The 65,759-nt window shown below is 44.0% G+C and overlaps 1 protein-coding gene across 3 annotated transcripts; it reads right to left on the bottom strand.

The window, feature by feature from the left end:
* Positions 1–11,815: 11,815 nt before the first annotated feature.
* Positions 11,816–52,389, bottom strand: C1QTNF4 (C1q and TNF related 4). Of its 3 annotated transcripts, XR_012236516.1 has the most exons (3): positions 52,240–52,389; positions 12,301–13,580; positions 11,816–12,151 (listed from the first exon to the last, which is right to left on the bottom strand). XR_012236516.1 is itself a non-coding variant. In XM_073604433.1 (2 exons), exons 1-2 carry the CDS (start codon positions 52,361–52,363, stop codon positions 12,463–12,465), a joined length of 1,242 nt encoding a protein of 413 aa, XP_073460534.1. In that variant the 5' UTR covers positions 52,364–52,389; the 3' UTR covers positions 11,816–12,462. The 3 variants fall into 3 exon arrangements, 2 of the variants coding, with proteins under 2 accessions (XP_073460534.1, XP_073460536.1); XM_073604433.1 differs by having other exon boundaries at positions 11,816–13,580; XM_073604435.1 differs by lacking the exon at positions 52,240–52,389 and adding an exon at positions 52,065–52,216 and having other exon boundaries at positions 11,816–13,580.
* Between the last annotated feature and the right edge of the window lie 13,370 nt (positions 52,390–65,759).

Below are 65,759 nucleotides of genomic sequence, written 5' to 3'. Positions count from 1 at the left end.
GGTCATCGGGTACATATTGAAAGTACACAAATAGCAAAAGGATTGTCACAACTCAGAGTTTGAGATACTTCAATAATGACAACACATCAAGAAGTTTAAAGGAGTTGAAAACCCTCGTGGTTTTTCACCTTAATGCATTCTATGCGTTAAGGTGAAAAACATTCTGCGCTGTGCAGCTGCACCCCCAGAGCTCCCCTTTTTTCTTACCTGAACCCGATCGTTCCAGCGTCTCGGGTCTTCATTGGATAGATTGATAGCAGCAGGAGTCATTGGCTCCCACTCAATTAAATCCTGTGACACGGGGGGGGGGGGCGAGTCCTGCTGTCTGTGTCAATGGACACAGCAGCAGGACTTGTGAGAGTGCCCGCACGAGTGCCCCCATGGAAAGCGGCTCTCTGTGGGGGCACTTGATGAAGAGGATCGGCCAGGAGCACCGCCGGGGGGAACCCCAGAAAAGGAGGCGTGGGGCCGCTCTGTGCAAAACCCTCCCATGCAAGACTTCTCCCATTGGAACATGCTGGGGGCATTGCTGAGGCCAAAAGGCATCTGATTAAACTCTAACAGTTCCAAGGACATAATAAAGGCAGTCTTCTCCCGGTCCTGATCTTGGATGGTGTCTTGCCAGGAGCCACTAGCCAGGTTCTGGGTGGAGAAAAATGGGCAGCCCATGGACTAGGACTTTCCCAGATTGCAACAAAGTTGAAGTTGTAAAGCAAGTCCTTGACCTCTCGGCACAGTGTTGGGGGAATTTAGTGATACCGTTCCCAGATGGGTGGAATATCCCCATGATGGTCAATGGCTTTGGTGAATCACTCTGAACCACACTGCTTGTAGGCCACAGCCTTGGGCCTGGAAGCCAGAACTTTCATATTTGGCCAGCAGACGGGGTAAGTCCAGGTCTTTCAAAACATTCATGGCCAACACAGCGGGCACTGCTTTGTTAACTGGACCGCAGGTCACCACTACTCCTACACTCTCTCTGCCACTTGGTCCTCAATCTGTATCCTGACCCAGGTGATGCCTTCAGCCAGGATATGCAAGTTATCGGCTACTCTAAGAAACAGCCAGCAGGGGTCCATTTGTTTCTGTACCCCATGGGACTTCTTGCCCAGAGATCATGGTGGAAACCACTGGGCTGGGTGTGACCATGTCCTGGGTCTTGCTGTGACTTTGTGACTTCTGGTTGTCCCTCTGCCCCGGGAGCCAATAGTTTAGCAACAGCCTGGAAACGTTTTTGAACCCAGATTGTCCACAGTTTCTGGAGATACAGTATATATATAAATTGTTACAAAGCTGGTGTATTTCCTTAACAGCTTGATATGGTCCACATGCAAAGAAAAAAATAAATTAAGCTGAAGCTGTATAATTAAGCTGTTCTGACAACCCTTATTATCTCAGCACCTGCAGAAAATGATGAAAATTGGTGTCACTGACATGCAGTATTTGCTACACTGTCCTATGATTTTTGCTAATCAGTGATGTGAATGTTCATTAGCAGTTTTAATTAACTGCTTGAGTCAGAAATAACTTCCCCAGAGGATGCGTCTAAATGAAATTGCCCTTATTTGCATAAACATACGCTGTTAATGATCTAAAAGCATCAAACACACACACAGTAATAGAAAACAATTTTATTCTGCCCTTTTGATTCCTGGTGTACAGCTGTCTTTGCAGAGTATCTTACACTCTTCCATCATTTCACAATACATTCCAGTTCTCAGTGCTCTGTTTCTTAGTACAGTTATAAATAATGAAAATTTTAGGGGATTTGTTCCCCCCTATTCATGCAAGTAGTGACAAAGTACACACTTTTATAACATGCTCACTGACACAGATGATAAGTGCAAACCTAGATCTGAACATACACAGGCAAGCGCAACTTTATGTTACATGGATACAGCCAGTGCTATGAGCATGTAATGCTTATTTGTAAGTCATTGTGATGGCACCGAAGGACATAGCTTATAGTGAACACAGATGGGAACTTTGCTTTGGGGCTTCTCCATACTAAATTGCGTGGGGACTGATTAAAGGTGAGTTTTGTGCATCAGTGTATTTTTTGAACTTATGATCCACCGCTTGAAAGCACTAGCATAGTCTGTTTAAAAAATGCCTACCGATCACCTAGATCCTATTTGGCTTTCAAAGATTTCTTCTTAGACCATCCTTTTTCAACCAGGGTACTGTCAAATCCCCAAAATAAGAAACGGCTGCACGTGGGGTCCTAGAAAAGTTTATTGTAATATGAAAATATCCAAAATGACACCAGAGGACACCAGCAGCGGTCAAGATAGATGCGTTTCACAAAACAGAAATGTACTTTACCAGTAATCAGTGAAATGCGTCTACCTTGACCACTTGGAGCCCACGTGAGGTGTAGCCGTTTCTTATTTTGACAATTTGGCATTGAGGCGAGCCGGGGCTAGCACTCAGGTGTGTTTTCCAGTGGGCATAACAGTTACACCTGGAGCAGTAAGTTCTTTTCATTTGTACTGTCAAATCCCATTGGTTCCCCTGGATCTTGCTATGGGTTCCTTGAGCTGTGCTGGGTTGATCTCCCACATGATGGTGCTTTCATAGTTCCGACATCAACTTTACTCAGCAGAGTCATTGGTGTAAAACCCATGACCACCTATGTAAGGGAGCCCTTCTGGTCCTTCTACACCACAGGTGTCAAACACAAGGCCCGCGGGCCAAATCCGGCCCTCCAGGCCATTTCATGTGGCCCTCGCACCTCTCCTGCAGCTCCAGCCCTCCTCTGGTCCTCCTCCAGACCCCTACTTTCTGCTTTCAAGCAATGCATCCAGCTTCTTCCCAGCAGCAGCATAAGGAAAGGGGTGCACTGTGGTGTAAGGGAGAGTGATGGACTCAACTTCTGATGGTGGGGTGGCTTTTGACATCTATAGTAAGGGGAGGGGATGCACTGGACATCTAATCTTACAGATACGACCGGCCCTTTTGAGGGCAATCATGCTTATGCTGCCCAGGATGAAATTGAGTTTGACACCCCTGTTCTACACTGATCACAGACATCAGAGGGGCCCTTCTGCTCTCACCACATATGGAAGGGGGAGCTTTTCTGCTCTCACCACCAGTGTAATGGGGGTGGGGCCTTCTTGTTTTGCCATCACTACATGTTTTTTTTTTCTCTTGTCCAGTGGAAGGTGGGACCCTGTCATGTCATTTCACTGCCAATGTAAAAGGGTCCTTCTCTTTATCACCAGTGTAAAGGAGTCCTTCTACATTAACCACAAATGTAAGTGAGCCCATATCCACTCATCATTGAAAAGGGGTCCTTCTTATCTATCTATCTGTATCTCTATCTCTTTATATATATCTATAATATATATATATATATATATATATATATATATATACACACATATATATATATATATACATATATATATACACATATACATATATACATATACATAATATACATATATACATACATATATATATATACATATACATATATATATATACATATATATATATATATATATATATATATATATATATATATATATATATATATATATATATATATACATATACACACACACATATATATATATATATATATATATATATATATATATATATATATATATATATATATACATATATATACATATACATATAAATATATATATATATATATATATATATATATATATATATATATATATATCCATGTATCACAAGTAAAAGGGTGTTCTCCATTTTACAATGAACATCAATGTAAGGAGGGATTTTTTTGTTATTAGTTTAATTTAATGTTGACTAGTTGAAATTGTTATATATATAGCAGGGGGTGATAAAAATGATCTATTCTTAGTGTTAAATACGCCACATTCTTTACTCTTTTATTTACTTTTATATCTACATCTTACTGATCATGTAAATAACCATATGCTGTAGATACAATCATTTTCAGCAGGAGTTTCCTGTGACCTGAAAATTCTTTTGTGGCCTCTATCATAGTAAAAACTTTAAAACTTTAAAGTCATAGCCATGATGGCCATAGCCCTGGGTAGACTGCTGTCCCTGAAAATCCTCCTAATAATTTTTAAACAAAAATATATCTTAAAGAGGAGCTCGAGGCTCCTTCAGGAAAAAAATTAAAGTCAACAGCCACAAATGCTGTAGCTGCTGACTTTTAATATTAGGGCACTTACGTGTCCAGGAATCCAGTGGTTCCTCACCCGAGCCGATTTTTCAATCGAATATCGGGTGCTGCTGCTGCCCTCTTGACTAAGGGAAACTGGCAGTGAAGCCTTGTGGCTCCACAGCAGGTTCCCTACATGCGAAGCATGCTGCGCTTTGTGAATGGGCCTGCTGTAGGGGAAGGAGGAGGGGGGCTATAACTTCCGGCTGAGTTTGCCGGCTGATTTGGCCCAGATGATTGCCCAGATGATTGCCGTGACTCGCGCATGCGCAGTGCGTGTCCGGCTGTGAAGCCACAGCCGGGCGCCCACAGTGACAATGCCCGCGCCGCAGAGAGGAGGGGGAGACGAGCGAGGCTTCGTTCCCCCACATCACTGCCCCTGGGACAGGTAAGTGACCGATTAATAAAAGTCAGCAGCTGCAGTATTTGTAGCTGCTGACTTTTAATTTTTTTGTTTTAGTCGGAACTCCACTTTATTTATGGGACCCCTATTTTTTTTATTTGTGAGGAAAGAAGTTTTTCCTAGACTGTTAAGGTACTGTGTCTGTAGCCTTTGAGGTAGTGTTGAAGGCATCACTTTGAGAACATTCAGAATTCATTGACAGGTGCATTTGATCTGCAGTTTACCACCTTCAAGTAGGCTTTGCATTTCTATAGACTTTGGAAATGCAAAACCTGCTTGAAGTGAACAAAAGCCTGTTGATGCAGGCCTCACACTACTAGAGAGAGAAAAACTAATTGCAAGCTGAAAAATCTGGATTTTTTTACCAGCAGATCAGGGATAGGTAGGCACTACACTCGCTTCCTCCCACTCCATTGATAGACTAGAATTACACCAGAGACCAAAACAATCTTGGGTGAACATTGCCTTCTCTTCTGCTATTGCAGAAGATTGTTGGGTGACTGTTAGGAGAATGTTCTCAAGAGAATAAGCCTTTGGAGTGCTTCTAAAGACATCCTGGTCCTATTCAAGAGCAGGTGCGGACTGACCATTCGGGCACTACCCGAGGGCCCTGGGCCAGTAGGGAGCCCTATGAGAGGCTCCTGGCAGAGAGAAGACCAGGGTCACTGTGCAGTGCCCACAAGGATGGCGATGCCAATGGGAATTGCAGGGCTAAAAGCGGCCAGAGAAGTTGCAGAAGTTTTCTGCACTTAGCACAGCCTAGCTACAGTGCCCAAAAGCGGCCATTCAGTACACTGTGCCTCCCTCGCCGATCTCCTCGGTGGCCTTGGCGTGGCGTGCTGTACTTGTCTGCTCAGTGTAATGAGAAGCGGCAGAGGGAGCGGAGGGGGTTGCCTGGCTCTATGGAGGCAGCTGAGGACAATGTGTCCCTTGAAAACCAAACCGCTGGTGTCCACCTGTATCATCCTGAGTGGGATCAGTAACCTCCTGTGCCTGCATGTGGGCTGGGTGACCAACTACATATCTGGCCTCTATGTGGCTCACTGACAGCACCAAACTGGAGCCCAAGGACAAGGGGGACACACTGAAGATTATCAGGAGGCTGGAGCACCTGGAGAGTGTCATGAAGCAGCACATACAGTACAAGATACAACACCAAACTCCACTTCATACTGAGAGTACTCTACATCAGGAGCAGATTGACCATTCAGGCCTTGGGCACTGCCTAAGGGCACAGGGCCAGTTGGGGCCCCATGAATAACTCCTGGCTCATTCCTTCACCTCCCAGAAGGTAAACACATTCCGCACCTGGACAGCTCAGAGCCTGGCCATCCTTGTCCACCTATCATTGTGCGGGCTCAGTGTCAGGCGTACTGCATGGTGCTGGGACGGGACATTACACTCAGTCCCATGTCATGCATTGTGTCCTGTCAGAAACCACACCATGGGTGATACGCGATCCCCATCGTGGCTTCCCCATTTCCCTTCCCAGCTGCATGGAAAGTTTGTGGCTCTCTTGCACCTTCCAGCTTCTTCCCCCCCCTGCTGGCTTCTCCTCCCCCCCTGCTGGCTTCCCCCCCCCCGTTGGCTTCTCCCCCCCCCCCCCCTGCCGGCTCCCCCCCCCCCCCACTGACTTCAGGCACTACAAGGGAGCCACAGGGGGGATTTATCTGTAAAAATAGTTCTCCCCCAGCTGCTCTGACCCCCCCTCTACTGTACCACCACCTCAGGGATTCCCTGGTGCCTCCTTCATGCAGCACTGCAGGCTGGTTTCCCCTCCTCCCACCAGCTGCAGCTGCTGTTCTGAGTGGACACAGGAGTGATCGGTACTGATCACTCCTGTGTTTATTTATCACTGAAGCACAGTAAGCTGTGTTTACTGTGTTTCAGTCTGTGAATGAATAGGAAGTCCTGTATAGAGCATCTATTCATTCATCTGCAGTGCAGCTAATGCTGTATAGAAAAGGAATGAGAACTCTGTCCTCAGACCCTTACTTTATTTAAAAGAAGACCCCTCTCTTTAGACCCCTGATGTCCCCCCTCCTCCCCCAAAAAAAGTAAAAAAACTTAAAAAATAACAACATAAAAATAAGACAAATATAGTGAGTCCTTGTTCACACAGGGCATAGTACAGCATATACAGGATGCAGTTGTTCCGTGCATTCCCATGCAGGCAGTTCCATTCAGGTCAAATGGGATGCAGCAGCTGAATGGACACAGGCACTACTCTCAATTTGACATCTGTTTGGGTGCATGTCCCTGAACTCACACTATTTACGCTTGGTCTGTGCACTCACACCCACATGAGTGTCAGATTGGGTAGCAGTGTCCATGCAGCCACTGCATCCAAATTGACATGAATGGAACTGCCTGCACGGGGATGCATGGAACACCTGTACATCCCTATGCTTGTAAATACAGCCTTTACACTTTAGACCCCTTTCACACTGGAGCCGTCTTTCAGGCACTTTAGCGCCTGAAAAATGCCTCATCTGCAGTCCCAGTGTGAAAGCCTGAATGCTTTCACACTGAGGCGCTGCGCTGGCAGGACATTAAAAAAGTCCTGCAAGCCGCATCTTTGGGGCACTTTAGAAGCAGTGTATAAACCGCTTTTAAAGAGCCCCTGTCCATTGAAATCAATGGGCAGTGCCGCCGAAGCGCCTGCAAAGTGATGCGGCAGCGTCGCTTTGGGGATGCTTTTAACCCCCGCTAGCGGCCGAAAGGCTGCTCTAAACGACAGTAAAGCGGCGCTTTACCGCTAACGCGCCTGTGCTGTCAATGTGAAAGGGCTCTTAGTAAGTCCCATGTAAATGAAGCTTTAGTAGGAATTTTACAGGAATTTTGTATGTTATATTGTGTTGATGTGATTTTAGTGGAACAGCGATTTGATAAATATCTGCATAACTATTGTGGGACCCAAAAAATCAACTATTGCCAGGATTGTACTGGAGGTCAGTGTGTCTCCCAGTACAATCTCCCTAGGTCAGTCTAACTTAGGGGTATTGTACAGGGGACAGACTGACCTGGGGGGGACTAAATTGGATGACAGATTGACCTAGGTGTTAGGATGAAACTGAGGGACAGACTAACCAGGGGGGAAAGTTGCTCCAGGGCTTTTACAATCCTAGCAACACCCCTGGCACATTGGAAATCCCTGCACATCCCCACTCTTCACTCTGGTGTACTAAGCACTATGATCTTGCCAACAGGCCCACTGACTTCATAAAACACCCCCGATTACACTGCAGGACATGGATGGAGGAGTGTCTGTGGTCTATGTACATGATCTGTGGATGATCTTCTAGTCCTACCCTTGTGTTTTTCACCTTTCATTCCCTGCCTGACGACACATATTACAATCACATTTTTCTGTACGCTCTCATTTTCACTCACACTATATCCACTAAGCTGTGCTGACCTGCGTAGATCATTGAAGGCTTACAGAAGAATCCCAGGTATGAATATTTTATTAATAGTTACATTGGTCCAGCTTGGACCAGTGTAACTGCATATACTATACCCAGCCAATGCCCCTTAAAGCTGGATATATTAATACTCCAGTGATCTCCACTTGCTTCCGGGGGTCCCATGCCAATCAGCCACCAATATATAGGTGTGGCTTTTGTGTGGGGGTAGATTGAGTTAGGCGCACATGGTGTCCCATGATCTCCTATTGCCCCGGGACCCCATGAGTTGTCTGTCCGCCCCTGTTCAAGAGTATGAAGAAGAGAGATCAATCTGATAATTGATAGTTTCTGCTATTTCTGCTATTGATAGTTTCTGCTATGCAATTACATTGCAGCACTGTGTGATCCTGAGTGACCAATCGTTCTACCGCAAGTGTAGCTTTTGTCCAACTGCTAGAGTTGGATAGAGGTGTATAAGTGTAACGCTAAAATGTTTGGGTTGGTTAACATAACCCAACCATTGCCATTGAAAAGTGAATCACAAAATCTCAGTGAATCGAATTATATAAGTCTGCAAACCATAATGACTAATGAAATTAACAGAAAATCATAAAAATACCACATGTGATTTGTGCCGTGTGAATTACTAGAAACTATATACAAAAAAGATCATATATAAAAAATAAGTCAGTGAAAAGTCTTTAAAGTCCACAGTGTATAGTAAAGAAATTGAAGATCCTATTCACTGCATTGGCATCCAATATAGTGGATAAAAACTGAAGACACCAGTGCAATAAAGCCACCACCAAGGCAGATGTAAGCTTACCGGATGGTTTGAACTCAAAAGAATATACGTTCTATGAGTCAAACAGGCTTATGTTATCAACCGACAACCAGGATGGAATCTTGGGGGGTCCTCTGTGATTAGAACCCAAGACGTCCCAAACTTTATAAGAAATCGGTCTCCATACAGGGGTGGTTGCACATCAGGTATGAATGTTGGTCAATTGGATACGGGAAATGGAAAGAGAGGGCCACATAGCATAATTCCGTATGAACGTATTTCACGGCAGCTCCCGGCACTCATGTGACTGGCTGTGTATCCTCTCTGCCCGTCTTGCAGAAGCAGCGGGCGGGGCCGAAGTTTCCTGGCTGACGTCAGCGGGGAAACCTCGGCCCTGCCCGCTGCTTCTGCAAGACGGGCAGAGAGGATACACGGCCAGTCACATGAGTGCCGGGAGCTGCCGTGAAATACGTTTTATTATTTATAATTATGTGATGTGGCCCTCTCTTTCCATTTCCGTATCCAATTGACCAACATTCATACCTGATGTGCAACCACCCCTGTATGGAGACCGATTTCTTATAAAGTTTGGGACGTCTTGGGTTCTAATCACAGAGGATCCCCAAGATTCCATCCTGGTTGTCGGTTGATAACATAAGCCTGTTTGACTCATAGAACGTATGTTCTTTTGAGTTCAAACCATCCGGTAAACTTACATCTGCCTTGGTGGTGGCTTTATTGCACTGGTGTCTTCAGTTTTTATCCACTATATTGGATGCCAATGCGGTGAATAGGAATTTCTTTACTATACACTGTGGACTTTAAAGACTTTTCACGGACTTATTTTTTATATATGATCTTTTTTGTATATAGTTTCTAGTAATTCACTTGGCACATATCACATGTGGTATTTTTGTGATTTTCTGTTTATTTCATTAGTCATTATGGTTTGTAGACTTATATAATTCGATTCCCTGAGATTTTGTGATTCACTTTTCAATGGCAATGGTTGGGTTATGTTAACCAACCCAAACATTTTAGCGCTACACTTATACACCTCTGTTATTTTAACAAAATTATCTGTTTGTTGTGTCAGCTGCTACCACCAATTCAGGCAGCGCGGGGTACCCTTTTACATCACATTTTGCTAGAGTTGGATAGTAAAGGAAACCCATCATGATATACAATACATATGTGGTCAGCATTTGCTGACATCCTTCTAAAAGTCCTGGTACTTGGCTATCAAATTCAACCCTTTAAGTTAACTGGCCCAGAAAAAGTATGCCTCCAGAAAATGTGCATAAGGCTATGTTTCCACTATTGCGTCCCCAAAGTCGCGTGATTTTGTCGCGATTTTTTACCGCGATTTTACCGCGACTTTTTACCGCGATTTGAAGCAATGCCTGTATCTATGGACCTCAAGTCGCATCAAAGTGGGACCAAAGTAGTGCAGGGACTACTTTGAAGTCGCTGCGACTTGAAGTCGCACAGATATGAACGGTACTCATTGGAAATCATGGGATACAATTTGTCATGCGACTTTTCAGTCCCAAGTCGCATCAAAAGTCGCACTAGTGGAAACAGAGCCTAACAGTTAGGCAACTAATGCCGCGTACACACGAGCGGACTTTACGGCAGACTTTGCCCGGTGGACTTTTCAACGGACTTTCTGAATGAACGGACTTGCCTACACACAATCAACCAAAGTGCGTCAAATTCGTACGTGATGACGTACGACCGGACTAAAATAAGGAAGTTCATAGCTAGTAGCCAATAGCTGCCCTAGCATGGCTTTTTGTCTGTCGAACTAGCATACAGACGAGCGGACTTTTCGACCGGACTCGAGTCAGTCGTATAGATTTGAAACATGTTTCAAATCTAAGTCCGTCCAACTTTTGAGAAAACAAAGTCCGCTGGAGCCCACACACGATCGAATTGTTCGACGAAATCCCGTCTGCCGGGCAAAGTCTGCCGTAAAGTCCGCTCGTGTGTACGCGGCATAATACTTCCAGAAAATCAAAAAAGGTAACTTTTGTCCAAACCTGTGACCAAAAAGTTCAGCACCATAGACAGTGTGGCTTCTCTGATATAGTCGCTATTGTTGCTTGCAGAGTTGAGGGTACATTGAGAACTCAAAGAAGCATCAGTTATATTGCATTACTCGTTATCCATTCATCTTATCCGGCATCTGTCATTTCAGGCTGTGAGGAATGATCAAGTCATCCAAGTATTCATACAGTTGAAATACAAGTTTGAACTGCACAGGCATTTTTTAGTAACACGGTACCAGGAACGGCCGGTCCAAAAGGGGCGCCACCCCTCTAGTTTGCATGCTGAGCTCCAGACTCATTTTCAAGCACATGGTTAGAGACTGAGGCTTTAATTGGCTTGCAAAAGGTTGGGCTCGGGGCGCAGAACCCACCCAGTTGTGACACTAGTGAATCAATATTCGCTATCGGTTTCCGGCTTTTCCTCCCGACCAATCAGGACAGGAGGTGGATCTAAAGAAGACCGGATTAGCCAGGGGAAGAAGCCAGGAAAGCTGTGACCCTGGAGGGGTTAGTGCAGACCGGGGGGGGTTTGTTTGCTGCCCCCCAAAAAAAGTTTAGTACCAGCCGCCACTGCACAGTACTAAAAACACTAGCGATTGATTGCTGAACAGATAGAACCAATACCCCATGGTATAATACTGCTAAACACATTTGCTTTGTTTACTGTTCAATCTTGATTTTCAGACCTGGATGAAAAATAAAGCATCTGATTGGTAGCTCTTACCCAAAATTCTATTTTTCTTTAGAACCTCTAAGGCTTCTAATTTTAGGTTTCTGAACAAATGTCAAGGTGTCAAGGGGTATGGTTATGACCATTGTCACTGCTGATTTATAAACCTGTAGCTTGTCAATCAGCACCTAGCCCTGCCCACTGCCTTCTGGGTTGATATTACTGCTTCTGTTGCTGAAACCCTCTCACTGTGAGCTGCAGTGTCTGTGAGGAGAGCTAGTGAGACCCATATGAAGGGAGATTTTGTTCAGTTAAGGAACGTAAAGGACGTTTTTTGTTTACTTTATATTGTGTGTCACATAGAAAGCTTTGATTATACATATATAGTACTTAACCAATAAAGCAGAAACGTTTAGACTACCTGGTCAGCTATATGTATAATTGATCTATTCTATCCATTTCTATAACATTCATTATCAAAGTAAGTTTTAAGTTATGAAAGTTTGCTTTCTTCATATCAGGTGAAAAACGACTTATGAATCGCTTGCTTACAGTGTATGTTCAGGAGAGAAACGGTATTGCAGAATTGTATTTAGCTACAGTCATGGCTAAGGACAAAACGGATTGTGTTAACCTAAACCAGGGATATGCAATTAGCGGACCTCCAGCTGTTGCAGAACTACAAGTCCCATGAGGCATAGGAAGACTCTGACAGCCACAAGCATGACACCCAGAGGCAGAGGCATGATGGGACTTATAGTTTTGCAACAGCTGGAGGTCCGCTAATTGCTTATCCCTGCCCTAAATGAACCTGTAACAAAATGAGTAGTGTAATAAGCATATATGTGTATCACTGGGAAAAGTGGATGAAGCTAGTCTTATTTAAAGTTTTTTTGTGGCACTGCTAAGCATGTGCCTAGTTCCTCTACTGTCAAATCAGCCAAGTAAAGGTCAATTACTGTGGCAGTATCCATTAGATTTCAGTGAGAACAATTTCTGACTTTTGCCTTGTTTCAGGCATTGGCTGCTTGGGAGCCAATTCTGGGTAAACCAGGAAACCAGTGAACGTAATGTACTTTCCATGGTTGCTGTAGGCGCCATACCCTTCGCGCTTGTAGCTGTAAAGCCACACTGTGTCTCCAAGCTGCAGAGACAACATTATACTTTGGCTCTGCATCTCTCGTTTTTTTGAGTGACTGTCATCATAAATCATTGCCTGAACCTCGTTCTGGTTCTTCATCAACTTAACAGACATGGTTTTGTAGGGCATTTTTCCTATGGTGAAAGAGAAATAATAGGCCCCCGCCAAACGGCACCAAAATTCTCCAGAAGACAAATTGAAATCACTTCCAATATTGACAAACTCTGTGTCAAAAGTGATTGGCAGATGCTCTGTCTTTCCTTCATCTGATCCAATGAGGCTTTTGGTTCGGGCAACTGAAAAGGCTGACCGAGGATCTTTGTTTACTATAGGTTGGTCAGCTGCCATTGCATTCTTGTTGTAGACTTCATTGTGCTCTGAGGAACTCTCTCGAGATGTCACCATGTTTTGTGAGTCTTGCAGCCTGTGGTTGTCACTGCCGCTCTGGAAATAATAAGACGTATCTGGGTAGATTAAGTAGCCATTAAAGGTCGTATAAGGCCCAACATTGCTGTAGAGGGCATATTTTGGATCTCCATGTAGCCGAAGCCAAACCGTGTCTCCATAATCCAACTGCAGCATTGCACTCTGACTGGCAACTTTGCGCTCATTGTGATGATGTTCATCATAAGCAATAACCTGGACCTCATTCTTGTTCTTCATTAGCATTACTGAAAGGTTCTTCTTGGGGAACTTCCCGACAGTGAAGGAGAAGTAGTAAGCCCCAGGAATGCGGCATCGGAAAATGCCAGCTTTTGGGTCAAAGTCCCCCCCGATGTTCACATAAACCTTGTCGAAGGTGATAACCATTTCAGGACCCCCTTCCATGCTGCTTGTACGGGCAACGGAGAAAGCTGAGCGGAAATCGGTTCCCAGGGCCAAAGGAGAGAGAAGAAGTAGCTGAGCCATCAGCCCGAGAAGAGAATGAGCGCCAAGGGAAAACATTTTGCCTAAGTGAAAGAAACAAACATAAAGTCACATTTTCTAAGCACAAAAATAGGCACTACAACCTTGTTTGAGTTGTCAGCAAAGCTACTGTATTCCTTGCAAGTATGAATTTTGATTTAGGAAACACTACTCTGTACATTAGAAGTCCCTTGATCACATGAGTGCATAATGCTCGGGAACCTGTGCATTTTTGATTGTCATGTAACTTCATGGTGAACCCTAACATCCATAAAACAGAACTCCAGCCAAAAATAAGATAAAAATGAATAGTCCAATTAAAATATAAAATAACAAAAGCAGCTTTGCTGCAATATTTACCTTCAATCAAGACATTTCCCCTGCATTACTTTTTTCTGACACTCTTCAGTCTGATGGCCAAGCATCATTTAACTCATGTCTCCTGAGCCCAGGTTGTCCTTGACCTGCCCCATCATGTGACTGGACAGGGAAATGGAAAGCAGTACAACCATGAGCTCATCTCTCTTACACAGCTTTCTCCACCAATCAGCTTGCTACTTATCAACATATGAACTGATTTGCTCTCTGTATTGCTTCTTTTCATGCTCCGGGTACAGGGACCACATGAGGCTGATGCAAGGTGCAAATTCAGGTGATTACACTGCTTGTATTTAAAAATACATTTTAAATGTATTTATGGTTACAGAGTTCATTTGTGTCTTTTATAGCTTTGAGTTCAGCTTTAACAATTTATTAATTAGGTTTATTATTCCTGGTAAACAGAGTCAGTAACAGGTACAGATGAATACTGATGGAAAGACATAAAAACTGGTGGCATATTTGGATCATTACCCAGGTTACATTGATGAGAACCAGTCACAAACCCATGACTAAGCTTATACAAGAACCTGAATATTATTATAACTGTGTAAACTTACTTATAATAAATAATCTTAAGGTTTTTTTTTTTTTACTTGCTGTATTTCCTTTTGTCTATATTTGATTCTAGCTTATGTCCTGGCTTTTTCTGACTTCCTGTCTAAGTCCTGCCACCAGCCACTATCCAAGTAGACTGCCTTGGTGACCATGAGAGACCCTTATTGAGAGGAGCTACTTTTCTGGGTAATAAAGATTATATACTGTATATACAGTGGAACATTGGTTTACGAGTAACAAGCGTTTTGAAAGATGAGCAACTGTTTTTTTAAAATTCTGACTCGGTTTGCGAGTGTTGTCTCGCAAAACGAACAGAATTCAAGCTAATGGGGTGTGCAGTACTGCATTTGCCCAGAGGTGCGGGGGCGCCGGGGACACTCGGAATGGTTCGGAGCCGTTCAGAAATACTCGGGATCACTCGGAAATACTCAGTTCCTGAGTGTTTCCGAGCCTTTCCGAGTTCAGCCGAGCTGTCCCCGAGTATTTCCGAGGCTCTCCCACCTCTGGCCACATGCGGTATTGCATGTAATAGAAGTCAATGTGTAACAAATTATCTTTGTTTCCATTGACTTCTATGGGGAAACTCGCTTTGATATGCAAGTGCTTTGGATTACAAGCATTCTCCTGGAACGGATTATGCTTGTAATCCAAGGTTCCACTGTATAGTAGTGTATGCTGTTAGACTGGACATAGTTTAAACTACAGGTTGACTTTAAAGTAAAACTCTAGTCCACAGTGCTTACATCTACTCCAACAGTAGTGCAACAACCACATGTTTGATCGCCGCTGCTGCCATCTCTGCTCAGTCTTCTGGGTTTGGCATCATCAGCCAATTTGATTAACTGGCCAGGGATAAGGTAAATCTCGAGCATGTGTACAGGAGCCAATTTACCTTGGCACCAAGCCATGCCTACTCTCTGTGAAAAAGCAGAGGTCTTTCTTCAGAGGAATGAAATTCCCCTGCTGAGTCAAGAGCTTTTAAATCACTAGGGTGCATGAGCTTGTGCATGAGTTTTACTGATTGCAAAACTATAGAGCTGACCCAGCAGGGAATATGTTAGATCTCTGCAGAGAAACCCCTCTTTCCACATGGAGAGAAAGGGTCCTTCTCCAAAGCGTGCTGGCAGAGGACAGGCTTGTGTACTCAAGCTGTGGCTGCTTTCCATGGCCTGGTTCAAACGTGCATTAGGTTTTTTTTAACATCCTGCACAGGATTGCATTTTAGAGATGGTTTAGGGCAGGTTGACAAATGTTCAGGAGGTGATATTTTTTTTTAACCACAAGATGGTTTTACATTGAAATCCCACTGGACCTGCCAAAACTGTGTGCCTTAGATAAGGTTGCAGAGCGGTCTAGCAGATTTGAATAGGGGGCACCACCTACCAACTGTGACATGGGGGGTTTATTTACTAAAGGCAAATCCACTGTGCACTGCAAGTGAACTAGGAAGTGCAGTCACTGTAGATTTGAGGGGACATGCAAGGAAAGTAAAAAACAGCCTTTTTTGCTTGCACATGATTGGATGATAGAAATCAGCAGAGCTTCCCCTCATTTCAGATCTTCCCCTCAGATCTACAGAGACTGTATGCCCAAGTTCACTTCCAAGTGTAAATCAACTCCATGGTGTTTAAAATTTGCTGTATAGCTGCAATCTATACAAACATGGTGGCTGTCTATATTAACTTGTCAGTAGGCAGTAAAATCACCCGCTTTGCATCTATTCAATATTTGGGGGTTCAGGTCATTAGGACATATATCAGACTAGATCCCTGATAATATTAGAACCATTATTCACTGTCCTAAAGGCCTGCAGACAAACCTGGGTGTGGCTCCCACTAGGGGTAGTGGGAAGGATAAACCTATATGATCTGGCATTCCCCAGTGCTTATTCCCCTTAAGATCTTCAAAACAATTGATTCCATTCTTAATAATTTTGTATGGGGTACAGGAAGATACAAGCTGTCCTGACTTACGCTTAAAAACCCAACTAACCTGGGAGGGATGGCTTTAGCTGACTTTCACTTCTACTACCTCGCTGCTTAACTATCCCACCTTTATCTCTTGGGTACATCTAACCATGATAGATATCAAGCTTTGGTGCATAGAAAGTAGGCCCGTCTAGCTCACACACCCTTAGTTATTTTTAATGGAGGAGGGAACGCTGGGACCTCATATGATTGTACCTCTATGCCAGTGGTTCTCAACCCTTCTAGTGCCGTGACCCCTTGATAAAATTTCCCAAGTTGTGGTGACCCCTAAAATTATTTTCATATCGTGGGTAGTCAGCACCCAAGACAAGACAAGTAATTTGCGCCCCTAACCCACAGACATTTAGTGCTCCCTGAGTCCCTTGCACTCGTACAGTATTAAAACCCCTTATGGTACATTTTACGATGTACCACTCTTTTTCTTTGTTCTCATTTCTTTCCCTTTTATCTCTCTCTATCCTAATTTCTTGGGTTTTTTTCCCCATCCCTCTCTCTAGTCGTCTTTCTTGTTCTTTCTCTCCCCTTTTCTCTGTTCCTCCCCCTCTTTATCTCTCCCTTCCATGTATTCCCTATTTTTATTCCTTCTCTTACTCCTTGGTGGTGGGATGATTGGCAGTGCTGGCGGGGAGTTGGGATGAGTGGCAGTGCTGGGGGGGGGGGGGGTTCTGATCGGCCAGCTTAGGTGCTCTTGATCAAGTTCATCTGCTGATCTGAGAACTGTAGTGGGGACTTTTAATGGCAACTCTAATCACAGATAGTGTTACTCACTGTGTCTCTGACTTTGTGGTGTCTTGTAGCAGTGACACCTATGCCGAAACCAGGAGATAGGGTCTCCTCCAGCCCCTCTCACTTCACATTCCTCACCAGTCAGCTGACCTCTAGACTTTGACCCCCAGCCACCTTGTGAACTGAATGGGCGGCTGCGAAGAGGCTGAGTGGGCAGCCACGGGCTCCAGGAACAGCCCTGCTGGGTGGCCGCAAAAAGGCTGGGAGAGCGGTGCTGGCTTTAGGAACAGCCCAGGATTCAGTGACCCCTGGCAAATCATCATTTGACCCCCAATAGGGTCCCGACACCCAGGTTGAGAACCACTGCTCTATGCTATACCATCAGAAAAGTGTATGAGAATTGGCCTTGTGATGGCTAGGTGTGGCTACATTTTACACACATGTCCTCCTATGGCATTATCCCTAGTTCCTGGAGCAACTCTCCACTTTGAGTCATACTTTGGGGGCCTCTAAGGGGGTCCTCTGCCTTCACCAACTTCTCATGCCTGAAGGCCCTAAGCCATTCCAGACCCTCAAAGAGGAATTCAACCTCCCCCATTTTATGCTATTTTGCTATTTACAACTCCACCATGCCCTGCTGGCCCAGTTCCCTGATACGTTTCCTACTCTTCAGGTACTTCCATTAGTAGATGTTATTTTGGGTACGTAATTACTAAATTGATATAAATTGATATCTACCTTCTATAATATACTGCACACCCCCTCTGCCACTGACATGGCCTATAGGGTTAAGTCCCGCTGGGAGGCAGATATAGGGGCCCTAGATGACTCAGGGAGGAGGTGTTGGATAGCCACAAACTGGTTTCCCCTAAGGTCTCTGACCGCCTTACACAATTATGTGTTATGCACTGACCGAACCTTACTCCACTCCGGGTGTCTAGATATCACCCAGACCACATCCCATTGTGCCCCCGATGCTCTGCTGCAGCAGACACATTCTACCACCTGATTTGGAGCTCCTTAGCTAAACAGGCCTTTTGGTCACAAATTATACAATTCCTACATGACCGGATGGGTTCCCCTCTCCAACTAGATCCCAAAGCCTGCCTGCTTCTACCTGACCCTGATACAGACATGTTTTTAACTATATTTCTCCATGTGACCTTTTTCAGCCCCAGGAATCTTATTGCACGCTCCTGGATGCAGGCGACTCCTACTCTTCAAGCCTGGTTGAAAGATGTTAACTCCACACTTCCTTACAAAAGGTTGGTTTATCTTCATAGGGGATGCCCTCCCAAATGCAACAAAATATGGGATAGGTGGCTTACGCAACCTGACACCTGTGTTTAACATTTACATTGCTGTAGCAGATTACCCTATTATACCTCAATGAGCCCATCCTCAAAAAAAACAACTCAACCGCGTGTTTTTAGTGCTCCCCACTCAACTGTAAATGTAAACTAACTGTAATGCCCCGTACACAGGGTCGGACATTGATCGGACATTCCGACAACAAAATCCTAGGATTTTTTCTGACGGATGTTGGCTCAAACTTGTCTTGCATACACGCGGTCACCCAAAGTTGTCGGAAAATCCGATCGTTCTGAGCGCGGTAACGTAAAACACGTACGTCGGGACTATAAACGGGGCAGTAGCCAATAGCTTTCATCTCTTTATTTATTCTGAGCATGCGTGGCACTTTGTGCGTCGGATTTGTGTACACACGATCGGAGATTCCAACAACGGATTTTGTTGTCGGAAAATTTTATAGCAAGCGCTCAAACTTTGTGTGTCGGAAAATCCGATGGAAAATGTGTGATGGAGCCCACACACGGTCGGAATTTCCGACAACATGGTCCTATCACACATTTTCCGTCGGAAAATCCGACCGTGTGTACGGGGCATTAGAGTAGCCATTCTCAACCACAGTTCTGTGGAACCCTAGGGTCCCTTCAGAGATTGTTCAGGGATCCTTGAGCTGTGGCTGATTGACCTCCCATGCATAGTTCCGGGGGCAGAGCCAGTTGCATGACGCCAGTGATCACTTTAGCTGTCTGCAAGGGTCCCACTGGTCACAAATGTAAAGGGGCATTTATTCCACTGTGACCCATGATGAATTGATTTTAGCAGAGATTCCCCAAGACCTGAGCATTTTTTTCAAGGGTTCCTCCGGGCAAAAAAAGTTGAGAAAGGATACCTTAAGTGTACGAAGGTTTATTTTTAGCGAATCCTGGTTTGACACAACTGTGCTGGGGTGGTAGAGATCTCACTGCTTAACATTACTGACAACCCAGTGACAGATCAAGCCTTCCTATGCTCCACCCAGATTGGGTATACCCATAACACTGGAGCTGCTCTTCAGTTTTTCTGTAATCAACAATACTCTGCATTGCTGTATCTCTCCCCTGAGTGATTCTCAGTCTAATCACATTCATTTATATTGTGATCATGACTCGTGAGAGTGCTGAGCTTTACGATTTAAACATCTTTGATCAAAGACATCACATTCCCATGAGTGGCAGTAAGCGGCAGACTTCAGAGTGAACCCAGAGGGGGGTGCAGTTTGTCTCCAAGGCAACCGCAGACTGGAGGGGTGTCTTATATTGCAGGGAAAAAGAGAAGTGCCAGAAAAATATGTTCAGGATCTCACAGAGAACAGTCTTTCCAGTCTTTCCCGAGCTAGGATGACATTACATATCCTTTCTCCCAGCCGTGAGGAATCCTGACATTCAGGCAAGAATATCCTTATTCAGAGATTAGATTACAAATCTCAAAGGCTTTTTTCATCTTACCACTTGGCAGATCATCTTTATTTATAGACAGTGAATGTTCCCATTCATTAAATGAGAATTAGGAAATAATGAGAGTGCATATTCCTTAAAAGCCGATCTGACTTGCAGAGAAAGCCATATTGGAGCGTTGGCATGAATAATCGTAGCTTTTTCTGCAAAGATATACAAGTTGTCCAATTTCTGTAAAATATATACACTATATTCCGAAAAGTATTGGGGCGTCTGCCTTTACACACACATGAACTTTAATGGCATCCCAGTCTAATGCCCCGTACACACGGTCGGATTTTCCGACGGAAAATGTGTGATAGGACCTTGTTGTTGGAAATTCCGACCGTGTGTAGGCTCCATCACACATTTTCCATCGGATTTTCCGAAAAGTTTGAGAGCAGGCTATAAAATTTTCCGACAACAAAATCCGTTGTCGGAATTTCCGATCGTGTGTACACAAATCTGACGCACAAAGTGCCACGCAGGCTCAGAATAAATAAAGAGATGAAAGCTATTGGCTACTGCCCCGTTTATAGTCCCGACGTACGTGTTTTACGTCACCGCGTTCAGAACGATCGGATTTCCCGACAACTTTGTGTGACCGTGTGTATGCAAGACAAGTTTGAGCCAACATCCGTCGGAAAAAATCCTAGGATTTTGTTGTTGGAATGTCCGATCAATGTCGGACCATGTGTACGGGGCATTAGTCCGTAGGGTTCAATATTGAGTTGGCCCACCCTTTGCAGCTATAACAGCTTCAACTCTTCTGGGAAGACTGTCCACAAAGTTTAGGAGTGTTTCTATGGGAATTTTGACCATTCTTCCAGAAGTACATTTGTGAGGTCAGACACTGAGGTTGGACAAGAAGGCCTGGCTTGCAGTCTGCGCTCTAATTCATCCCAAAGGTGTTCTATAAGGTTGAGGTCAGGACTGTGCAGGCCAGTCAAGTTCCTCCACCCCAAACTCGCTCATCCATGTCTTTATGGACCTTGCTTTGTGCACTGGTGAGCAGTCATGTTGGAACAGGAAGGGATCATCCCCAAACTGTTCCCACAAAGTTGGGAGCATGAAATTATCCAAAATGTCTTGGTATGCTTGGTTCCCTTCACTGGAACTAAGGGGAAAAGCCCAACCCCTGAAAAACAACCCCACACCATGACCCCCCCTCCACCAAATGATTTGGACCAGTGCACAAAGGAAGGTCCATAAAGAAATGGATGAGCAAGTTTGGGGTGGAGAAACCTGACTGGCATGCACAGAGTCCTGACCTCAACCCGACAGAACACCTTTGGGAGGAATTAGAGTGGAGACTGTGAGCCTGGCCTTCTCGTCCAACCTCAGTGTCTGACCTCACAAATGCGCTTCTGGAAGAATGGTCAAACACTCCCATAGTCACACTCCTAAACCTTGTGGACAACCTTCCCAGAAGAGTTGAAGCTGTTCTACCTGCTAAGGGTGGTGCAAAGTAAATATTAAACCCTACGAACTAAGACTGGGATGCCATTAAAGTTCATGTGTGTATAAAGGCAGGCACCCCAATACTTAGTAATAGTAATATAGTGTATATATTTCCTGCTGGTCTATATAGCATACACTGCATTTGGAGAGACAAACCTAAAATGAACAGTATGTGCTGTATGTAGACTAATCCTAAAGCAGCTATATGCACTGTGTGTGACTCTCTTTTATCCCACCATAAACTGAAATGTCTGTGCAGCCTTCCTCTTCTCTCCCAGGTGATGATGTTACCATAAATCATTTCCAGAGACACAGCTTGCTGGATACAGTGACTAACATAAATTAAACTGTATTTAAAGTTATAACTATTTCTTTGGATAGAGTAGGTAAGGTTTAAGTCCTCTTTGTTTATTAGTATTTTCTTATTTTTGCTGTGTCTCTCTTGGGGAAATTTCCCTTCACTTCTTGATCTAAAAATACATCAGGAAGTGAGAGGAAATCTCTTATACAACATTTTTCTCTGGCCTTTAGATATATGGAGGACCAGACTGTGGTCAGTAGGAATATAGAATGCCATGGTATCAGTTATCAGTGGAACTAAACAATGGCTAAGGCTCAGTGGTCAGTTGGAGGGAATAATTCCTCATGGTTTGTGGTCATTGGGAGTGAATAATTCCCCATGGTTGGTGGTGAGTGGGAGTGGATAATTCCCCATGGTTGGTGGTGAGTGGGAGTGGATAATTCCCCAGGGTTGATGGTCAGTGGGAGTGAATAAGTCCCCATGGTCGGTGGTCAGTGGGAGTGGATAATTCCTCATGGTTTGTGGTCAGTGGGAGTGGAGTGGATAATTCCCCATGGTTTGTGGTCAGTGGGAGTGGATAATTCCCCATGGTTGGTGACAGTGGGAGTAGATAATTCCCCATGGTTGGTGGTCAGTGGGAGTGGATAATTCCCCATGGTTGGTGACAGTGGGAGTAGATAATTCCCCATGGTTGGTGGTCAGTGGGAGTGGATAATTCCCCATGGTTGGTGACAGTGGGAGTAGATAATTCCCCATGGTTGGTGGTCAGTGGGAGTGGATAATTCCCCATGGTTGGTGACAATGGGAGTAGATAATTCCCCATGGTTGGTGGTCAGTGGGAGTGGATAAATCGCCATGGTTGGTGGTCAGTGGGAGTGGATAAATCCCCATGGTTGGTGGTCAGTGGGAGTGGATAATTCCCTATGGTTTGTGGTCAGTGGGAGTGGATAATTCCCCATGGTTGGTGGTCAGTGGGAGTGGATAATTCCCCATGGTTTGTGGTCAGTGGGAGTGGATAATTCCCTATGGTTTGTGGTCAGTGGGAGTGGATAATTCCCTATGGTTTGTGGTCAGTGGGAGTGGATAAATCACCATGGTTGGTCGTCAGTGGGAGTGGATAAATCCCCATGGTTGGTGGTCAGTGGGACTGGATAAATCCCCATGGTTGGTGGTCAGTGGGACTGGATAAATCCCCATGGTTAGTGGTCAGTGGGAGTGGATAATTCCCCATGGTTGGTGGTCAGTGGGAGTGGATAATTCCCCATGGTTTGTGGTCAGTGGGAGTGGATAATTCCCTATGGTTTGTGGTCAGTGGGAGTGGATAATTCCCCATGGTTTGTGGTCAGTGGGAGTGGATAATTCCCCATGCTTGGTGGTCAGTGGGAGTGGAAAACTCCCCATGGTTTTTGGTCAGTGGGAGTGGATAAATCGCCATGGTTGGTCGTCAGTGGGAGTGGATAAATCCCCATGGTTGGTGGTCAGTGGGAGTGGATAATTCCCCATGGTTTGTGGTCAGTGGGAGTGGATAAATCCCCATGGTTGGTGGTCAGTGGGAGTGAATAATTCCCGGGGTTGGTGGTTAGTGGGAGTAAAAAATAATGTCCTAGATCATGTGGTCAGTAGAAAAAGGAATGGTGCCCCATTGATGGTATTAGTAGAAGGAACAGTGCCTCACAGTTGGTATCAGTGGGATGTATAGTGCCCGCCCCACAGTTGCTATCAGTGGGATGTATAGTGCCCCATCGTTGCTGTCAGTGGGAAGAATAGTGCCCCATCATTAATTAACCCAGTGATTGCAGCTCTATACTTCCTCCCCTTCTGTGCAAATAAATCACAAATCAATAACTTATATAGATAATACCTATAATATCAATCTTCAGTTGGTGTCAGTGGAAGGAATCTGTTCAATCATTGGTGTCAGTGGGAGGAATTATGCCAACTGTTAATGTCATTAGGAAAAATGATGCAACATATTGTATTAGTGGAAGGAATAATGGCTCATTGTTGGTATCAGTGGGAAAAATAGTACCCCATCGTGTCAGTGATAGAATTAGACCAGCCATACACGGTTCGAATCTCGGCCGGTTCCTGCTGAACTGCTAACGGGCAGGCTGAATGTACCAAGTTGATCGATCAATCAACTTGAGTACAACCATCCTGCCAGATTTATTTACGATTATCGCTAGCGGCTGCTATAGCTGCTAATGATAATTAGACATGTGCACTGCCGAAAGATTTGTTCGTTGTCGTTTCATTCGTTTTTTGTTTTTTTACGGAAATTATAAAATTCGGAAATTCAAAAATCCTAAAATTTGAAAATTCAAAAATAAGAAAGGAAAATCTAAAAATTAGAAACAACGAAAATCCAAAAATTTCAAATAATAACTAACTATTAAATTATAGGTATTGGAATTTCCTTTCCTTCCTTCCTTTTGGCTGTTAATGAACGTAACAAATACGAATTTATCTGAAGTTATGAATTATCCGAAATAAAGAATGCCGCATCGAAACAAATGGAACAGAACAAAATAATAATAAATAATAATAAGTTATTATTATTGTTATTATTATTAATTTGTTACAATGCATTTGTTTAGATACTGCATTCGTTATTAAGAATAAATTGAACTTCGGATAAATTTGTATTCGTTACATTCACTAACAGCCAAATTGGAAAGGAAATTCCAATACCTATAATTTATTAGTTAGTAATAGTTAAAAGGGTTGTAAAGGTTCATGTTTTTTCACCTTAATGCAACCTATGCATTAAGGTGAAAAAACATCTGACGATTACCGGCCCCCCAGCCCCCCGGTTTACTTACCTGAGCCCTCGAGTCCCGTGCTTGATCGTTGCCCGGGCTTCTCGGCTATTCTCGACTCTTCATTGGATAGATTGATAGCAGTGCAGCCAATGGCTTGCGCTGCTGTCAATCAAATCTAATGACATGGGCACCGGGGCAAGGCTGAGTCCTGCACTCGGCGGCTATGGACGCCGAATGCAGGACTCGGGAGCGCACCCACAAGGTAACCCCCCGGGAGAGGGCTTCTACCAGGGGGTTATCTGAGACGGGGAGGAGCAAGGAGAGCCACCGGGGGACCCCAGAAAACACCATTCGGGGCCACTCTGTGCAAAACTGCTGCACAGTGGAGGTAAGTATGACATGTTTGTTATTTTTAAAAAATAAAAATCGTACCTTTAGTGTCACTTTAAGTTATAATTAGTTAGTTAATATTTCAGATTTTCGAGTTTTTGGGTATTTAAATTTTCGGATTTTCGTTCTATTGAATTTTCATTCTTATTTTTGGATTTACGAATTTCCAGATTTTCGAATCTCTGAATTTTCGAATTTCTGAATATTCGGAAAAAATTCGGAAATTCGAAGATTCGGAAATTCAGATATTTCCGAATTAACGAATTTGTCTAAATTCGTTAAAAAATTAATTTGGAGCTAAACTAATTGCACATGTTTAATGATAAATAATCACTGGCTTCTCGCTGGCTTCCCAATTGCTCGGCAGGAGGGATTCCCCTTTCAGCACTATCTGTGTTGATGGGGAAATTGTGCAAATTTCTTTCCCGCAACCATTTGCACAGTGTATGGCCTGCTTTAGGATCCCAAGGGCCAGATAAAGCCAAACCAAGGACTGCAGTTTTGGGACCACTGATTTATAATAAAAGATTCATAGGACAGACAAAAAGTCCCCATACCTGCACACAAGGTAACTGTTAATAACTCAGCTGTAGGGTTATTGTAATATACAGTATATACCCTTGTCAGATGTGCAGTCCATTCTGAATTTATGAGCAAAAGACGCCTGTCTGCAGTAAAAAAAAAAAGAAAAAAAAAAAAGAAGAAGGCACCAATGGGGATTTATTTATCCCATTGATACCAACAACAGAACACTATTTCTCCCCCTGACACCAATAATAGACCACTATTTTTCCCACTGACACCAAAGATTTGTCATTCTTTCTCCTCACATTGACCACAGGTGCTTGGCCATTTTTGACTCGCACTGCTTATTAACCCAGAAGAATTGTTTTCTCCCACTTATGCCAGGGCATTTTCTTTTCCCATTTGCCACAGTCCAGGCCTCCTAAAGTCACAAGGACTGTGAACGAGTCCGTTTTTTGTAGAAAGATTGAGGTCCATGATTTAGAGATTAGAGTAGATTTTATGAATAGGGAAGGAGAATAGGGACTTTTTATCTAAACTTGAATTTGTCCTTTAAGGGAAAATGCAGTGTGTTACCAGTAAGCACATATTTTGAGCTATAATTACAGGATTTTGGGTTTGACCTTCACTTTTTACATATGTGCTCCTGATTTTAAGTAGGGGTTCACACAGGGGCAACCCGACTTACATCGCGACTTTGCAAGGCGATTTGGAGGTGACTTCATCGCGACTTTGCGCAACTTACAACTCGACTTAAAGTTGCCTCTAGGACAGGCGACTTTGGCTGTGGCCAATCACAGAATAATCAGCTCTGTGGGAGGGAGGGGGTTGCCTGGGTAAACGTAGGAAATACCTGGGTAAATTATTTTCTTTTTCCTGTAAAGTCGCTTCAATATAGATGGAGATACGACTTGGAGACAACGTCCATTGAAATCTATGGGTACAAGTTGCCTAGAAGTCGCCTTGATGTAGTACAGGAACCTTTTCTGAAGTCGGAGCAACTTCAGTAGTGTACATTAAGACGGTTCTCATTTACTGTTATGGCATTTCTTATGTCCAGCAACTTGGGGCGACTTGAGGACTTACAAGTCGGATCCCAAGTCGCTGTAGTGTGAACCGGCACTAAAAGTAGAAAAATATAGATTGCCACTACAGTTGTACAAACTGCTTTGCTCAAAGTATATGCAAACTCAATCACCAATATCTCATACACACTAAAACATGTCATTGTATTTTAGACATTATCTTCAGTTTTTCCAAATCTGCAGCTATCGTTAAAAATTCCCTGGTGATTCTGCCATGAAAGTCCTTAAAGAGGGAGTCCACCTGAAAAAAATTATTAAAAGCCAGCAGCTACAAATACTGCAGCTGCTGACTTTTAATAAATGGACACTTACCTGCCCTGGAGTCCAGCGATGTCGGCAGCCAAAGCCGAGCAATGGCTCGGCTTTCGGCTGCTGCCGCCGCCATTCTCGGTGGGGGAATAAGGAAGTGAAGCGTTGCGGCTTCACTTCCCGGTTCCCTGCTGCGCATGCGCGAGTCGCGCTGCACGTCCTAAGTGGTCCCACTATCTCCTGGGACCTGTGTGTTTCCGAGGAGACAGCGGGGCGGTGCGGGAGGGGGCGTGACTCCCGCGGGAATCTATTCCCGGACGTGGGTGCAGATACCTGTCTAATACAGGTATCTGCACCCCCCTGAAAGATGCCAATTGTGGCACTGGATGGGGGGAGGAATCAGATGAGCGGAAGTTCCACTTTTGGGTGGAACTCTGCTTAATCTGACCCCTGACTCCCAATTGTACTCCTGTCACACAAGCACCTGGTGGAGACAGAGTTGTCACCGTATAACAGGAGAACAAAGACCTTCATGGCAGCATTGCCTGGTATTCTTTTTAAATAAACCCAAAAACATCTTTTGAAGTTGACATTGTTAACACAGTTAACATGTTCAAGCTTTGAAATTTAATGATTAGGTTTACATCAACTGTTTTTGGCTGGATGGGTATAGGTGGTGCTTGGAGAGCTAAATCGTGTTGTGGTTTCTTATATCTTTTGGTACCTTCAGTAGCAAGTTCTGTTCCTTTAAAAACAAAATATCAATATTAGGTAGACAGAATCATTCAGTTCGAAGGAACAGACGTGCAACACCAAGAGGATACAATCCAAAAATGTTTATTCCGCTAAAGTAGTTTGAACGGTAGGTGCAGATAACACGTTTTTAGGTACCCAAAATTACCCTTTCCATCGTAGCTTGTGTTGTATGTACACTATATTACCAAAAGTATTGGGACGCCTGCCTTTACACACACATGAACTTTAATGGCATCCCAGTCTTATGCCCTGTACACACGGTCGGATTTTCCGATGGAAAATGTCCGATCGGAGCGTGTTGTCGGAAATTCCGACCGTGTGTGGGCTCCATCGGACATTTTCCATCGGATTTTCCGACACACAAAGTTGGAGAGCAGGAGATAAAATTTTCCGACAACAAAATCCGTTGTCGGAAATTCCGATCGTGTGTACACAAATCCGACGGACAAAGTGCCACGCATGCTCAGAATAAATAAAGAGATGAAAGCTATTGGCCACTGCCCCGTTTATAGTCCCGACGTACATGTTTTACGTCACCGCGTTTAAAACGATCGGATTTTCCGACAACTTTGTGTGACCGTGTGTATGCAAGACAAGTTTGAGCCAACATCCGTTGGAAAAAATCCTAGGATTTTGTTGTCGGAATGTCCGAACAAAGTCCGACCGTGTGTACGGGGCACTAGTCCGTAGGGTTCAATATTGAGTTGGTCCACCCCTTGCAGCTATAACAGCTTCAACCTTGTCCACAAGGTTTAGGAGTGTGTCTATAGGAATGTTTGACCATTCTTCCAGAAGCGCATTTGTGAGGTCAGGCACTGATGTTGACGAGAAGGCCTGAACACAAAGGTGTTCTATCGGGTTGAGGTCCAGACTCTGTGCAGGCCAGTCAAGTTCCTCCACCCCAAACTCGCTCATCCATGTCTTTATGGACCTTGCTTTGTGCACTGGTCCAAATCATTTGGTGGAGAGGGGGTTTGTGGTGTGGGGTTGTTTTTCAGGGGTTGGACTTGGCCTCTTAGTTCCAGTGAAGGGACCTTGCTCTGTGAACTGGTGCGCAGTCATGCTGGAACAGGAAGGGCCCATCCCCAAACTGTTCCCACAAAGTTGGGAGCATGTAATTGTCCAAAATGTCTTGGTATGCTGACGCCTTAAGAGTTCTGTTCACTAAAACTAAGGGGCCAAGCCCAACCCCTGAAAAGCCCACACCTTAATCCTTCCTCCACCAAATGATTTAGACCAGTGCACAAGGTTTAGACACACTCCTAAACCTTGTGGACAGCCTTCCCAGTAGAGGTGAAGATGTTATAGCTGCAAAGGGTGAACCAACTCAATATTGAACCCTACGGACTAAGACTGGGATGCCATTAAAGTTCATGTGCGTGTAAAGGCAGGTGTCCCAATACTTTTGGTAATATAGTGTATAATCTCTATTGGGCGGAGGGATTTTAAAACTGTACAGCAAGAATTTACAAAAACTTTTCAGCAGCTGATATTATCAACCATAGCTTACCACCAACTGTTGAAGAGTATTCCTGTCAATTTTTGCACCACAGTTTTAATACCTGTACACCCAGTAGCAAATCTAAGTACAACACAAGCACTGATGAAGGGTGAAATTCTGGGCTCCTGAAACGTGTTAGCTGGACTTATTGGTCTTGTTGATTCTACTTTAGTAAAATGAACGTTTGGATTCTAACCTCTTGGTTTGGTGCTTCTGTTCCCTTCTCTTTCTTTTATTTCTGCCCTGAAGTGGGTTTGAAAGCATTTATCCACAAAGCTGCCTGCTCAAAGTTAAAATGATGCAAGTTGCAAACTCTGCATTACCTGTGGAGGTAAAACCAACCAGGTGTTCCAATGCCATATTGTCAGGGCTGGGCTCAGCCCTTCCTTCTCACAGCTGGCCGCTCAGCTGTCGGCTAATTGCCAGCTCCTATCTCTCCACAGTTACTCTGCTGTTGATGATTTCCTGCTCGTCAGTGCTGCCTACTTAAGTCGTCCAGCCCAGAGGATCTCTGCCTTCACCTTGGTCAACATCACAGAGACATTCTCCTGCATTCCTGTTTAAAGACTTGCTTTGCTGACATCCCTTCTGGCTCCAGATCCTGCTTGCTGTTCCACTACATTAATCCCCAACTTCTGGCTTGGCTGACTATCCGTTCCAGTTACTGAACTTTGGCTATGTTTTGACTACGTTTGTTCTTTTTACTTTTATTATTAAACAAGTGTGATTTAACTGTACTTCTGTCTTGGTCTGATTTCATGGTTTCTGACAACAGAGGTTGTTTTCCTCAGCTGTCTACCAGAATTGCTTGGATTAATTGCTTGCTGCTCTCCTGGCAAGCCAAAAATTGCCCAAATCAAAGGAAAAGTGTAATCCTCTACTAGCTGTGCCCAGCTCAGTGTAAAATATGCAGGTCATGAGTATTTCTGCTGGCAGATCACAAGCTCCACGCAGCAGGATGAGTTTCCTCCACCGAGACCTGCAGTCAGTGTGATTAATTGCAGAAGGGAATCTGCTTCCTAATATTTTCTTTGGTTAAACTAGCAAAGGCAAGGCCTGCAATTTCCTGTCTGGGTAATGAAGATTTATTGGTGCAAGAGGAGAGACCGTGCATAGTGCTCTATACTTCCTGACACCTGTACAGCCAATGTAATAAATTTCAAAGTGGCTTGGGGAGATCTGGCGGGTAAATCTTTGATTTTTCTGTCCTGTGTACAAACAAGCCTGCGATTAATTCTACCAATTCTACCACTGACACTGAACAAGTACATTAAAAGAGAATGGACAGTGTGTAGTTCAGTGGTTCACTCAGTGACAGTGGTGGCCGCTCCATTAGGGGAGTAGGGGTGCCGCCCCCCTAATCCATGCGCCTGGCCCATAATCTACATGCAGGGCGCCAGATGCATGGATTTCAATGGGGTTTTTTTTTTAAGCACATGATTAGAGCCTGAGGCTCTAATTGGCTTCAAAAAGGGTGGGCTCGAGGGGGCAGAGCACTGAGCCCCGAGCCCACCCAGTTGTGTAACAGTAGCAAATTAATATTCATTGTTCTCTTCCTGCTTCTCCTCCCAGCCAATGAGGAAGCAGGTCTTAAGACCGATTAGCCAAGAGGAGAAGCAACCGTATTGGCCGGTAACCGGTGGGCGGACAGGCAAGCGACGGGGGGTGGTTGTTCACCGATCGACCGAGCAATGGGGAGGGTGGGGGGATTGACCGATCAACCGGGTGGGGGGTCGGGTGGTTTGTTTGCCGCCTGCCCCCCCCCAAAAAAATGAAGTGCTAGCTGCCACTGCTCAGTGATTTGCATCACTGTGGTTAAAGTAGCCAAACCCAAGAACAACATTCTATTATGTTGCACCTTGCCAGTCCTTAGATATAATGGTTGCATTGGTTTTCCTTTTTCCTTCATTTTCAACTGATGACCCTGTCAGCAACATACTTCCTGTTCTAGGGTGACAACGCACTCTCACTGTACTGTGCAGTAGCAATGTTGTCAATCTTGTACAGAAAGTGTATTGAACTGCAGAACATCTCTACCTCATGTCCATGACATAGAGGGTGGTGTTCTGTATCCATAGAGGAGAACTAGGCAAAGCCATTTTACCAGCAGCACAAGGATTTACCAGCTCACTAGATTTTCGATCAACATGTATTTTTCATTACATTTATTGAAGGGTATAACACAACACTTTTGCATGTTATATTTAAAGTGATAGGTCAGGTTTATTTATTTATTTTTTTAATAACAAACATGTCATACTTACCTGCTCTGTGCAGTGGTTCAGAAGATCTTCATCTTCTTGAGTCCCCCACCGGTGCTCCTGGCTCCTCCCTCCTGCCGAGTGCCCCCATAGCAGGCAGCTTGCTATGGGGGCACCCAAGCAGGCTCGTCCCCGAGCCGCTGCTCTGTGTGTCCATTCACACACATGGAGAGTGGCTTGGCCCCACCTCTGCCCTCTCCTCATTGGCTCACTAGCTATGATTGACAGTAGCGTGAGTAAATGAGGTGGAAAGATCCTGGAGATCCGCTGCTCTTGTGCACATCGCTGGTTTGGGATCAGGCTCAGGTAAGTATTTGGGGAGGGGAAGCCTGCTGCACACAAAAGGTTTTTACCTTTATGCATGAAATCAAACCTTCAGCCTTTACGACCACTTTAACGGGCCAAAAGGAAGCAAAAAGGAGAAGTTTTACATATACTTTAAGGTCCCATTCACACTGCACATTTTGCAAATGTGTGTTTCTTTACACATTTTCACGGGACAGCATAGAGCAGCCCATTCATTTTAAAGGACTACCTAATACACTCATAAATGTGTCAGACAAGCTCTTATGCCTTTTTCGGGCACAGAGCTTGGCACATTTTTTACTGCATGACAAAATGCATGTTTTCTGACCACGTTTGGGGTGCCATTAACAAATAAAAAGCATGCCATGCATTTTTCACACATAGTGGAAATGTGTGTGCGTCTGTACACGTTCCCGGAACATGCAGATGTGAATGCATCCTAAAGACATCTGTGCTTTTAGTACAAGTCCTTTAAAATATACATTCACCCCAGAGTGCATCTCACCTGGTCTGATACTTACCACTCCCCCCGTTACAGTGATCATCACTGTGTGGCCATTTCATAAGATGGCTACAGTGGCAAGTGACAAGCTGCATCTGGTGGCAGGCTTTAGTGGCAAGTAAGCTGCATCTGGTGGCAGGCTTTATAGTGGCAAGTGACAAGTAGGCTGCAACTGATGGTAGGCTTTAGTGGCAAAAAAAGCTGCATCTGGTGGCCGGCTTTAGTGGCAAGTGACAAGCTGCATCTGATGGCAGGCTTTAGTGGCAAGTAACAAGCTGCATCTGGTGGCAGGCTTTATAGTGGCAAGTAAGCTGCATCTGTTGGCAGGCTTTAGTGGCAAGCTCCATCTGGTAGCAGGCTTTAGTGGCAAGTGGTAAGCTGTCTGGTAGCAGGCTTCATAGTGGCAACTGACAAGTAGGCTGCATCTGGTGCCAGACTTTAGTGGCAAGTGGCAAACTGCATCTGGTGGCAGGATTAATAGTGGCGAATGACAAGTAAGCTGCATCTGGTGGCAGGTTTTATAGTGGCAAGTGACACGCTGCATCTGGTGGAAGGCTTTATAGTGGCAAGTGGCAAGCTCCATCTGGTGGAAGGTTATATAATGACAAGTAAGCTGCATCTGGTGGCAGGCTTTAGTGGCAAGTGACAAGCTGCATCTGGTGGCAGGCTTTATAGTAGCAAGTGACAAGCTGCATCTGGTGGAAGGCTTTATAGTGACAAGTTGCATCTGGTGGCAGTCTTTATAGTGGCAAGCTGCATCTGGTGGAAGGCTTTATAGTGGCAAGTGACAAGCTGCATCTGGTGGCAGGCTTTATAGTGGCAAGTGACAAATTGCATCTGGTGGCAGGCTTTACTGCAACCTTGGGGGTGACCTTATCACCATGGTGTCAGGATAATTGAGGCACTAACACCTTCCACTCATTTTCCCTGGTCTTTCGAAAAATCTTCTTCCACAAAACTGGTGCCAAAAAAGGCTGGGGACCAGTGATCTAAAGCACAATAGTAAAAGAGGCCAGCAAGGACACACAGCTGATAGAGACAACCCACTGGTTGCTAACCATCCAACTCTGGGTGACACTGTGTCGCCACTAGCTACCTCACCTTCAGGACTGCATGAAGCTCTACAAAGACCTCAAAAGATTAATTGCCCAAAATGCACTTCTATCATTTATAAACTAGAGGGCAGGGAAGAGAAGGAAAGAAGCGTCAGGCCACTCCTAATGTAGCATCATTTTAATAAAAAGTTGCAAAGTTAAAAACAATGTAAAATGCACTCACATAGTGCTCAATGGGTGAGGGCTTGCCAGGTACAGCAGTAGAAGAAGCCGCCGATGGATCCCTCATTGTTAGCCATGAGCACCGTGTGTCAGCGGGAAGTGAAGCCTCGAGGATACCCAGGAAGATGCCGACAGGGTCGCTCGGTGTGGAGGTGTTCCCGAGCTGTCAACCTGGGTGTCGCCTACCACTGTGTTGGCCAATCAGAACGGGTTTTGGAGGCAAGGCCACGCCTCCTTTATCAGAGCCGATGAAGGAGGCATGGCCTTGCCTCTGAAACGCTTCCATTGTCGATTTCTTCTACTGCTGTACCTGATAAGCCCTCACCCATTGAGCACTATGTGAGTGCATTCTACATTGTTTTTACCTTTGCAACTTTTTATTAAAACGATGCTGCACTAGGAGTGGCCTGGCACTTCTTTCCTTCTCTTCCCTGCCCTCTTGTTTTCACAGTCTCCGGGTCCCCAGCCTGCACTTGAAGCAGCCTCGCCATCACTAGCAGCACAAACACAAGAGACTTTCTGAACGGGTTTAACCCCTATGCCCTGTACGCACTGTCAGATTTTCCGACGGAAAATGTGTGATAGGACCTCGTTGTCGGAAATTCCGACCGTGTGTGGGCTCCATCACACATTTTCCATCGGAATTTCCGACACACAAAGTTTGAGAGCTTGCTATAAAATTTTCAGACAACAAAACCGTTGTCGGAAATTCCGATCCAAGGCCTGATTACTGCCAGACTTGTTGAATTAAGAAATCACATAAATAGAAGCTGTCTGACAAAGTGAACAGACCACAAACAGTCACACATCATGCCACAATCTAAAAAAAATCAAGAACAGATAAGAAACAAAGTAATGTACATGTATCGGTCTAGGAAGGGTTTCAAACCCATTTCTTAGGCTTTGGAACTCCAGTGAACCACGGGGAGAGCCATTATCCACAAATGAAGATAACTTGGAACAGTGGTAAACCTTGCCAGGAGTGGCCGGCTTACAAAAATTACTCCAAGAGCATGACGACGACTCATCCAGGAGATCATAAAAGAACCCAGAACAACATCTAAAGAACTGCAGGCCTCATTTGCCTCACGTCAGATCAGTGTTCATAATTCAACAATTAGAAAGAGACTGGGCAAAAATGGCATCCATGGGAGAGTTCCAAGGCCAAAGCCACTGCTGACCAAAAAGAACACAAAGGCTCATCTCATATTTACCAAAAAACATATTGATTACCCCCAAGACTTTTAGGCAAATATTCTGTGGACTGATGAGACAAAAATTAAACTTTTTGGAAGGTGTGCGTTCCGTTACATCTGGCATAAAACTAACACAGCATTTCATAACAAGAACATCGTACCAACAGTCAGACATGGTGGTGGTAGCGTGATGGTCTGGGGCTGCTTTGCAGCTTCAGGACCTGGATGACTTACCATAATTCATGGAACCATGAATTCTAAGCTCTACCAGAAAATCCTAAAGGAGAATGTCCGGCCATCAGTTTGTGGCCTCAAGCTCAACTGCACTTGGGTTATGCAGCAGGACAATGATCATAAACACAACAGCAAGTCCACCTCCAAATGGTTCAAACAAAGCAAAATTTAGGTTTTGTAGTGGCCTAGTCAAAATCCGGACCAATTGAGATGCTGTATCATGACCTTACACAGGCCGTTCATGCTGGAAAACCCTACAATGTGGCTGAATTAAAACAATTCTGCAAAGAGTGGGCCCAAATTGTTCCACATGTGAAAGACTCAATGCCACTTATCACAAATGCTTGATTGCAGTTGTTGCCACCAAGTGTGGCGCAACCAGTTATTAGGTTTAGGGGGCAATTACTTTTTTACATAAAGCCAGGCAGGTTTGGATAGATTTTTTGCCTTAATAAATGAAACCATCATTTAAAAACTGCATTTTTTATCTACTCGGGTTATCTTTGTGTAATAATAAAATTTGTATGTGATAATATAGAAAATGATTGTGCTACTAATATAAAGAGAAAATGAGCTGCCAGCACCAGCAGTAAGACTAATTGCATATAAAATATGGAGGAAAAAGTGCAGCGCTGAAAACATTAATGTGCCCCAGATATACACCTAGGGGAAAATGAGCACAATAAATAGTTGTGCTAAAAAGTGCAAAAAACTGGGGGACTGCAAAAAATGGGACTTCGACTACCCCAGTAGAAGTCCCAATGGACGAAACGCATCGGGTACACAGCCTGCTAGGCACCATACACTGCACCTGTTTTACTAGTTCCTGTGATCACATTTTATGTACACATCTTGAGTGATGTCTGTACCTTTTTTTTATTATTAAATATCATACATTGTTTTGATTTGCGCTATGTGGAAGCCTTCCTTTTTTTCTTTTATGATCCTTATTTTTCCTTGACGGGAGGAAAACTACATGTACCAGGAATATCATGGTTGAGTTGTGTTTTTTGGATCGCTGTCCTGTCGGATTGCTGCAGGTGTATGCTCACACCAGTCCAACTATAGAAGTCTATGGCTTGAGATCCTGACTTCCGTCCATGCCTGTTTGACCCACCGCTGCTGGTGTGTGCCCACATCTTAGGGTAAGAATACCTACCCCTCCCCTGGGTGTTGGAAGCACAGTCCTGGGTGCCGTGTGAATATCACCTTGCATGCTTTAGAGACTTATCAACATTTGGGATCCATGCCATCCTTGGGTCATGTTAGAGGAATCCTATATGCTATTTACTTTTTGATGGACTTTTCACTGTCTCATTGAGTTTAAAGTTTATATGCATATTCCCCTTTTTTGATATAACATCACACCTGTTATTGGTTGTTATATATATTTGTTATATGAAAGTATTAATGGATTATGTAGTTATACGAAAGTATTAATAGATCACGTGGTGTCATTTAAACTTTTGACATTTGTGATCTCATTGGGTTTAGTTTTGGTGCACATAACACTCACGTTTTTATAACACTTTTAAGTATTTTTGAGTATTTTTTTGCACTTTTTAGCACAACTATTTATTGTGCTCATTTTTCCCTAGGTGTATATCTGGGGCACATTAATGTTTTCAGCGCTGCACTTTTTCAAAAAAAATAAAGAAATCAGAAAGGGGGCAAATATTTCACAGCATTGTAATTAACAACAATATTCATGGGCTTTATACACTACTCTGCAGTTCCTAGGTTCTAGCGCTGAGTTTCACACTGGTTTTGGGTGCATCTATTCTTTATGTTGTCATTTATAAACTGCCTATTGACCCTGCTGACTTTCATCTGTCCCCTTTTGACATCCTGCCATTTTGTCTGACCTCTTGGATAGTCCCATCAACCCTTAGGGGTAAAAACTGACCCCTTTGGGGAACTCTGATTTACACTATATAATATACATATGCACAAAGTGTATATTCTGTTTGTCTAGGTGTTTTGATAACCCTTTGACTTCAATACTTCCTCAGCCACTGACCTGGAAAAAAGCATGCATGTCAGGGAAGTCATAAGTCCTTATATATTTATTCTGGATCAGTGATTTACAATATTGAAGCCAGAGGATCACTATAATAGCCAGGTAGCTAGCATTTTCAGAAGGAGGGGTCAGCAATGGGGGACCTCCCTGTCTCTTTCAAGACAGATTTCCTTTAATATGTACACTATTTTGCCAAAAGTATTGGGACACCTGCCTTTACATACACATGAACTTTAATGGCCGCCCAGTCTTAGTTCGTAGGGTTCAATATTGAATTGGCCCACTCTTTGCAGCTATAACAGCTTCAACTCTTCTGGGAAGGCTGTCCACAAGGTTTAGGAGTGAGTCTATGGGAATGTTTGACCTTTCTTTCAGAAGCACATTTGTGGTAAGGCACTGGTGTTGGAGAGAAGGCCTGGCTCACAGTCTCCACTCTAATTCATCCCAGAGGTGTTCTATCTGGTTGAGGTCAGGACTCTGTGTAGGCCAGTGAAGTTCCTCCACCCCAAACTCGTTAATCCATGTATTTGACTGCCATTAAAGTTAATGTGCGTGTAAAGGCAGGCGTCTCAATACTTTTGGCTATACAGTGTATCTGTAGCTAAGGTTGGTGCAGTGAACATAGCTTTTCAACTCAAGCTCCATGTCTGGATTCACAACATCTTTTATCTCCTCTGGCCTCCTTTTTGTAGCAGAAAACTAGGACCGTTAGATGTCATCCAGCGTACTCTGCTCTTTGAGTTGCCAGAAGCAGCGGTGTCCCCGCTGACTGCTAATTATAAGATTATAATCATTTTACTTAGGCTTTTATAAGTCATTTTTATGAAATCATGCATATTTATTATGTCATGCATTGTTATAATTGTGAGGTCAAGTTATATAATGCTGTCACTGTATGTTAATGTTATTTACAAATATGATGAAGTTGGGTACAGTGCGCTATGCAATATGAATGATGAGCGCACATACCCAGTTTCAATTATAAATTTCCCTCTTGTCTCGGTGCAGAGTGTTGTCCGTTCGAGACATAGAGGGCTGAATTATTTGAATGATCTGTGATATGCGGAGATATCCTGATCGGCAGACATTCACCACAGGCAGAGGTTATATAAGCTGGTGCATCATGTTGCATGGCCACACACTCAGGTGATGTTGTGATGACGAAACATGTCAGGGGCGGGGCCATATGACGACCAACATTGACGTCAGCACGCCGAATGAGGATACCAGCAGCGCCAGAGAGCGGTGAAGTGTATGGTAGGAAACTCCTGCAGGATCCTTACTGGTGCACTGACTGGATAGACGATTATGCTTGTTATTTATATTCTTTTGTAAGTGCGTTTTTTTAGGGGGGAGGTTGATCACAATAACATTTTAAACAAGATTACGCTATGAAGTTGTATTTCTTTCCTTTGGGACGAGTCCATTAGCATGTGATCCACCCTCCTGACTGCAGTCTGATCCGTGGAGAGATTGTTTAATTAAAGATCGACTGTGTATGCCTATGATCTAACAAGATCTGGTAAGAATTTAGTCTAGAGGGGGCATCTTTCCTTCATATCCGTGAAAACTGAACCCATTTTGGACTGATTTTCACTCACAACGGTGCTGTAATACATTGCAGGACTGAGGCATTGGGACTTTATTATCTTAATTGCACCATTGGCTCCATCAATGCGCACTTGCTTTTTGATATTGTTTGATCCTTTTAGCGCTGCTTTTGTGTGTTTTATTATGTGTTTACGAAAACTAGGACTGTTAGATCTCATCCAGCGTACTCAGCTCTTTGAGTTGCCAGAAGCAGGGGTGTCCCCGCTGACTGTTACTATGTCAGATATCTTAATTGCTGTAAATTTACAGATGTTTTAACTAGGACACACCAGAGCACCGGGAGTTTTTTACAGCTGCGTCCTTATCAGGAAATCCACAGCTGTGCTAGGAATTTGTATGTGTCCCAATTGTTCATATAAACCTAAATCTGAACTCTAGGCAGATATAAAAGGCACAAATTAGTGCAGTTCTTTATTCATTAATACAAGAAAGGTATTTTTAATGCAACCAGTGTAAGTATCTGCTTTTGATTTGGTATCAGCCTCCAATCATACGCCGGGGGGGGGTTTGTAAAAACCTAAAGAAAGGGAGTTGAAGATGCTGACTGTCAGACTGAGCACATCTAGTGTTGAAAATGAAGTACTGCAAGGGACAGCTCTGCATTGAAGTGAGTATTGCTGCGAAACCTGCTTTTGTAGCATTAAAGCTTGATTCACATCTATGCATTTTGAATGCTTTTTTTGCATTTTGCAGATTTTCAATACAGAATGTGTTCCATAGGAAACCATGTTAAGCACTTCAATACCAGGCACTTGCACCCCCTTTACTGCCCAAGCCAATTTTCAGCTTTCAGCGCTGTCGCTGCTTAAATGACAATTGCGCGGTCATGCTACACTGTACCCAAACAGAATTTTTATCATTTTGTTCCCACAAATTGAGCTTTCTTTTGGTTTTATTTGATCACCTCTGCGCTTTTTATTTTTTTCTAAACAAATAAAAAAAGACCGAAAAATTTTCTTTTGTTTCTGTTATAAAATTTTGTAAATACGTACGTTTTCTCCTTCACTAATGGGCACTGATAAGGCGGCACTGACGGGCACTGATAAGGCGGCACCAATGAGGTGTCACCAATGAGATGGCACTGATGGGCACTGACGATGGGCACTGATAGGCGGCACTGATGGGCACTGGTAGGCGGCACTGATGGGTGGCACTGATATGCAGCACTGATGGGCATTGATAGGCAGCATTGATGGGCACTCATGGGTGGCACTGGTGGGCACTGGTGGGCACTGATGGGCACTGATAGGCGACACTGATGAGCACTGAAAGGCTGCACTGATGGCTACTTATGGGTGGCACTGATAGGCAGCACTGCTGGGCACTGATATGCGGCACTGATAGATGGCACTGGCAGGCATTGAGGATGGGCATTGATTGGCAGCTGCCTGGGCACTGATTGGCAGCTGCCTGGGAACTGATTGGCATTTCCCTGGTGGTCTAGGGTGGCATACCTGGTGGTCCAGTGTACTGGCAATCCCTGGTGGTCCTGGCGGCATCCTTGTGCTCCTGGGCGGGCATCTAAGGGGGGGGCTGTGCTGATAAACAATCAGCACAGACCCCCCCTGTCAGGAGAGCAGCCGATTGGCTCTCCTCTACTCGCGTCTGTCAGACGGTCAACGGCTCTTCCTGTTTACATTGTGATCAGCCGTGATTGGACACGGCTGATCACGTGGTAAAGAACCTCTGTCAGAGGCTCTTTACCGAGATCGGTGTAGCGGTGTGTCAGACTGACACACCTCACCACCAATCATCGCGATGCGCGCCCCCACGGGGGGGACGTCCTGCTGGACGTCATATGACACCCAGTCAGGAAAACTGGACCACCGCCTGGCCGTCATTCTGCTATAGGCCAGGCGGGAAGTGGTTAAATGAACTGTAGTGCAAATCTGCAAAAATGCAAAAAGCACTAAAAATGCCTAGGTGTGAATCAGGCGCGATGGGCTGTTCATTTCTATTTTGATATTTTTGGTTGCACTTCTGTGTTAAAGGTACATATACTAAAGGATGAAAACGGCCATAACAGAACAGAAGAAGATTGGTATACAGTATATCATAAACAGCTGAAATTCTTGCAATATATTTAATTGATGTTTAATTTTTTTCTCTTAAAATATGATTTTCAGTTTAAAGCTCTCATATTGTACAATAGTACATATTGTTTATATATAGGCTGATTCAGTAGTGGAGGTTCAGGATTTATTTCTCTTTCTCAAAGTATCTTTAAAATAACAACGTTTGCAAATAAATGATATGCAAAATAAATGTGGTTATTTTTTTGTTGTTTAAAACCATAAAAGCTGCTTTAGTAGGCATGTGTACAAAATTCTTGAATACTGGTAATATAAACACATTAGGAGGTACTTGAATTTAACTACCACACACCGGGGGGTAATTGCCGCACATTCAATTATAAAGGGATAGTTCATTAAATATGAATGAGAAACTACTAGCAATCATTGTACTGACAAGCACATAACGATGTACAAACTGCTGAAGCTTACCGTAACCAATCAAAGTTTCACTTTGCATCAGCACAGACCAGTAAATAAAATGAAATATGATTACTGACTTGTTGCTATGGTCTTAAACACTGAATATAATGTTTACTTTGGACCAGCCTAATAAGTATATCTAGCCGTATTTATTTCCTTTTGCATAGGGTATGGAGGGGTTAGAACTAGGGATGCACTGATACCAATACCGGTATAGGTATCGGTGCCGATAACGAGTATTTTCACGAGTATTCATGCTGACACACTCATGAAAATGCTCCCAAAGCCAATACTCTGCAGTGCGATTTGCGTCAATACAAAATGAATGGGTGCACGTCGCACTGCAAATAATTGCATGCGATATGAACAAGAACGCGGTGCGATTCCTGTCTGAATTGCATGCGGTTTTCCGCACAGCTCCTGTGTGATGCCAGGCTTGTCATAGTAAAGTTGACACAGGAGCGGTGCAGGAAACCTCCCTGTCTGACGGGTTCCACCGGCTCCCATCCGACTGTGAACATCTGTGGCTGTGGCTCCTCCTGCCTCTACAATGGCTTTGTTCTCCCCCCAGCCTCCAGCGGCTCCCCCCCCCCCCAGCCTCCAGCCATTTGAGCCATCTCCTTCTAGTGTTGACAGTATGGACAACACGTATTCTAATTGGTCAGCACTGTCACATGAATGCCCCCCGGCTCCACCCCTGACTCCACCCCTTTTCCCCAGCCCATGTAAACCCCACCTTTTTAATGAAGCGCCCATCAATGCAGCCTACCAGCGCCCATCAATGCATCCTCACCAGCATCCATTAATGCAGCCTCACCAGCGCCCACCAAATGCAGCCTCACCAGCGCCCATCAATGCAGCCTCACCAGCACCCATCAAATGCAGCCTCTCAGCGCCCATCAATGCATCCTCACCAGTGCCCATCAAATGCAGCCTATCAGCGCCCATCAATGCAGCCTCACCAGTGCCCATCAAATGCAGCCTATCAGCGCCCATCAATGCATCCTCACCAGTGCCCATCAAATGCAGCCTATCAGCGCCCATCAATGCAGCCTCACCAGTGCCCATCAATGCAGCTTTACCAGCACCCATTAATGCATCCTCACCAGCGCCCATCAATGCATCCTCACCAGCGCCCATCAATTGCAGCCTACCAGCGCCCTCAATGCATCCTCACCAGTGCCCATCAAATGCAGCCTCACAAGGGCCCATCAATGGAGCCTACCAGTGCCCATCAAATGCAGCCTACCAGTGCCGATCAATTAATGTTTGCTTGCTTCCATTCATTTGGTAGTTGGGACACAGACACAATCCTCCACCGCTGCTGCACCTCTGACAATATGTGCAAACGGAGCGGTGGCTGCCTACTGATGCTGAGGCTTAGTTACTTGCTGCAGAGAGAAGAGAGTAGGAACACCAGTGGTCGGGCGCCCTAGGCAGCAGGGCGCCTTAGGCAGCTGCCTAGTTTGCCTAGTAGTAGCACCGGCCCTGGCTTAAGAGATTTACCTTCTATATGTCCTGGTGACTAGTGCCATTGGCACAGAAAGTACTAAGGAAATCAATATTTTACAGTTGTCACAAAAACTAGGGTAGAGGGGGGAAACCTCCTGTGGAAAAACTTGCTCTGAGGACAACCAAGACTAGATTCCCCTCACTTTTAGAGAGGCCCAAATCATTTGGTGGAGGGGGGATTATGGTGTGGGGTTGTTTTTCAGGGGTAAGGCTTGGCCCCTTAGTTCCAGTGAAGGGAACTGTTAAGGCGTCAGCATACCAAGACATTTTGGACAATTTCATGCTTCCAACTTTGTGGGAACAGTTTGGGGACGGCCCCTTCCTGTTCTAACATGACTGCGCACCAGTGTACAAAGCAAGGTCCATAAAGACATGGATGAGCGAGTTTTGGGTGGAGGAACTTGACTGGCCTGCACAGGGTCCTGACCTCAGCCCGATAGAACACCTTTGGGATGAATTAGAGCAGAGACTGCGAGCCAGGCCTTCTCGTCCAACATCAGTGCCTGACCTCACAAATGTGCTTCTGGAAGAATGGTCAAACATTCCCATAGACACACTCCTAAACCTTGTGGACAACCTTCCCAGAAGAGTTAAAGCTGTTATAGCTGCAAAGGGTGGGCCAACTTAATATTGAACCCTACGGACTAAGACTGGGATGCCATTAAAGTTCATGTGTGTGTAAAGGCAGGCGTCTCAATACTTTTGGTAATATAGTGTATATATATATAATATTATTTGTTTTAATTTAACCTTTTATTTATTTTATTTTTTACTTTTTTTTTGTGTATTGGTATATGTCTGAATCATGTTTGGAGCCGCTTAGGCTAACTCACTGCCTCTGCTGGAAGTCTATTCGGACCATCAACTACTCTTTTTGTAAAATAATACTTTCTAGGATTAGTTTTGAACTTTCCCCCAGTTAGTTCGAGGTCATGTCTCCGTGTTCTTTATCTTAGCTTCATATTGAAAATACCGCCCTCCTGACCCCTTTTCACAACCTTAATGTATTTAAAGATTTTAATCCCGTGTCTCCTGATTCAGAGTGACAGCCAGGCAAAAAGCATTTTCTGAAGGAGAAGTCAGCAATAGCAGCATCTATGTCTAATCTCTACAAAGCTAGCGCTGGGCTGCTAGGGTTGTGGCTTATCAAATCCTTTATCTTGGCTGTGTTCTCCTAAACGATGAATCTGTGGACACAGAACCTCTTCTGATTTTATGGTTATTTCCTCCTAGCCCGCGCAGTTGCAAGAGGAAAGCATAACAAGGAATGTGTTAAAAAAAAATTACAAAAGTACAATTGGAGTTTGAAGGTGTAAATAATCAATTAGAAATCGATATTACAAAAATTGATGTATTTTATTATATAAACATTTAAGATAAACAATATTTTATATAAAAAAAGAGCATACTAAGCTCAATGGTCACAATACAAAAGAATGGTTGCCTCTACATGTTTCACCACTATCGTGGCTTCTTTTTTGATAATAATACAAAAAAAAAAAAATTAAAAGAGAATTTTTTAAATGAGAAACATTTTAAATGTGTTTTTTTTTTTTTGTATTATTATCAAAATTTTTATTTTATTTAAATTTGTTTTGTTTTTAGTGATAAATATATTAAGGTCCTACAAAAGCTTACAAAAGCAAATCATTTTTTTTTTTTTTGCTCGAAAATTACTTAGAACCCCCAAACATTATATATTTTATTTTTCATACACCCTAGAGAATAAAATGGCGGTCCTTGCATTATCAAATTTTAAATTTTGATAATAATACAAAAAAACATTTAAAAGAGAATTTTTTAAATGAGAAACATTTTAAATGTTTTTTTTTTTTTTTTGTATTATTATCAAAATTTTAAATTTATTTCAATTTGTTTTGTATTTAGTGATAAATATATTAAGGTCCTACAAAAGCTTACAAAAGCAAATAATTTTTTTTTTTTTTTGCTCGAAAATTACTTAGAACCCCCAAACATTATATATTTTATTTTTCATACACCCTAGAGAATAAAATGGCGGTCCTTGCATTATCAAATTTTAAATTTTGATAATAATACAAAAAAACATTTAAAAGAGAATTTTTTAAATGAGAAACATTTTAAATGTTTTTTTTTTTTTTTTTTTGTATTATTATCAAAATTTTAATTTTATTTCAATTTGTTTTGTTTTTAGTGATAAATATATTAAGGTCCTACAAAAGCTTACAAAAGCAAATAATTTTTTTTTTTTTTTTGCTCGAAAATTACTTAGAACCCCCAAACATTATATATTTTATTTTTCATACACCCTAGAGAATAAAATGGTGGTCCATGCAATACTTTATGCCACACTGTATTTGCGCAGCAGTCTTACAAAAGCAATTTTTTGGGGGAAAAAATACATTTTTTGAATAAAAAAATAAGAACGCCGTAAGGTTAGCCCAATTTTTTTTCTATACTGTGAAAGATGATGTTGCGCCAAGTAAATTGATACCCAACATGTCACGCTTCAAAATTGCGCCTGCTCGTGGAATGGCGACAAAATTTGGCACCTAAAAATCTCCATAGGCGACGTTTAAAAATGTGCAATTAAATAAATAAAAAACCGCGCCTAACTGATGTGTAAAAACAGCTGCCAACACTAACAAACGACTATAGCCATATAAACAATATAAGAAAAAAAGTGTAGCGCTAAAGCGACTAAATGAATAAAGGGTTTTTGGAAACAATGGGAGGTAAAGCTCAAATTTACAAATGGCCTATAACCTCGCCTTGGTCCAAACCCAGATATATGTATACACAAGTGATGTGATGATAACTCTAAAGTATTAACAGAGTACAATACTCAATAAAAAAGTGCAAATGTGCGAAAAAAATGTGCAAATGTGCATAAAAATATATAGAGTAGGAGAATAAACAAAAAAAAAAAAAAAAAAAAAAACTCAAAAGTCTATATTTTGCTGGAAATGAAATGTAACGATACTGTCCAACATATTAATAAGGAAGTGTTAATCCCATATAGGTAATGAAGATTCAAATCATACAGTCCATATGTTGCCTGATGTAGTTGACATAAGAGGGCCCAAGGCAAAATATCCTTCTAATAAAGCTACTCCGACTCAGAGGGGATCAAGGCAGGTATCCTTACAACATAAAGACTCAAGGGAATGTAAGGTAGAATACTCTTACCAACTTCGGTGGACTCACAGGCCGTGGGCGGTGAGTCATACGAGCTTGCACTGTCCCGTGATAGGTGACAGTAGGGAAGTGGATGGTACACCTGGAGACGTCCTCCTTGGATGGAAAGCCTGGAGCTTGTCCTGTAGGTCTATACGATCGTTGTTTTCTTCAGCATACATCAGCATACATGGACCATAAAGGAAACAACGACAGAGAACCTCCACATAGTGTAAATCCGGAAAAATTGGTTTCTCAATGGGCATTTATTAGATCAATCACGATCAACAAAACAAACCGTAAAAAATCATATTTTAAAAATTAGAATCGATTCAAATAAAAAGGTAGCAAGGTAAGCGTGGTGAAGATGGCTGGGTACAGCAAAAAGACCCGACGCGTTTCGTCTGAAGAGACTTCTGCTGGGGTACCCCAGCAGAAGTCTCTTCAGACGAAACGCGTCGGGTCTTTTTGCTGTACCCAGCCATCTTCACCACGCTTACCTTGCTACCTTTTTATTTGAATCGATTCTAATTTTTAAAATATGATTTTTTACGGTTTGTTTTGTTGATCGTGATTGATCTAATAAATGCCCATTGAGAAACCAATTTTTCCGGATTTACACTATGTGGAGGTTCTCTGTCGTTGTTTCCTTTATGGTCCATGTATGCTGAAGAAAACAACGATCGTATAGACCTACAGGACAAGCTCCAGGCTTTCCATCCAAGGAGGACGTCTCCAGGTGTACCATCCACTTCCCTACTGTCACCTATCACGGGACAGTGCAAGCTCGTATGACTCACCGCCCACGGCCTGTGAGTCCACCGAAGTTGGTAAGAGTATTCTACCTTACATTCCCTTGAGTCTTTATGTTGTAAGGATACCTGCCTTGATCCCCTCTGAGTCGGAGTAGCTTTATTAGAAGGATATTTTGCCTTGGGCCCTCTTATGTCAACTACATCAGGCAACATATGGACTGTATGATTTGAATCTTCATTACCTATATGGGATTAACACTTCCTTATTAATATGTTGGACAGTATCGTTACATTTCATTTCCAGCAAAATATAGACTTTTGAGGTTTTTTTTTTGTTTATTCTCCTACTCTATATATTTTTATGCACATTTGCACATTTTTTTCGCACATTTGCACTTTTTTATTGAGTATTGTACTCTGTTAATACTTTAGAGTTATCATCACATCACTTGTGTATACATATATCTGGGTTTGGACCAAGGCGAGGTTATAGGCCATTTGTAAATTTGAGCTTTACCTCCCATTGTTTCCAAAAACCCTTTATTCATTTAGTCGCTTTAGCGCTACACTTTTTTTCTTATATTGTTTATATGACGTTTAAAAATGTGTACAGTTTTGAGTTACAGAGGAGGTCCTGTGCTAGAATTATTGCTCTCGCTCTAACGATCGCGGCGATACCTCACATGTGTGGTTTTAACACCGTTTTCATATGTGAGCGCGACTTACGTATGCATTCGCTTCTGTGCGCGAGCTCGGAGGGACGGGGCAAATATTTTTTTCTTATTATTTATTTTACTTCTTTATTTTACTTCCCTGCCAGACACAAAATAGTCCTCTGTGGCAGAGCAGAGACCAGATTTTAGTGACGTTAAAACAGACCTTCGACCTAAAGACCATGTTATGCTGTCCTGACTCCTCTCCCTCCCTCTCTTCCAATTACAAAGCAGCATTTCTGCTTTTCTCGCCTAGACAAGAGTTTTGATTTTCTTCCTTCCTTCCCCCTGTGCGTACGCAGATGTGCCACAGGGATTTTGGTCCTAAGAGAGCCCTGCAGTAATGTTGCGCTGATTTTCCCGACCATCTGTGCATGTATGGGGTTTCCCACGCATGCGTAAAGATGGCTAGCAGGGAAGTCCCAGACCTAACCTGTCTTTGTGCGTTCGTAGAAAATCACCTGTGTATGTGCAGAAAGCTAGGCAAAGCCTGTCTGTACATTTGCACATGTGCCACAGTGCCAACTCCAGGGGGGTGCCTCCCATGCCGCCCGAATGTGAAAGCCGGAGTGCTTTCACACTGGGGCAGTGTGCTTGCGGGGCATTAGAAAAAGTCCTGCAAGCAGCATCTTTGGGGCAGTTTACAGCACTCCCAAAATGCCCTGCCCAGTCAAATGAATGGGCCGCATTTTTAACCCCTTCTTCGGCCGCTAGCGGGGGTTAAAAGTGCCCCGCTAGCGGCCGAAAAGCGCCGCTTAACCACTTCAGCCCTGGAAGATTTGGCTGCTCAATGACCAGGCCATATTTTGCGATACGGCACTGCGTCGCTTTAACTGACAATTGCGCGGTCGTGCAATGCTGTACCCAAACAAAATTTATGTCCTTTTTTTCCCACAAATAAAGCTTTCTTTTGGTGGTATTTGATCACCTCTGCGTTTTTTATTTTTTGCGCTATATACAGAAGAAGAGCGACAATTATGAAAAAAAAAACACAATTGGGGTTATTTACCAAAGGAAAATCCACTTTGCACTGCAAGTGCACTTGGAAGTAAAGTCGCTGTAGATCTGAGGGGGAAATGCAAGGAAAATAAAAAACAGCATTTTAGCTTGCACATGATTGGATGATAAAATCAGCAGAGCTTCCCCTCATTTCAGATCTACCCCTTAGATTTAGAGTGACTGCACTTCCAAGTGCACTTGCAGTGCAAAGTGGATTTGCCTTTTGTAAATAACCCCCAATATCTTTTACTTTTTGCTATAATAAATATCCCAAATTTAATTTTAGGCCGATATGTATTCTTCTACATATTTTTGATAAACAAAATCGCAATAAGCTTATATTGATTGGTTTGCGCAAAAGTTATAGCGTCTACAAAATAGGGGATAGATTTATGGCATTTTTATTAATTATTTATTTATTTATTTTTACTAGTAATGGCGGCGATCAGCGTTTTTTATTGGGACTGTGATATTGCGGCAGACAAATCATACACTTTTGACACATTTTTGGGACCAGTGACATTTGTACAGCGATCAGTGCTATAAAAATGCACCGCTCTAGTCACTTCCTCTAGTCAGTCCCCTCCCCCTTTAGTTAGATTCCTTTCACACCGAGCCGCCCATAGCGTCAGCGGTAAAACGCTGATATTTTTAGCTGCGTTTTACCGTCAGATTTGCGGCACATTTCGGCCGCTAGCGGGGCACTTTTACCCCCCGCTAGCGGCAGAGAAAGGGTTAAAACCGCCCGCAATAGCGACGTTTTGCTGGCAGGATCGCAGCGCTGCCCCATTGATTTCAATGGTGAACAGCGGTGGAGGAGTGGTAAACACACCACTACTTCACCGCTCCAAAGAAGCTGCTGGCAGGACTTTTCCTGACGTCCTGCCAGCGCACTGCTCCGGTGTGAAAGACCTCGGGCTTTTACACTGGAGACAATGGAGCAGCTGTTTGAGGGCGGATTGCAGGCGCTATTTTTAACACTATAGCGCCTGCAAAACGCCCTCGGTGTGAAAGGGGTCTAAGAATCACCTCCCAGGGAACACAATTAACCCCTTGTTCGCCCCCTAATGTTAACCCCTTCACTGCCAGTGACATTTTTACAGTAATCAATGCATTTTTATAGCACTGATCGCTGTATAAATGCCAATGGTCCCAAAAATGTGTCAAAATTGTCCAATGTGCCTGCCATAATGTCACAGTCATGATAAAAATCACAGATCACCGCCATTACTGGTAAAAAAAAAAAAAAATAATAATAAAAATGCTATAAATCTATCCCCTATTTTATAGACGCTATAACTTTTGCGCAAACCAATCAATATATTGCGATTTTTTTTTTTTTTTTTACCAAAAATATGTAGAAGAATACATATCGGTCTAAAAAAAAAATGGGGATATTTATTATAGCAAAAAGTACAAAATATTGGGGGTTATTTACTAAAGGCAAAGCCACTTTGCACTACAAGTGCAAAGTGCACTTGAAATTGCACTGAAAGTGCACTTGGAAGTAAAGTCGCTGTAGATCTGAGGGGGAAATGCAAGGAAAATAAAAAACAGCATTTTAGCTTGCACATGATTGGATAATAAAATCAGCAGAGCTTCCCCTCATTTCAGATCTACCCCTCAGATTTACAGCGACTGCACTTCCAATTGTACTTTCAGTGCAATTTCAAGTGCACTTTGCACTTGTAGTGCAAAGTGGATTTACCTTTCGTAAATAACCCCCATTGTGTTTTTTTAAAAATTGTCGCGCAACAAATAAAAACCGCAGAGGTGATTAAATACCACCAAAAGAAAGCTCTACTTGTGGGAAAAAAAGGACGTCAATTTTGTTTGGGTGCAGCGTCGTAAGACCGCGCAATTGTCAGTTAAAGCGACGCAGTGCCGAATCGCAAAAAATGGCCCAGTCACTCAGCAGCCAAATCTTCCGGGGCTGAAGTGGTTAAGTAACATTTACAGGCCTTGTCCTTCAATGCAGGACTATTAACCCTGCATTGTCTGTGGAGGAGGCAGGAGTGTGACCACGGCCGGGGGTGCCTTAGGCCCCATTCACACCGGCTTTCCGATTAGGTCCGCCTGTCAGTTTTTCAATCGGACCCTCCATTCACCTCTATGGAGCGGCGGATGTTAGCGGTGACATGTCCGCTGACATCCTCCGATATCCGATCCTGTCCGTGAAATCCAGACGGATGGTGACCCTATTATTCCACCTGTCTGGCGGATCGAATCAGACAGAATGGGATAAAAGCGGGCAGGTGGTCCGTTTTCATCCGATCTCCCCATAGAGGAGAGCGGGGCTCTGACAGGTCCGTCTCTGCATAGTGAGAGGAGATGGACCTGTCATGATTGATCCCCCGCTGAGCAAAGCGGAGTCCTCTGGGCGGATCGCCCGTGTGAAAGGACCCTTACAGAGAAGGCTGTGCAGACCTGGCCCCACCTATGGAGGGACCCAGCTTGCATGTGGAATAAAGTAAGCATTATACCCCTCTATGCACCCCTATGCCCCATACACACGATCGGACTTTGTTCGGACATTCCGACAACAAAATCCTAGGATTTTTTCCGACGGATGTTGGCTCAAACTTGTCTTGCATACACACGGTCACACAAAGTTGTCAGAAAATCTGATCGTTTTAAACGCTGTGACGTAAAACATGTACGTTGGGACTATAAACGGGGCAGTGACCAATAGCTTTCATCTCTTTATTTATTCTGAGCATGCGTGGCACTTTGTCCGTCGGATTTGTGTACACACGATCGGAATTTCCGACAACGGATTTTGTTGTCGGAAAATTTTATCTCCTGCTCTCCAACTTTGTGTGTCGGAAAATCTGATGGAAAATGTCCGATGGAGCCCACACACGGTCGGAATTTCCGACAACACGCTCCGATCGGACATTTTCCATCGGAAAATCCGACCGTGTGTACGGGGCACTAGAGTTAACCCTTGCTGTACAAGGTGGCCCCAATGCAAGGGTAATTCCTGGAGTTGGGCTTTCCCAGATATATGAAAGCTGCCATCGCTGTCCTTACTCTAATCATGCTAGATGACTGGTTGTCCTCTGGTTTCAGTGTCTCCAATGTCACCGACCCGGAACAGGCATGCTTTTTAGGAAAGAAATGAAAGCTTCCTTTTTCTTAGAAAAGAAGTATGCAATTATCAACAATTCATCAGATATTCGTTTTTTATTTTTTGTGATAATAGCTGATTGGTTGCTGCACGCTGCTTTCCTTTCCCACTATGCTTTATTACATCTAGGACTTATTGGTGCAATTAATACAGCAAAGTGCAATAATACTATATTTTGTTTAACCGTCTTGATTATTTATTTATTTATTTTATTTATTTCAGTTACTTATATATCGCTGTCAATTTACACAGCGCTTTACATATACATCGTACATTCACATCGGTCCCTACCCTCAAGGAGCTTACAATCTAAGGTCCCTAACACACATTCATACATACTAGGGACAATTATGTCAGAATGATGAAAGGGTTAAATCGGGGGAGCAGTTGCTAAGAACTAGTACAGCGCTTTGCGCAATTATCTTTTTTGCCTTATTGGCTAAAATATACTAAGTTGTCATCTGTAAACCGTTAGCAGATGGTTCATTATTGAACGCCCCTCTCACACACACATTCCCTATAGTGATAAGGCTGCTATGGAATCATTATGTTGTATGATCTGTACTCAGTGTCGGCTGTCACACACATACTAGTCAAGGAAAATAACATATTTCAAAGCAGGAAAGCATCTGTGGCACTGACGGTCCCTGGGTGATTTAATAACGGTCCCTGGGTGATTTAATAGCGGTCCCTGGGTGAATTAATAGCGGTCCCTGGGTGATTTATTAGTACTTGTCAGACTGATATGAAATATAGCAATCAGGACAGCAAGATGGGACAGGATGGCATTCCAATCAATTACAAGAGGGAGGCTGATGAGAGGGGACAGACAGGCCAGGGATGCCACAGGGGATGCCATGCACACACAGGCTGGTGGTATAAATGCAATGGGTGAAGGTACCTGGTGCTAAGCTGGAGATGGTTATTCTTGCAGCTCTTCTCCTTGGCAGGTACACAAAGCTCTCATCTTCCAGCATCCTCCCAGCTTATCCCCTTCTCCTCCCACCAACACATCTATATATCTTGCCTCCACTTGCCCTCCTGTGACCCAACATCCCCCTCCTTCCTGCACTTACCTGTCCTGCTGATCACCAGCCTCTTGCCTTCTCTCTGCCTGGTGTCTCCTGGAAAGATTTGGTGCAGCCTGGGCTGGGAAAGGGGGGTGCTGGAGGGAGGGGGGGCACGCAAGGGGGTCCACATACACAGGGCACAAAATCATGGACAGGTGACAACAGCAGACTTGTGTGGGATGAGGACGATTGTGGAGGCAGACGATCGCACGTGTGTAGAGGGGTATAAGGAAAAACAAACTGGGAAACAGATGGGGGCTACAGTCAGCGCACGTCTTGTTTGCTAATCCATGGGCTGCAGAGGCATAGAAAATGCATGAAATCTCACATTTAGTAAGGATAGATAGATAGGTATTGGAGCAAGGGAGAAAAGGAAAAGAGAGAAAAGAATAGAATGTAGATAAAAAAGAGAGAGGTAGGATAGATAGGTGAGACAGGGAGCAAGAGAAGAAAACAGAGGAGAGATTAAAGAAAATAAAGTGATAATGGGATAGAGATATAGAAGGGAAAGGGATGTTAAAACAGATATGCCATAATCAGCAAAATGCCGCTGTGCAGGGATAATTTTTAAGCATAAATAGATTAGAGAGAATAAAAAGAAAGAAAATGAAGTGTGAATATGATGTTGATTTAACCACTTAAGGATCGGAAGGATTTGCCCCCTTAATGACCGGGCCATTTTTTACGATACGGCACTGTGTTGCTTTAACTGACAATTGCGCAGTCATGTGATGTTATACCCAAACAAAATGTATGTCCTTTTTTTCCCCACAAATAGAGCTTTCTTTTGGTGGTATGTGTTCACCTCTGAGTTTGTTTGTTTTTTGCGCTATAAAAAAACAAAAACAAAGATTTTGAAAAAAAAAAACAATATTGTTTTACTTTTTGCTATAATAAATATCCAAAATAGAAATTTAAAGTTTAGTTTCAGTTTAGGCCAATATGTATTCTTCTACATATTTTTGGTAAAAAAAATTGCAATAAGCGTATATTGATTGGTTTGCTCAAAAAGTTGTAGCGTCTGCAAAATAGGGGATAGATTTATGGCATTTTTATAATTTATTTATTTTTCACTAGCAATGGCGGCGATCTGCGATTTTTAGCAGGACGGGGTAATTGCGGCGGACAGATCGGACACTTTTGACACTTTTTTGGGACCAGTGACATTTATACAGCGATCAGAGCTAAAAATAGCCACTGATTACTGTATAAATGTCACTGGCAGGGAAGGGGTTAACACTAGGGGGCGATCAAGGGGTTAAGTGTTCCCTAGGGAGGTGTTTCTAACTGTGGGTGGAGTGGACTGACAGGGAGTAGAGAGAGGTCGCTGTTCCTGATTACCAGGAACAGCAGATCTCTCTCTACTTCCCTGACAGAATGGGGATCTGTCTGTTTACATTGACACGTCCCCGTGCTATCTCTCTCTGGAGCGATCGTGGGTCACTGGCAGACATCACGGCCGCCGGGCACACGCATCAGCTGCGGCGTCGCTCGCCGCGGGCACGCGTGCGCCCCCTAGAGCTCTTAAAGCGGCCGACGTACACCTACGGGGATTCACGCAGCTGTGCCAACTTGCCGCAGTATAATGACGGCGGGTGGTCAGCAAGCGGTTAAAGAAGAGAGCAAATAGAAGAGATCTAGAATAGAGAGATGATACTTACACAGTAGGTATGCCATAATCAGAAAAGAGCCCCTTTATAGGAACAATTTAAAAAAAAAAAAAAAAAAAGATAAATTAGAGAGACCGAAAAATAGAAAGAAAGTATAGAATAAACATATAGAAAAGAGATAATAGGAGAGGAAAAGAATAGAGAGATGGGTTAGACAGGGAAAGAGATACATACAGTGTGTCATAGTCAGCAAATGACCCTTGTACAGGAACAATTTTTAGGGTTAGATTGTAGATAGAGAAAAAAAAAAAGAAGGAAGGAAAATAGAATAGAGATATAGAAGAGAGAGAGAGAAGAGAGAGATTAATTGGTTAGGGAGAGAAATAATATGTAAATTGATATGACATAGACAGTGGGGCTCTTGTACAGAAACAATTTCTAATGCTGCATACACGGTCGGAATTTTCGTCAAAAAAAGTGTGATGGGAGCTTTTGGTCGGATATTCCGACCGTTTGTATGCTCCATCCAACTTTTTCTGTCTGAATTTCCGCCAGCAAAAGATTGAGAGCTGGTTCTCTACTTTTCTTGATGGAAATTCCGTTCGTCTGTATGCAATTCCGACGCGCAAAAAAACATGCATGCTCAGAAACAATTCGACGCATGCTCGGAAGCATTGAACTTCATTTTCTCGCCTCGTCGTAGTGTTGTACGTCACCGTGTTCTTGACGGTCGAAAGTTCAGAGAACTTTTGTGTGACCGTGTGTATGCAAGGCAAGCTTGAGCGGAATTCCGTCGGAAAAACCATCCAAGGTTTTTCTGACGGAAATTACGATCGTGTGTACGGGGCATATGGGTTGATGGGACTATCCGCTCGTGTGTACGGGGCATAAGCCTCCTTAACAAGGGCAATTAATGGATTCTTGTGTCTGGGATGACAGGTGTATGTGAACAGCGGCACCTGTTCAGCCTGTACAAAGCAATGACAGGCTGAGAGGAGCCAGTGCTGTTTGCATGTAGCTGTGCACTCAGCGGTTACATGTGGTTAGGGATGGATGGCGACCTTGGTCATATCTGTCTGCGTTCAAAGTCGCTCATCCATCACTAACCACAGGTAACCTCTGGATGTGCAAATACATGCTAACAGACTCCGCTCCTCTCAACCTGTTTCTTATTTTTCCACGCTGAGCAGCACATACCTGTCATCCCAACTGCAAGATCCCACTAATTCTCGCCACTGGAATCTGGTGTTTGCATGTAATCGCATGTGTGAAGAAAGCTTTAAAGTGGTTGTAAACCTCTGACATGAAATACGAACAAAACATATCCCTCTATAATGTGCTTGTCTCAATTCAGAGCACTAAGTGTAATTTCTTTATCCCAGCAGGTTTTCCTGATACCAAGAGGTAAAAGGGTGACAGAGGAGGGAGCTCCAGCACACAGCCTGTGATTGACAGCCTCAGCTCTGTTCCTGTGAGCTGTGTGAAGGGGGTGTGTCCCTTCCCTTTAATCAGCCCTCCCCTCACTGAGTGTAACTTCAGCTCCCTGCTTTTTGAAAGCTTGGACAAGCTGTTTAAATTCTGCACTTTGAACAGCTGTAGAGAAGAGACAGCTGCAGATAAACAGGTACAACTTATGTAGGAAGATGTGTGCCATCTCTGTGTGTCACCTGCGGCTAGTCATTTTACCGGGCATATGTAAGGATTTACAGCCACTTTGAGGCTCTTCCTATGTTTTACTTTGCATGCCAACACTTACTATGTTTATATCAGCCTTGCTCAACCCTAGAGGAAGCTTTGAATACATTTTCAGTACTCATGAACCCCCTGATAAAATGAATTTATTGGGAGGGGGGGGGTCATTGGCTGCTTCTGGGGGTTTTACAGTGCTAATTAAAATGCCACCCTTACATACAGCTAACAATATCATTGCTGTCATGCCACTGGTTCTGGTTGTACCAGATCAGAAGTCAACCACAGCTCAAGGAACCCCGAGCAATCTCTGGAGGAATCCTGGTTGAGAATGGCTGGTATAAATAGACTGATAGAAAGCTGACTAGATCCATAACCTTCACTTTTAGTGAAGCAGCATCAACAGGTAATGGGAGAATCATTCTGCATATGTCGGTGAAGCAGGGAATGAAGGAGGTTCTCATTGCAAAGCACCCCTTATATTTTGGAGCACCACTGGGACATCATGAAGATAACAACCCACGTCTCACCTGTCTCTGGGACCAGCTGCAGTACACACGGGCCGAATATTGTTTCTACTGACATTCGGCCTGTGTGTACTAGGCTTTAGTGAACTGAGAAAGAGATAGGCTAGAGAAATAGATTAGATAGGGGGAGAGACAGAGATGACAAATAGATATGATAGGAACCAGTTTTAAGGTTCTCCTGAACACTTACTATCTAAACTAATAGATACAGGCAAAAATCAGCTTCTACAATGCTCTAAATTCACTCACAGTCCATAACATGCAACTATACTCAGAAAATCAAAAACCTTTCCCTCTTGTCTAAACAGTATCAAGAGGAAATGGAATAAGCATTTTTCGTGTGTTGGCCAAGCAGAAAATGAAGGAGATACTCACTGGCTAACACCATTTAGATCAGTGGTTCTCAACCTTTCTAGTGCCGTGACCCCTTGATAAAATTTCCCAAGTTGTGGGGACCCCTAACAGTAAAATTTTCGTAGGGTGGGTTGTCAGCACCTAAGGCAAGACAAGTATTTTGCGCCCCTAACCCACAGACATTTAGCACTCCCCGAGTCCCTTCCACTTGTACAGTATTAAAACCCCTTATGGTACATTTTAGGATGTACCACTCTTTCTCTTTGTTCTCCTTTCTTTCCCTTTTATCTCGCTCTATCCTAATTTCTTGTTTTTTCCCCCCATCCCTCTCTCTAGCCATGCTTCTTGTTCTTTCTCTTATTCTTTCTCTCCCTTTTTCTTTGTCCCCCCCCTCTTTTCCTCTCCCTTCCATGTATTCTCTATTTTTATTCCTTCTCTTACTCCTTGGTGGGGGAGGTGGGGGGGGATGGGATGAGTGGCAGTGCTGGGGGGAGTTCTGATCAGCCAACTTAGGTGCCCTTGATCAAGGTTATCTGCTGATCTGAGAACTGTAGTGGGGACTTTTAATGGCAATTCTAATCACAGGTAGTGTTACTCACTGTGTCTCCAGCTCTGTGGTGTCTCGTAGCAGTGACACCTATGCTGAAATCAAGAGATAGGGTCTCCTCCAGCACCTCCCACTTCACATTCCTCACCAGTCAGCTGACCTCCAGTCTCTGCCCCCCAGCCATGCCATGAACTGAATGGGTGGCTTTGAAGGAGTGGGCGGCCGCGGGCTCCAGGAACAGCCCAGCTGGGCGGCTGTGAAAAGGCTGGGAGAGCGGTGCGGACTTCAGGAACAGCCCAGGATTCAGTGACCCCTGACAAATCGTCATTCGACCCCCAGGTTGAGAACCACTGACTTAGATGATATAAACTAGAAGCATGGTTGGGGCATCAGGAAGATAGCCACCCACTCCTCACCTGTCCTATGTACACTGCTGCTGGCAAAGGGACGTTTAGGAGAAGTTGGGCATTTTTTTCCAACTGCTCCTGAATTCTCCTCTTTATCTTATCAGTACATATAGACAGGGTCGTTTACAGTTGTTTCTAAGCAGTTGAGTTTAGAGGATTTTTTTTGGAATGCAAAAAAATGGGTTCAGAAGCTGAGTGTAGAGGCATTTCAAATGCCAAACGCTTCTAAACGCGGCAACCCGCATTTAGCCGCATTTTGTTTACAGACGTTTTTCATTTTTGGCGTTTTTTTTTTAAACACTCCTAAACACAAACGCGGCAACACGCCGCAAAACTGACATTTTAAACGTGGGTTACTAGCTGTCAAGTTAAATCGTTCAGGAGAGGTTGTAAAAATGTCCCGTGTACATGAAGCCTAATGAGCAGCTTTGATGTCTATGTGACAGTGAGAGGGGATTAGGGTTGCTACCTCATCCCTTAAGCCTGGGTTCACACTATAACGGGCTGTGGATCGCACAGGAGCGCTGTGCGTCCCTGTTCCCCGTTTCAGTGACAAATCGAGGCTGATTCTATGCCTGAATTCGGCCCTAAAACGGAGCCAAAGACACACAGCGTTTTTGTGCAGTGCGATCCGCAGCCGCCCTGGAGATATGTGAACCGGCTCGATAGGGATCCAGTCACATTCTCCTACTATGCGAATTAGATGAGGGGAAACGCACATCTAATTCGCATAGGTGTGAACCCGGGCTTAAACCCAAACACCTTTGAATATCCTTAGGCCGTCATATGACGGCCTTGACTTTCCGAGGTTATATCTGAATGATGCCTGAGGCTACAGACATCATTCAGATACTGGAATTTTCAGCCAGCGATTCCATACACCATAAGAATGATCATAGCGGCTGTTCCACCGCTTGATCGTTCTTACGGGTGGCAAAAGAGGACGTTCCCCCCCCCCCCCCGCCGCTCTCCGGTGCTTCTACCGACTCACCTCAGCGATCGGTGAGTCAGAGAGCGGATCCGCCGGCGCCGGATGTAGATCATAGAGATTTCCGGCGGACCAGATGGTCGCCAGAGTTTCTATGATCGTTCGGAGGCCGGGCGCGATGTTATGACGTCACGCCCGGCCTCTGCATTCAAAAAAACGGCGCCACCTCGGCTGGGAAGCGGTGATCGTTTTTTTTTTTTTTTTTTATTTTAGGCTTTCCAGCCTAGAGGTGAGATGTGGGGTCTTATTGACCCCATATCTCACTGTAAAGAGGACCGATCATGTCATATTCCTATTACAAGGGATGTTTACATTCCTTGTAATAGGAACAAAAGTGATCAAAAATTTTTTTTTTTTTTAAAAAGTGTCAAAATAAAAATTTTTAAGTAAAATTAAAAATAAAATTTTTTTTTTTTAAAGCGCCCCTGTCCCCGTGAGCTCGCACGCAGAAGCGAACGCATACGTAAGTCCCGCCCACATATGAAAACGGTGTTCAAACCACACATGTGAGGTATCGCCGCGAACGTTAGAGCGAGAGCAATAATTTTGGCCCTAGACCTCCTCTGTAACTCAAAACATGTAACCAGTAAAAAATTTTAAAGCGTCGCCTATGGGGATTTTTAAGTACCAAAGTTTGGCGCCATTCCACGAGCATGTGCAATTTTGAAACGTGACATGTTAGGCAGCTATTTACTCGGCGTAACTTCATCTTTCACACTATGCAAAAAAATGTGGCTAACTTTGCTGTTTTGTTTATTTTTAAAGCATGAAACTGTTTTAAAAAAAAAAAAACGCGTTTGAAAAATTGCGTGCAAGATAAAAAGTTGTAATGACCGCCATTGTATTTTCTAGGGTCTCTGCTAAAAAACATATATAATGTTTGGGGGTTCTATGTAATTTTATAGCAAAGAAATGATGATTTTTGACATGTAGGAGCGAAGTGTCAGAATTGGCCTGGATGCGAAGTGGTTAAATGCAGACAAGGCACCAAGTGAGTTTAAATACCAACTTAGTCAGCCACAGAACCTGTGTAATGAATATGTGTTCCGGTTTAAAGGGATGAGGTGGCAACCCTAGAGGGGATCCCAGCATAAGCTTTACCAAAACCTTGTGTAAATGGGTCCCTAGTTTGAAAATACCTGTGTTGAAAGTCTATTCATATACAGTATGAACCTTTTTATGAGTAATAAGTATTCTGTATCATTAGAGGAACTGACAATTAGAGAGACCAGGGGGCTCCTAAATGGTTTTGCCCAGTACAGCTCCATCACACATGGTCACGGCCCTGTTGAAAGGATTTGCATTATGAGACGTAATTAGGGTGTTCCCCAACACCACTATTGGTAAAACCAGTATGTTGCATATGGCAGGCTCCAGGATTTCAGAGGATTTCAGTTCTGCACAGTGTATCCATCCTTCCCGAGATTAGTGGTGCTGTTCTTGGGACCAGAGAACACAGGGACTGAATTTTCCTAAGCCTACATGCAAGGTCATTCAGGCATGAAGAGTGTGGACATATTTATGTATGTTGGTATTTATATAGTGCTGACAATGTATGCAACACTTTACATAAACAGTATATTGTACATCAGTCCCTGCCCTCAAACAGCTTACAATCTAAGGTCCCTATCTCACATTCATACATACACATACTAGGGCCAATTAGACAGGAACCAATTAACCTACCAGAATACCTTATTATTGGTATTTATATAACTTGAACAATGTATTCAGTTTTACATATACACTCACCAGCCACTTTATTAGGTACACTTTGCTAGTACAGTTGAACCTCGGATTACGAGCATAATCCGTTCCAGGAGTATTCTCGTAATCCAAAGTACTCGCATATCAAAGCGAGTTTTCCCATTGAAGTCAATGGAAACTAAAATAATTAGTTCCGCATTGACTTCAATGGGATGCAATACCGTATGTGGCCAGAGGCGGGGGGCGCCGGAGAGCCTCGGAAACGGCTGAAAAGGCCCGAGGACACTTCAGCTGACCTCGGCAAACCTCGGAAAGACTTCCTACCCGAGATTTGCCAAGGTCAGCCATGCTGTACTCGGGCCTTTCCGTGCATTTCCGAACAGGACGTTCGGCTCTGGCGCCCCCCCCCCACCTCAGGCCAAAAGCGGTACTGCACACCGCTTTGACCTGAATCGTGCTCATTTTGCGAGAAAACACTCACAAACCAAGTTACGATCTTTAAAAATACAGTGCTCGTATTGTGAAACGCTCGTTAACCGAGTTACCCGCAATCCGAGGTTCCACTGTACTGGGTTTGCCTTCAGAACTGCCTTAATTCTTTGTGGCAAAGATTCAACAAGGTGTTGGAAACATTCCTTAGAGATTTTGCTCCATAGTGACATGATAGCATCACACAGTTGCTGCATATTTTTTTTCGGCTGCACATCCATGATGAGAATTTCCTGTTCCACCACATCCCAAAGGTGCTCTATTGGATTGAGATCTGGTGACTGTGGAGGTCATTGGAGTCCAGTGATCTCATTGTCCTGTTCAAGAAACCAGTGGTGAGATGATCTGAGTTTTGTGACATGGTGCATTATCCTGCTGGAAGGAGCCATCAGAAGATGGGTACACTGTAGTCATAAAGGGGTGTAAATCCTCAGCAACAATACTCAGGTAGGCCGTGGCATTTAAATGATTGGTACCAAGGGGCTCAAAGTGTGCCAAGAAAATATCCCCCACACCAATACATCACCACCACCAGCAGCCTGAACCGTTGATACAAGGTAGGATGGATCCATGCTTTCACGTTTACGCTAAATTCTGACCCGACCATCTGAATGTCGCAGCTGAAATTGATTGGGATAAAAGGCCCCTATCTCATATGAATCCATGCATGCACACATACTAGGGCCAATTTAGACAGGAGCCAATTAACCTACCCGCATGTCTTTGGAGTGTGGGAGAAAACCGAAGTATCCAGAGGAAACTCATGCAAGCAAACATGTAGATTCATTGGGGCAGCCAGGCACACAAGATAAATGTCAAATTAAAAGCTAAAGACACTGTGCACAGTAGGTATCCCACATTTTTTAGAAAGACTAAAGTAACGCTGTTGCTATAGGAATAAAATTAAACCAAGGCCTCCTGTAAAGAAGAATAGTCATACCTGTCCAGTGGGCGGTGAGTGAAGAGTTCTTGTCGCAGCTACCAACTAACATTTCTGAATGTGTTGGATAGTTTCTCTCCAGCTTAAAACTGTGGTTCCTCCTGCCAGGTATTATGTCACTACAGAACACAGTAGTGACCATGCAACCTGCAGGAGGAACCAGATTGGACAACAGGGATGCAGCCTGACACACCCAAAAGTGTCCAATTAACACACTTTGAGATGGCAAAAATTGTGCTTCCTGCCTGCATGAAAGGTATTTCTATTCTTCTTTTACAGATGCCCACCTTCGTTTAAATTTTTGATGACATGGTCATTTAAACACAAGATGATGTTTGAGTGGCGTGCAGTGGTGTACCAATGGGGGGGGGGTGTCAGCCTGGCGACCCCCCCACCCTCCGCCAGTGAAGTGGTGACAGGGAGGCAGGGAGAGGTGAGCTGTGACAGGGTGTGGGGGTGCCCAACAGGGGGGAAAGAGTCAGTGAGCAGTGCTGAATAGAGGACGGCAACTGGTGGTCCTAGCGACTAATCATTAGCATTGTTAATATGAAAAATGAACTCCAGCAGTTCCCGTCCTCTGTTCAGCACTGCTGTGTCTCCAGCTCTGCATGCATGCCCCAGTATTGTAAGAAGGGGCAATGTATAATATACAGGGGTCCTGAGCTGGGAGGGGGAGCTGTGTGTAATGTGCAGGAGTCCAGAGCTGTGTGGGCGAGCTGTGTAATGTGCAGGGGTCCAGAGCTGTGTGGGGGAGCTGTGTAATGTGCAGGGGTCCAGAGCTGTGGGGGGCCTGTGTAATATACAGGGGTCCTGAGCTGGGAGGGGGAGCTGTGTGTAATGTGCAGGAGTCCAGAGCTGTGTGGGGGAGCTGTGTAATGTGCAGGGGTCCAGAGCTGTGTGGGGGAGCTGTGTAATGTGCAGGGGTCCAGACCTGTGTGGGGGAGCTGTGTAATGTGCAGGGGTCCAGAGCTGTGGGGGGCCTGTGTAATGTGCAGGGGTCCAAAGCTGTGGGGGGCTGTGTAATGTACAGGGGTCCAAAGGTTGGGTGGGGAGCTTGTGTAATGTGCAGGGGTCCAGGGCTGTGGGGGGGGCTTTGTAATGTGCAAGGGTCCAGAGCATGGGTGGGGGGCTGTGTAATGTGCAGGGGTCCAGAGCATGGGTGGGGGGCTGTGTAATGTGCAGGGGTCCAGAGCATGGGTGGGGGGCTGTGTAATGTGCAGGGGTCCAGAGCATGGGTGGGGGGCTGTGTAATGTGCAGGGGTCCAGAGCATGGGTGGGGGGCTGTGTAATGTGCAGGGGTCCAAAGCTGTGGGGGAACTGTGTAATGTGCAGGGGTCCAGAGCTGTGGGGGAACTGTGTAATGTGCAGGGGTCCAGAGTTGGGTGGGGGGCTGTGTAATGTGCAGGGGTCCAGAGCTGTGCAGGAACTGTGTAATGTGCAGGGGTCCAGAGCTGTGGGGGCTGTGTAATGTGCAGGGGTCCAGAGTTGTGGGGGAGCTGTGTAATGTGCAGGGGTCCAAAGCTGGGGTGGGGGGCTGTGTAATGTGCAGGGGTCCAGAGCTGTGTAATGTGCAGGGGTCCAAAACTGGGGTGGGGGGCTGTGTAATGTGCAGGGGTCCAGAGCTGTGGGGGGGGGGGGTTGTGTAATGTGCAGGGGTCCAGAGCTGTGGGGGGGGGGGGGGTTGTGTAATGTGCAGGGGTTCAGAGCTGGGGTGGGGGGTGGGGCTGTGTAATGTGCAGGGATCCAGAGATAGTGTTGGGGGGGCTATGTAATATGCAGGGGTCCAGAACTGGGGGGCTGTGTAGTGTAATGGGGTCCAAAGCTGCGAGAGGCTGTGTAATGTAAAGGGGTCCAGAGGTGCAGTTGTGGAGAGGGGGTACACAGTAGTGACAAAGAGACACTGGGGGGTGCAGAGGTATGCAGGGGGCACAGTGGGGTGTTTTTACATTTTAAAGTTGGGGGGTGCCAGATATAGGATCTGCCCCAGGTGCCAAATGCTCTAGCTGCGCCCCTGGTGGAGTGTACCTTTATTACTTTTTAAATGTAATTTTAAGTAAAATATGTGCAGCATTGTTGTATTTGGAGGATTTCCTTTAAGCATGTAAAATTCAGAACTTGTAAAATTGATTTCCATATGTTTTATCTTTCAGTCGGTTTCACCAAGGGGTTGGAGTGACAGCTCAAAGAATCTTCAAAACACTGCCTTCAAACACTGCATTCCCTGGTGCAATGAGGTACAACAGGCAGCGCCGGTGACCTGATGGATAAGCAGATCAGACTTCCCGGGGATGCGGCAGATCCCAGGTAAATCAGCCAAAAGACTGTTCTGCACACAGCGGCATCATTACATCCAGGCTCCCAATATCTAGCATAACCATGGCAACCCAGCATCTCAGTTCTTTTAAGAAACAGAAGTGGTTTTCTTCTGATAGATATGAAGGAAAAGCAATACTTTGACATTTTGTTTCCCTGGTGAAGTCTTGAGCTGACACAGGCTCTTATCACATGGAGTATGTAGAATTGAATGTATGACCTCTAAGTACAAAGAAAGGACATGGTGCAATCTAATGGAAATTAGACAATCGGCTTGACAATGGGGGTTATTTACGAAAGGCAAATCCACTTTGCACTACAAGTGCAAACTACAAGTGCAAAGTGCACTTGAAATTGCACTGAAAGTGCACTTGGAAGTGCAGTTGCTGTAGATCTGAAGGGGACATGCAAGGAAAATAAAAAACAGCATTTTAGCTTGCACATGACTGGATAATAAAATCAGCAGAGCTTCCCCTCATTTCAGATCTACCCCTCAGATTTACAGTGACTGCACTTCCAAGTGCACTTTCAGTGCAATTTCAAGTGCACTTTGCACTTGTAGTTTGCACTTGTAGTGCAAAGTGGATTTGCCTTTCGTAAATAACCCCCAATGTGTCTTAGGCTGACCATACACTATCATACCTTGTGATAAAAAAACACACCAGCATGAGGGTTCGTACTCTGTCCACATTTGCATCTGTCCTTGCATGATTGGCTGCCCACTTCTCGTGTCATTGTGGACGTCTTCTGGCCCCTCTTTAACCACTTCAGCCCCAGAAGAATTTACCCCCTTCCTGACCAGAACACTTTTTGCGATTCGGCACTGCAATGCTTTAACTGACAATTGCGCGGTCGTGCGACGTTGCACCCAAACAAAATTTACGTCCTTTTTTTCCCACAAATAGAGCTTTCTTTTGGTGGTATTTGATCACCTCTTAGATTTTTATTTTCTGCGCTATAAACAAAAAAAGAGGGACAATTTTGAAAAAAAAAGCAATATTTTTTACTTTTTGCTATAATAAATACCCCCAAAAAATATATTAAAAAAACAAATTTCTTTCTCAGTTTAGGCCAATATGTATTCTTCTACATAGTTTTGGTAAAAAAAAATTGCAGTAAGCGTATATTGATTGGTTTGCACAAAAGTTATAGCGTCTACAAAATAGGGGATAGATTTATGGCATTTTTATTATAAAACATTTTTTATTAGTAATGGCGGGCATCTGTGATTTTTATCATGACTGCGACATTATGGCGGACACATCAGACACTTTTGACACTATTTCGGGGCCATTGTCATTTATACAGCGATCAGTGCTATAAAAATGCACTGATTACTGTGTAAATGACACTGGCAGGGAAGGGGTTAAACATCAGGGGGCGATCAAGGGGTTAAGTGTGTCCTAGGGAGTGATTCTAACTGTTGGGGGGGTGTTCTACCACTGACATGACAGGGATCACTGCTCCCGATGACAGGCAGAACAGGGAAATGCCTTGTTTACTCCCCGTTCTGCCGCTCCCTGACACAATCGCGGGACACCGGCGGACATCAAATCCGTGGGCATGGTCACAGAGTACGCAGCGGGCGCGCCCACAGTGCCACATCTTAAAGGGGACATACAGGTACGCCCATTTGCGCAGCCATGCTGTTGTGCGGACGTATATCGTCGTGCACTGGTCGGCAAGCGGTTAAACTGCCTATGCCATTCAAAAACACTTGATTTCTTCATAAAATGTTCACCATATGTCTGTTGTAACAGAGCTAGTTTTTTTACACTTTTGCCAATTTTAATGCAAAATTTGATGTTAATCCTCTGCTCCAGATTCCTGACACTCATTTTCCACCATATAAAGAAAAAAGTTCAGTGCACTACTCAAATTAAAACCAAATAGTAATGTGATTTTAAAGAACTGAAAAAATTATAGTTCATATGGAAAATGATGGCATCATAAAA

The sequence above is a fragment of the Aquarana catesbeiana genome, linkage group LG11 (genome assembly GCF_042186555.1).
Source record: "Aquarana catesbeiana isolate 2022-GZ linkage group LG11, ASM4218655v1, whole genome shotgun sequence".
NCBI lineage: Eukaryota > Metazoa > Chordata > Amphibia > Anura > Ranidae > Aquarana > Aquarana catesbeiana.
This window is presented reverse-complemented; position numbering and strand designations above follow the sequence as displayed.

Excerpts from the sequence above, each read along its gene's own strand:
- C1QTNF4 (XM_073604433.1), bottom strand. The coding sequence starts at position 52,363 with ATGTGGACCCCCTTGCGTGCCCCCCCTCCCTCCAGCACCCCCCTTTCC. Across the intron at positions 13,581-52,239 it reads GCTGGTGATCAGCAGGACAG|GCAAAATGTTTTCCCTTGGC; the intron begins GTAAGTGCAGGA and ends TCTTTCACTTAG.